General features: G+C 40.3%; 2 protein-coding genes across 2 annotated transcripts; one reads left to right on the forward strand and one right to left on the reverse strand.

Moving 5' to 3' along the window:
• Positions 1-25,562: 25,562 nt before the first annotated feature.
• On the reverse strand, positions 25,563-27,685 carry LOC147457698 (uncharacterized). Its single transcript, XM_086513356.1, has 4 exons — positions 27,584-27,685; positions 27,359-27,457; positions 27,215-27,299; positions 25,563-25,618 (listed from the first exon to the last, which is right to left on the reverse strand). Exons 1-4 carry the CDS (start codon positions 27,683-27,685, stop codon positions 25,563-25,565), a joined length of 342 nt encoding a protein of 113 aa, XP_086369482.1.
• Positions 27,686-28,391: 706 nt separating this feature from the next.
• On the forward strand, positions 28,392-30,427 carry LOC147457699 (uncharacterized). Its single transcript, XM_086512533.1, has 2 exons — positions 28,392-28,916; positions 29,004-30,427. The coding sequence occupies exons 1-2, from the start codon at positions 28,458-28,460 to the stop codon at positions 30,150-30,152; spliced, it is 1,608 nt and encodes a 535-aa protein (XP_086368659.1). The 5' UTR covers positions 28,392-28,457; the 3' UTR covers positions 30,153-30,427.
• The last annotated feature ends 41,662 nt before the right edge of the window (positions 30,428-72,089 follow it).

The raw sequence follows: 72,089 nt of genomic DNA on the forward strand, positions 1-72,089 counted from the left end.
ACATGTAAGCATCCTCACCAATTGTCCTCCACCAAGGGATCGATTGCCTCATCAACATTTAGAAATTCTTGCTCACCAAGTATATGGCTATATCCCCCCTCGTGCATCTCAATTTCCTTTTCCACACACATTTGTACCTTTCTTGCGCCTGCATGTTTATCCACACTAAGAACTCGTGCAACCCATTTTTTGGTTTTATCAGTGAGCCCTTTTGATGACCCATCCCTCATGTCATGTTGGTGAGTTCCTTGATGTACCATTAATCTGCTCATGCTCTCATCCCTTGGTATGACATAATATATGAAGAAATCACATGTACTCAAACAAATGGGCGGTTGACCGCAATAGTGGCAAGTAAGCTTTCCACCACATCCGTTGCAAAAATCTCCCATGCAAGGTAAGTTTAGCATGCTGCCATTGAAATGCATTGTGTTCGAATTCCCAAAATTAACCAATTTGGGACAAATTTCATTGAGAAATTTTAGAGCACCTGCACACTGACTTTTGCGACACACTGTAGAAATTGTGATATTTGAGGTTTGCGGTTTGGTTCAATGGTGTGGATGCTCGATAAAAGTGAGGGCCATCGATTGTGATTGATGTTGAGGATGAATCGACACATAGGCCAGATCACAATTAAAAACATGAGACTCCACAACACACGGAAGGCCAAAGAAGATCATTTTCATGGAAGATTCAGGGGTAGTAGATGGGAGTGAGAATTCCAAAGAGAAGGCGATGTTTTGTATTTTAATACAAAAGGTCAATGAAGCTATGTGGAAAATCAAAGGAACCCCTCTCGGCAATTGTGTGACATGCAGTGGCACCCCCAATGGTGGAAAAAGACGTGGACAAAATATTGTGGCATGTAGTAAAGAGACTCTTGTACCATCCTTTCAGAGGTATAGAAAACATCCAAATCAGCTATCCAAACAATGGTTTTGGTTTTGTCCCAGACATTTTATTCATTGCTATGTGGTGGATCTTAATATAGAACAAAGGCCAACTCCTCCTCCAACAACTTGGCCGGTTGATCTAGAAACAAATCTCACTGATGAAGAAGTTGAGGTACTCCTTGAAGGAGGATTTCAAGTGGAGACAGTTGGAAAGGATCGAGATAGTGCAACAACAATGCGAACTCCTCCCAGGGGTATAGGTGACTCCTCTTTCACTTCAACAAAAGCAAGTAGAAGTGGTTCAATACTAAGAAATGGCATAAGTGTCAAATTTTGGGCTTCCGTTTTAGAGGAGGCAGCTAAGAAAATTGGTCTCGCTCTTTGTTTAAAGGCTAAGGTAGTTGAAGAGAAATGCATTGTAGACAAAGCATATGAAGTTTTCAAGGTTTAGCATCATGCAGTAGATGGACATGTGGGGGTGTATGAGGTGCACATCAAGGATGAGCCCTACTACACATGCCTTGATTTCATCGATAGGGAGGCCAAGAGAAAATATTATTTGGCTTGCAAGCACTTATACTTCATTTTCTTGAGAGTTCTTCGATTGAGCCAACTTGAAAACATGTTCATACATCAACCTGTGCTAAGCAAAGTACATGTTTACAATGCACTTAACAGTGAACACACATATCCAAATTTAGAGTAAAGCCCAAGATTGTACAATTTTGTGACACATTTTTTGCCATGTATTGTAGATGGCGAAATTGATATAGATTGGGACCTTTGGCAAAGATGTTTCGGATTATCTTGGTTTATAATTATTTTAATATCTCTTTTTGTTAGCACTAATCTTGATGTAAATTGATTTAGGTGTATACTTCTCCTTGTGAGTGTGGTTGTGTGTGTAGCTATTCAAATCTTAACTAATAAGACATAATTGAATTTTTACATTCAAAAGACAGCTCGCCAAGGAATAAAGAGCAGATATGTACAAAAATAACTCAGTATTAGAATTATTTAGGTACAATGATTGTAGGAAAGAGATCCTCTTTCAGTAAGACTAGAAGTAAAAGAACTTCCCCGTTCCTCAGTGAGTATTTCATTACAGAAAGGTTGCTTGCCAAAGAAAAGAAAGCCATCCAAGATAAGATAGAGTCCTTACCTACATCCATCCAAACAAGACAACAATTATGTTAGCCTTGGATGTGTTTTACAGGTATCAATGGACTATATCAGTTGTTATCCATGTCCATCTTATAGGTTTTAATTACTTTAGACAAGCTAGTATTTTCATTTAAAACTGATATGTTAGCAGTCTTTCTTATTACTTTCCAGTCTATCTTCTAAATGGTGAAGTCCATCAAAACTCAAATTATTTCAAGAGCCCTAGCACAGTAGCTATGCTTAAGACAAAAAAGCGACCATATACTTACCTTCAAAATCAGTAAACCCATGGTATCAAAGGTATTTCTTTACACAAACAGATGTGAAATCCGACTACTTTTTCTTAACCAAAGGTATCAAATGATGATGATGAGTACCTCATTTTTTTATAACCAATAAGACACCAGTGTAACCTGTCAACAGAGTAACAAGACTCCCCCTCTTTTTATTGGAGTAGAACCTCATTTTTAAGAGAAATAGCTTGGAAGCTATATCCAAGCCAAAACAAAAACCCGACCATATACTTACCTTCATATCCATAAGTCATTAGCGGCTTTTTAGATTAGTAGTTTCCAGCTCTACATAGCCCATTTTTTGGCCGAAAAAAAGTAGTTGTTGTATACTTACCTTCAAACAAATTCCAAGCTATCACGGACTGTAGTGTCTAGCCAAAAAAACCAGTTAAAACAGCGACAGAACCAACCAGTATGCTGGTTTTTTTTTTGCTAGAGTCAGAGCCATGTGACCAATAGGTCATCACCACATGTTGCTTCCATTTATATAATCGAGACACAGAACCAGTTTTCCGTCAAGCAATGTACATATCCAGATGTAGCAGATGTTAAGAACGACCATTAAGCTAAGCCAACCACATACTCCCAACCACATACACCTATACACACATACATACTGCCATACACACACATAGTAATTTATGCAGAGGTGAAGTCCTACAGTGGCTGTTTACAGAGCCATTTCATCATACTGTGCCAAGCCCCATCTTCTATGCAAGTTTTCCTTTCAATCAAAAAAACACAGACCGTCGTTTTTTATGCACAAGTGATCCCAAGGCCATAAATAATACCTCAGCCTAGTAGATTTTTTCCATGTACAGTGTTTTCAATACAAGCATACAAGAGCTTGGTTATGAAAAACCCATTCATAAAATTATATGCAGTAACGAGCTTAACTACCCAAAGTTCCTTTTCAAATAAAGCAGCAGAACAACCACTAACCACCAAAATATGCCATAGTTACTACATGCAATCACTTACATTGTCCTGCTCAGGAGATGCCAACCCATCTTAATATGTAGAGCCAGACAGTCCCCGACAGTAAACCACAGAGGTGACCTAACTTGTCCACGTTCAGGAGGAGCAGCAAAAAATTCCATTTGCAAACAATTTACAACAATACCATAGCCATAGTTTTTATTGCATAGTATGTGTGCTTGCAACAAGCATAAGGTAGGACCACTTTTCCTAAATTAGAACCTTTTTAATCATGCATAAATAGTCCAGGAAACCAGCAAACCTAGCAGGGGTAAGAATGAACACCCGAGTCACCTGGATGGAGAGCTCCATTCTCCTTGGTAGTAAAGCAGACAAGAGGTGCTTTCACAAAATAACTCAACACACCCACAATGGCTAAGTGAGGGGCAGAGATGCGCCCTCACCTGTTTTTATAGCAGGAGGAGGTAGGTCTTGTCCGTATGCTGTGCCAGGGTAACAAACGATCTAGGCTGCACTCCACCATGAGTGTGTGATAGCATAGAGCTCCACGCCTAAGGCCATCTGTAAAAGGGGGGACCTTGACCACAAGTTACCTAGGTAAGTTAGTAAAGAAGGATATTTATGTAATGGGCAATCAGTAAACTGTCAGGTAGTGATCAGGATGCATTCAGGGAGCTGATGGACTAATCAGAGTTCTGATTGATGTCAGAAACTTTAAAAGGCATGTTTTAAGGGATGAGACTTTTGGCTTGTAACTACTCTCATTTTTGGACACCTTGTTGGGGCGAAATATTGTTCTGTAACACAGGAATGATGATGAAGATGAAGCAGGATGTTGGTTAGTGACTTGAATGTTTCCTGTGTGTTACTTGTAATTCTGTTTACATTATGAATGAGTCTGAAAGCGTTTTGAACATTGTTATGGAGGTTATCTTCATGTTTCATGGATGTTGTGGGTGAAGAATGTAATTGCAATGCTTTTAGATAACCCCTATAACACTTGGCGATCCTGCAAAACCTTGCATTGAAGCATTGTACCCAAACAGTGTTTCTGCAAGAAGCGTCGGTTAAACCTTGTTCGTGGTGCGCAAATGGGACGCTGAGGCATGTCAGAGAGCGAACAAGGCGACTTGCTGCATCAGTTTCAAAACTGGCGGACGTCAGAGGAGGAATAGGAGGAGTACAACAATGTCTTCCTGTAGGAATATTACAGGAAACTGCCGACAGAATTGCAGCAGGTTATTCGTTTGAAAGTTCAGCGTTTCTGGTACCTTTTGGAGGCTGCAGAATGCCATTATGCTGGAGTTATTTAGACCCACAGTTGGTGAAAGAATATCATGAGATTCCGGAGAAGATTGTTATCAGGCGACTAAAAAAGTGTTAAGAAGCAATTGATGGATGACAAGTAAAGAAAGCAGTCCAACGCCCCCAGAATTAATATTCGTATTGGACACGTTCGCGAAGACAAAATACTTAGGCCAGGGAAGCCGATGAAGAAGAAGACACAGGTGAAGATCAGGAGGAAGAGGAAATACCCACCCCTGACAGCCTGGCTAGTACACCTTCATGAGGCACCGAGGACCTTGATGAAATTCCAGAGGAGGTCTCTGATTTAGCACCTTTACATCTATTTGTTGGGGCATTGTCTTTCAGTCAAGCACTACGACCGAGAAGGCAATTATTCCCCGAAGGAGGAACTTTGTTACCATTTGATCCGTTGCGACGAATTAATCAACTACAAGTACCAACATAGATCCCAATGGCTCAACACCCAAGAATTGGGGCGGCTAAATTCAGCGGAAAATCCAAGCAGGATGCTGACAGCCATGTTGGACAGTTTGAGCAGAGATGGAGAGCAAGTGGGTATGAGGTACTTCACAATGATGATACCAAAAAAGAGCTTTTTGTTGCTACCCTTGAAGGGAAGGCCATGACGTGGTTTATGCGGTATGGAATCAATGCATTTGCGGATTATGCAAATCTACGGAACAGGTTCCTGACACAATTCAGAACCGAGAAGACACCTGAAGATGTCCTGATTAAGATCAGAAAGATGAAGCAGAAAAAATTATTAGTGGAAGACTATGCTCAGAAATTCAAAAATCTAAACAATCGACTTCTTCCTGCTCAGAGACCATCTTGGGAACAGATGGGTGATTATTTCTGTCGTGGACTGAATTCTGAACTAAGGAGTTCGGTGGCAGAACGAGGAGTAATTGCAGCGGCAGCTGACTTTAATGAGTTGGTAGAAGCAGCTACTCGAGCAGAGCGGAGATACGAAAGTCTAGATAAGAAAAAGAAGACATCCAGGAAGGATGATTCAGATTCAGACAATGATCAGGAAGAGGATGAGACTGATGAATCCTTTGATGATGATGAGTCAGAATCAGAACAGGATTCTAATGATGAGGACAATGATTGGTCAGAGCCAAAGAAGAAAAAGAAGAAGAGTAAGAAAAAGAAGAAGAAGGACTCCAAGAAGGAGAAAGATAAAGCAAAGAAAAGAAAAGGAAAGGACAAAGTTGATGCTGAACAGGATGAAATTGATCGACGGATTTCTGCCCAATTGAAAACTATGGGTTTGACAAAGTTGGGGATGCCAGAAAGGCCTTATTGTACAATTTGTCAAATATTTGGACATTCAGATGATAAGTGTTGGTATAACCCTAATTTTAGAGGATGGATACCCGAGCATGTGAAGAAAAAAATGCAAGCACCTGTAGTGAATGAAGTGGGCACAGGTGGCAATCAACCAAGGCCAGTTAATTTTAGGAACTGGAATAATAGAGGACAAAACCAAAGATTTAGAAACCAAGGCGGTTGGATGAATCAGGGAAATAAGATTTTTCAGGCAACTGATGCAAATTCCCCATGTACTTATTGTGGAGTTTTAGGGCACAGACAGGGTCCTGACTGCTCTTTGTGGTGCAAACATCGTACCGAAAGAGGTATTCCAATTATTCGATACCCCAATAAAGCGGAGCCTTCACAACAACCTCCTGGCCAGCTGAATGTAGTGATTTTGGAGGAAATGGATGTGGGAACATCAAAGAAATGGATGAATGAAGCAATACCTGAACGGAGTTTTGATAGCAATCTGCAAGCAAAAATTCCACGGGAAGGTCGGGTATATGATGTTCATCATTTTCATTGTGACTATACAAAGTGTGTGAATGCAAATAATATAGATGAAAAGGATAAAGCATCTAAGTCAATGGTGGTGACAAGATCGGGAGTAAAAGGAGAGACAACAAATCAGAGTGAGAAAGGAAAGGAAAAATACCCTATTAATTGGGGAGAACAGGATCAAGTAAGAAAAGGAGTGATGAAAGAAATTAACAGGGTACAACAAAAACAAGGCGGTCCTAAGGTCCAGAAGCAAGCGAACACGGTTAAGAAAACAGATATGATTGGACAACATTCAGGTTCCTATCAAGCTCCTGAATAAAGCCAATTTGTACCTGCAAAGGCGAAGATTACTTTGACAAATGAATTCTTTGAAACTTTAATGGATGCTCCAAATCAACTGAGTTTGAGGCAAATATTAAGCTTGGTTCCCAATTTTGCCCATCAATTTATGCAAAGGCTAGCTCAAGAGTATGGATTCTCTGTGGAGCAGAAGAAAGCTTGGGGAGAAGAAGTTTTGAGTCAAGAGGCTGAAGTTATCTCTAATGAACCTGCTGATGTGGATTATAAAGCGCCAGTGATTGGTGTGACTATGGAGCAATGTTTTATGTCTGGAGTACTTGTTGATGGAGGATCAGGAGTAAATGTGCTACCTGAAGCTACTTGGAATTGTGAAATGGGACCCGACTCCTTTTCAAGTCAAGATGGCAGATCAGCGGAGAGTTCAGCCATTAGGAATTGTTCGAAATAAACGAATTAAGATAGGAGGTCTTCAATTCACTGTTAATTTTGTGGTGCTCAGGTTGGAGGCATCGACTCAAAGCTATCCTATGATTCTAGGATGACCTTGGCTAAGGGCAGCCAAAGTGAAGCAACATTGGGGAGCTGATAGTATTGTGTTAAAGCAAGGAAAGAAGAAAGTTCGAATGAAGATGGTGGCTAGTGAAGTTTTACCACCTAATTGCAGACCGTTACATGCAGAGGGTATTAATATGGCAACTGAAGTGGAGGAAGATGAAGAGCAGGAGTTTTTGAGGATTAATGCATTAGTTATTCCGATCTTTGAGGTGGATGTGCAGCATATTGCAGAGCAGTATGTCAGGGATCCACAGGTTAAAATCAGAAAGAAATCAGATAGCAATCAGAAGGTGGATACTGCCCTGAAGCTGGAAGAGGAGCAAAAACATGTAGAAATGAAAGATGAATAAGGATTTTGAGCATTGTTTGTCCCAAAGTTCAAGGGTAAAGCAAGATGATTTGGAAGAAATGAATCTTGGTAGAGAAATGGATCCAAAAATAAACAGAGTGAGTGTGAATTTGGATCAGGAGTTCCGCAGTCAACTGCAAGTTTTATTGGCGGAATACAAGGATGTTTTTGCATGGCATTACAATGATCTGAAGGGAGTTGATCCAACATTTTGTGAGCATAAAATCAATCTCAAGGCTAATGCAGTACCCATTATTCAGCAGCGGTATCGTTTGAATCCGACTTATGCGAAACAAGTGAAGGAGGAGATAGATAAGCTACTTGCTGTGGGATTCATATATCCAGTTGACAAAGTGACATGGTTATCTCCTATTGTGGTTGTCCCAAAAAAGAATGGCAAGATCAGAGTTTGTGTAGATTGGAGAAAATTGAATGTTACAACAATTACAGATCCTTTTTTGTTACCTTACTGCGATACAATGTTGGATTCAGTGGCTAGACATGAGATGTATAGTTTTTTGGATGGCTTCAGTGGCTACAATCAGATCCGTATGGCGCCTGAAGATAGGGACAAGACAGCATTTGTTACTGAATGGGGAGTTTTTGCTTATAATGTGATGGGGTTTAGTTTGAAGAATGCTCCACCTACCTTTCAGAAGTGGGTCCAGGCTGTATTTGCACCCTTCCTGACAACTTTTATGAAGGTATTTCTGGATGTTTTCAATGTTTTTGGCAAAAAAGAGGATCATTTGAAGCATTTGAGGCTTTGTTTGGAGAAATGTAGAGAAGCTTGTCTTTCTCTTAACCCTGAGAAATGTGCATTTGCTGTTGGTTCTGGAATTCTTTTGGGACACATTGTTTCAAAAGAAGGGATAGCAATTGATCCCAGGAAGGTGGAAGTTATCCTGAAGGCACCAGTTCCTAAAAATTTGAAGCAGCTAATGAGATTCTTGGGGCAAGTCAAGTGGCACAACCGATTTCTCAGGTATTTGGCTTATGTGTGTGTTCCTCTTACACAATTAACAAGGAAGGATGCAGTATTCAGTTGGGGTCCTGATCAACAGAGAGCTTTTGAATTGTTGAAGAAGATGTTAGTGGTTGCTCCAATTTTGATATCTCCCGATTGGGAGAAGCCTTTTCATATTTTTGTGGATGCAAGTCATATTGCTATTGGAGCAGTATTGATGCAGGAATCCAAAAAAGGTTGGTTTAGACCTGTGTATTATGCCAGCAGGGTGCTGTCAGATGCGGAACAGAATTATGCAGTTACAAAAAGAGAAGGCTTCGGCATGGTCTACGCTCTCAAGAAATTTCGCCATTATTTTCTTGCAAACAAAGTTATGTTTCATGTGGATCATCAAGCTTTGATTTACTTGGTGAAGAAACCGCAGTTATCGGGCAGACTTGCGAGATGGATTCTTTTACTTCAAGAATTTGATTACAGTGTGGTGCATACACCGGGAAAAGAACATGCCATTGCTGATTATCTGAGCATAATTGAAAATGGAGAGTTGCCGACTGAAATTGATGAGTTTCCAGATGCAGGACTGTTTTAGGCGACTGTTGGCCTCCTGACAGTGGACTGGTATGATAATATGCTGCAGTTTTTAACTGAAGGGTTATTTTTAGAAGAGATGAGTTCTGAAAGAAGGCAGAAACTTGTGTTAAGAAGCAGACCATTCACAATTATTGCAGGAGTGTTGTATAAACAAGGGATTGATCAGATACTTCGGAGATGTGTACAGAATCATGAAACAGCTGGAGTTATTGCAGAAGCTCATTTGAGGAATGCTGGAGGACATTTTTCTTCATAATTGACTGCTAGAAAATTTTTGCAAGCTGGATTGTGGTGGCCGACTGTCTTCAGGGATTGTTATCATTATTGCAGGCAATGTTTGGTGTGCCAAAGAGATGGAAGACCTTTGGGGGCTGATCGGATGCCATTGCAGCCAGTGTTGGCTTTGGAACCATTTCAAAAATGGGGTTTAGATTTTATGGGACCCATTAATCCTCCTGCTAAGTTCACACAAAACAAATATATTTTGGTTGCTACAGATTATGCGACAAAGTGGGTGGAAGTTGTTGCTCTAAAGGATAATACAGCGGCGAGTGTGGCAAAGTTTTTGTACAAGAATATTATGACCACGTTTGGATGCCCGATTGAATTGGTTTCTGATTAGGGAAAGCATTTTATCAACAAAGTAATCAAACAGTTGACTGAATTGCACCTCATTATCCATAAGAAGTCTACTGTCTACTATCCTCAAGCAAACGGACAAGCGGAGAGTACCAACAAAACCCTGATTAAGATTTTGAAGAAGATTGTTGAGGAGAACAGGACGGATTGGGATACTAAATTGGATTCTGCATTATGGGCCTATCGTACTGCTTTTAAAGTGACAATAGGTCAGACACCTTTCAGGTCAAACACCTTTCAGGTTGGTGTACAGATTGGAGGCTATTGTCCCGATGGAGTTTGTTGTGCAAAGTTTGAGAATAGCTATTGACCATAAGTTGTCAGATGAAGAGTCTTTGCCAAACAGATTGGAGGCACGTTTGAAGTTGGATGAAGATAGACTTTTGAGTGCTTACATGGCGGAGGCTGTGCAAAGACGTCGTCAAGCGTGGATGCAGAGGAACATTAAATACAAAACTTTCACAGAAAAGGATTGGGTGATGGTGTATAACAATAAATTGGGTCTTCGACCAGGCAAACTTAAATTGAGATATGTTGGGCCCTATCAGATTGCACATGTGATTGGGCGGTCGACTTATATTTTGCAGGATGCAAACGAAGCTCTGATCCCCAAATCTTTTAATGGATTCAGACTCAAACCATTTCAAGGAAATCCACCAAGCGATGGTCAATTGATTCAAATTGGGATTTTTTCAATAGATTGCTGACCTTCTATCATGATTAATACAAATGGGGGTGATTTGATTACTTCGACGTGTGAGAAAACTTTACACGCAACATCATTAACTTGTGCTTTGCGAGGAGAGGTGAAGGAAATAAGTGCAGCATTTTCACCATAGGCGACCAAAACACAGTCTTTCATTCGAAGTCAAGCTTTCTTTAACGCTACCATAATGCAGACACGTACCAGCAACCGGTCTCGTAAGTCTACAAGTTCCACTGGTGCGGATGTTCGCACTGATGAGGATGTGGAGGTTCTTATGCAGTCACCGATTAGTAGACAACAGGGAGAACACGTTACCATCGAGCATCAGTTCATTGATTTTAAAGTGGACATTCCGCATTCGAAGGGCTTTCATGCACAATGGCTGCAATCAATCAATTTGCTGGAGTATGCAAGGTTGCCTTGGAGTAGGTGGAGGCACACGACAGAAGTTGGAATGCATGTTAGCAATCTTGTGGAGAACAATGGATTGGTTGGCTATGGAGTGTATTTATCTGCAGAGTTAGTGTCCAAAGTGTTTGGTTTGTAGAAAGGGGAATAAAATCACGTTGACAGGGCATCGGAGCAGGTTATGGATAGAGAATTTGGCAAGTGTGAGGGCACAAGAGGATACTACTTGATTAAAAATGTGGCTAACCCGGATAGAGCTTTGAAAATCAAATGGTTTCTAGAGAGATTTTTGCTGCTGGTCAAGTTGGAATATGTATCTAGGGAGAACTATGCGATTATATCTGCAGTAGAGCAGGGCAGAAATTTTGGTTGGGCAAATATGTTGTATGATAGGTTACATTCGGAGGTTTTTTGCAAAGATAAGAGGAAGACTCAGAGGTCCACGAAGATTGGTCCATTAATCACATCTATTTTTAGTTATGTCAGAAACAATGCAGTGCTAAGGAGTTTGTCAGAGGGGGATGTACAGTCAGATCATCTTCAGGGGGCTACTACCAGTGTTCAGGCTACTGTCAGACACTCAGCAGGAAGTTCTGAAACAAGAAAGAAGAAAAGGGAGGACATTAAGGAGGATGATGCACAAGACAGGGTCAAACAAATTTATGATGACTTACTGGCTACAGGTTATTCACATGAAGTTTGTAGGGATACACTAAATTTAAAGAAGCCTGACCCAACAGATTTGACACCATCAGGCTCCAAATCAGTGAAAAAGGTGCTTAGGATCAAAAAGAGAAAAGTTTTAGAAATGGCTTCAAAAGCAGATCAGGAACCAGTTGGACAACAGTCAGAGGGGGTTCAGACGGTTGTAGTAATTTTGAGGACATTCCTTATGCAAGATGCTTGGAATCTGTGAAACTGATTGGAGATTATGTTGGACAGCAAAAAATTAACTCTAATCTTTTGATTAGTGATAATCAAAAGTTGAAGCAAGAAGTTGCATATTTGAAGTTTGAGATGAAAAATAAAATAGTGTCTGATCAGGAGGTGGATGCAATCAAGGCAAAGTTGAGATCCACAGAGTCTGACTTGGAGTGTGCTCTCAAGCAAGTGAACTTCTACTGTGAACAGGTTCATAGAAGGGAGAGAAGTGAAAGGATATATAAAGAATGGATGATGGAATGGGACAGTATATTCCATCAACAACTTGAAGTGTTGTCCACTGTGAATGTGACATTGGAAGCAGAAAATAAAGTTTTACTTGACAGAGTCTCAGCATGCAAAGAGGTGGAAAAGAAGATTAAGGAGTGTGAAGAGGATGAGCTGGAAATTGAAGGTTGTTTTATGACAGGGACAAATGTTGACACCATGAAGATGGAGCTGCAGAAGCATTTGGAACCTATATGGGCTGAAATGAAGGAAAAACTGTTGGAGGTGTCTTCTAAGCCCTATAAAGAGTTTGCTGAAGAGGAAAACAAAGAGGAGTATATGCTACTGCAGACTCAGTATACTGATTTGCAAGAAAAATATAATCTGTTGTTGAAGAAACAGTTGGAAGCTGATCAGAGCACTGAAGATTTCAAAGTGCAAGAGGATAAGGAGGAGCCCTGTGAGGAGATGGAGACAACCCCTGACAATAAAAATTTAAATGTTTTGTTTGCAGGGATTGAGCAGACCTGTGCAGAGGAGCTGAAGAGTGTTGAAGATGTTGCTGAGGAAAGTGTTCAGAGCCCTGAAGAGGAGACTGATCCTGACAGTCCAGTCAAGCAGGATTTTCAACCATCAAAACTTAACTTTGAGGATCAGGTATCTGAGGAGGGAGTAAATGAAAGTGCTGCTGCAGAGTGTGCTGACAATAAGTTGCAGATTATAGTGAAAGAATCTAAGATGACTACCCAGGAGTTCTTAGCAGACATTTCTAAGAAAAGTGGATGAAGATGCAGTGCAAAGAGTCAAGGGAACTGTGGGTTCAGGTCCTCAAAAAGTAACTTTTTGATGCCACCGGGTGTGCTAGGTGTAAAAGGGGGGACCTTGACCAAAAGTTACCTAGTTAAGTTAGTAAAGAAGGATATTTATGTAATGGGCAATCAGTAAACTGTCAGGTAGTGATCAGGATGCATTCAGGGAGCTGATGGACTAATCAGAGTTCTGATTGATGTCTGAAACTTTAAAAGGCATGTTTTAAGGGATGCGACTTTTGGCTTGTAACTACTCTCATTTTTGGACGCCTTGTTGGGGCGAAATATTATTCTGTAACACAGGAATGATGATGAAGATGAAGCAGGATGTTGGTTAATGCCCTGAATGTTTCCTGTGTGTTACTTGTAATTCTGTTTACATTATGAATGAGTCTGAAAGCATTTTGAACATTGTTATGGAGGTTATCTTCATGTTTCATGGATGTTGTGGGTGAAGAATGTAATTGCAATGCTTTTAGATAACCCCTATAACACCATCAATGGAGATCGATACTCAGGGGGGAAGAAAGCCACCTTCACTACTCCATGAGAGCAGTCGACATAGATCACGCTCGACTCTCCAGAAGTACAGAGCATCCTAATATATTCAAGGGCTAGGCCCCCTGGTAGTAGTGGTCCATTTTTATAAAACAATTTCTTACGTTTGACCTTAAACAATTTCTTAAGTTTGACCTCGTATGGTCCAGGCAAAAGAGCAACAAAGGGGGGGGGGGGGGGGGGGGGGGGGGGGGTTTCTTTTTGGAAAATACAACTTATGAATAGTATACCAGTGTGTGTGTGTGTGTGTGTGTGTACCGTCCTAACCCAGGCACCACACACATTGGGTCGGTAGTAGGCCCATTGTGTATGGGCCTACTACCTTATGAGAGAGATGAGACTCTCTTTTTGAAACAATAGTCTAGTCGAGTTATGCTGAATGAGGGCTTGTATGATGGTGTTCCGGATCTGATTATGGTTAAAACCGTTCTAGCAGTATTTTTTAATTAGTATAGATATCTCTTCCCAGGCCAAAGAGGAGGTAGATGACGAGTAGCAAATCAAGTAAAGAAGGCCAATACAAGAGCAAATAGAGGCTTTGTATGGCCTATTGCTATTTCTTTTAATGAATTCTATATTAGGAAGCTTAAGAAGATCCTTTCTCGAGATAAATCTAAGGTCATATCCACCTGTAGATGGGGAGTGAAGGGATATTGAAAGGTTAAGAAATTGGGTTGAATTGCAAAAGTTCTCAACAACAGTCGAATTATCTGGAGGGAGGTAGGCTCAATTTTTAGGCAGTGGGGGTAGATTAGATCAATCTCTTTAGAGAAAATTCTGTTATTAACACTAAGCAAGTCATCCATATATCTAAAGGTATGATTGAATAATGGAAGTATTTTATGGTTAGTTTCCATGTTCTTAAGACACCATTTGTATTCGAAAAAAGCTAGGTAAATGTTACACATAAGTGGTGAGCAAGAGAAGCCCATAGGGATGCCAAGGCACTGGTTAAAGCAGCAACCGCCTGCAATAACAGTGCAGTTATTCAATAGCCAGAAGATATAGGAGCACAGCTTTGTTTCATTGAAGTGTGGAGGGTGTATGGAGTGAGACGCTTGAATCCATCTTGGTTTCTTGGATAGGGAGATAAAATGATACTTTCTCTTTTTAGCATTGGAAAAGGCTAAATTAATAACCTTAGCTAAAACAGTCTTAAGGCCGAGATCTCCACTAAGTGGAATGTTTTCATAGAATTGTGTAATATCAGCTGTGAAGATGTGGAAGATATGTTGAGGAAGGTTAAGTGTGACTTCTGTAGCGTTTTTTCTGAAGTCCTTGCAGATTTTTTTCTTCTCTGCACAAATGAGTTTAAATTCTGTGAGAATAATATCAAGGCAAAGAGTAATATCTTTGGTGATATCTGTGAAGATACAGTTAGAGGCATTAGATATCCATCTGAATTTATGTTTGTGGAATTTATATGTAGTAAATAGTACAGGTAACCTGGTGTTACTAAGAGAATAACCAAGCTGTCCTAGATGTTTAGAGATCTTGTTAGAGATATCTTGTGGCATATTGTTAGTATGATAGAATTCTTTACCTGATACTCAATCCCAAGCTGCTTTCCAAGCAAGGTATTTGCACATAATAGTAGGACAATTGGCACTTTTGTCAAGCCCGACCACAAGCCATTTATCTGAGATTAATTGAAAATCAAGAGCTAGTTGAGGTGTAAGCCAAGAGCTATCAGAAGAGAGCCACTTCCTAGGAAGTAGAGAAATTTTATGAAGGAAGCCTTCCTTCACTAATTCCTTTAAGTTCGGTAGGACTGTCATCTTCAATCGGAGAGCATTGACAAGGTCAGTGAGGTAGCTAAGTAAAGTTGATAGGGCAAGGTAAGGGTTTTTTGGATAGTTGGGTATGTGATTGAGCCCTTTGGCCAGTAACTTACGTATTGTGACATTATCGATAATGCTAAGGTCTTGAGTACAAACATGGTTATCAAATCCTTCAAAATGCTAAGGTCCTGAGTACAAACATGGTTATGAATGCATGTACACTAAGGAATTGTTTCTTGTCTAAGAAAGTTATTGTTTAAAACTAATCCTTTTATAGGATGATGGTATTTCCATCCTATGAGAATATTGTCAAGCGGTTTATGATTACCAAAAAATAAGTCAAAGCACTCACAAAAAAGAGTTTTTGGTAATATCCAATCGAGAAGGATATTATGAAACAGACAGTGTATGTAGAGAGCACCACAATTCGAATCATCTTTGCTGAGAATTCTTCTTCCACATGGGTTTGTAGAGACCTGCAATATATTCATGGGTTGGATTTCAGGGAAGTTTCTGATTGCAGGGAATCTGCCTCTCCCTCTTGTAAAGCTATGAGATTTTTCTCGATTAGACAAGGAGCTAGGTGTAAAAAATGAGGTGAAGGAGTTGGGAGTAGCTAAAGAGTTAGCTCTTTTTAGAGCAAGAGAATCATCATCTTCAATACAAGGTTTAAGTAGATTAGTGATGAACTTGACCCCTTTAAAGTTAGCATAGGTGGTGAGGTATAGACCGGGCTCATCCGCTTTAAGCTCTTTCAAAATATCATGCATAAGACCAGGGAAGATATTAAAGGCAATTTGTGCGATCACAATCTGCTTATCCTGTCCACCAAGCCATGAGCAGATGAGGGATAGATGAAATTCGACTGGTTTCTCTCGGAATAACAGATCCAAATGGTTGAGGATAAACCATATTGCATGATCAAACCACATGATGCTTGATTCACAGGTAGCTTTGGGGTCAAGAAACATACAAGCACATTTCACATAGGGACGGAAGATATTCCAGATGAACTCTGTGTAGAAATATGGGTTACTTTTTGCAAATTCGATACTACCTTTAGTACGTATCTACAATCCAGCATTTGAGGGGCATTTGGAGTGGTCGATGAGGTGAAGGTTAAAGGGTGCTTTAATCAGTTCTCCCTTGTCCAAGAATTGCCCACCTTTAAGAATCTTGAGTTTACAGTCTTCTACTATTGAGGCAGGGAGATTGGCCAAGTACACCCAGGTTTCACTAAGAATAGGGGCTAGGAAAGCTTTGTTAGGCAGAGCCCATAGTTGATGGTCAACTCTAAGAGATTCAATTTCTATTTGTCTTATTGGTAAGACAGGGAACACTTTAAAGATTTTTGGTACCATCTCAAGGAGGTTAACATCATTGAGGGAGCAAAGATTATTTTGGAATTCTTTTACTACTTCTAGTGCTGCACTATCTCTACAGAAAACTCCACGGGTTGGAGGGATGGAGGGGGTATTTGGGGTGCAGACAAACGAGGGGTTAAGCCCACAAAGTTTCCTAAGGAAGTTTGACGGCTCAGCTCCAGATGAGGAGAACTTGGCAAGCTCTTGCTGATATTGTGAAGCAAGGACAGGAAGTTGGGAGATATATTGAGTCAACAAATTGACACCTTCTAGGGAGTCTTTGTCCAATGTAGCCAGAATTTTTACCCAGTCTCATTAAGTGACAACATATGCAAGATAGAAAGTTTTTTATCTGAGACAAGAGCTGAATCATAAATAAGCTATGAAGCATCCAAACTGCTAATACATCTGAGGACAAGAGAGGAGGCCACAGAGAGGGGCTCCGAGGTAAGTTCCAGTCCTTGAGATAAGGCAAGAGTCTGCAAAAACAGTGAGGTCAGGTTTACTTTTTCTTGCCAAAGTATGTTATACATAATTTGGCTTTCCTAGCCTAGCAAGGAAAGGTCTAGTTCTAGTAGCCAAGGCATTCTTTGGTGTTTGGTGTTTAATGTAAAGCTTAATCTGATCAAGAATCTTTGCATGATTCTCAGGGTTGTGATTAGTGCTCATGCGAGCTGTCATTCTATAGCGTGAGAAGTCCTGAAATAGAAGTGACATAAAGATTAGCAAAGTGTCTAAATTGTAACGTATACTTGGTCTTGCAAACCTTCAACCGGCAAAGTCAGAGACCGTGGTAGCAGTGAGCAGGGAACCAAAAAAAGAGTCTAAAAGGGGCCACCTAACACCAGTCTACCAATGAAGGATTTACCGACTGTGGGTCCAATTAGAGCTCTATTCCTATGATAATTACCTAGGCCAACATCCCTGTTTCCCCCGAAAACAAGAAACCTTATGTATAGGATGTGTGTGTAGCTGTTTAAATCTTAACTAATAAGACATAATTGAATTTTTACATTCAAAAGATAACTCGCCAAGGAATAATGAACTGATATGTACAAAAATAACTCAGTATTAGAATTATTTAGGTACAATGATTGTAGGAAAGAGATCCTCTTTCAGTAAGACTAGAAGTAAAAGAACTTCCCCGTTCCTCAGTGAGTATTTCATTATAGAAAGGTTGCTTGCCAAAGAAAAGAAATCCATCCAAGATAAGATAGAGTCCTTACCTGCATCCATCCAAACAAGAAAACAATTCTGTTAGCCTTGGATGTGTTTTACAGGTATCAATGGACTATGTCAGTTGTTATCCATGTCCATCTTATAAGTTTTAATTACTTTAGACAAGCTAGTATTTTCATTTAGAATTGGTATGTTAGAAGTCTTTCTTATTACTTTTATGTCTATCTTCTAAATGGTGAAGTCCATCAAAAGTCAAATTATTCCATAGCACAGTAGCTATGCTTAAGAAAAAAAAGCGACCATATACTTACCTTCAAAATCAGTAAACCCATGGTATCAAAGGTATTTCTTTACTCAAAGAGATGTGAAGTCCGACTACTTTTTGTTAACCAAAGGTATCAAATGATGATGACTACCTCATTTTTTTATAACCAATAAGACACCAGTGTAACCTGTCAACAGAGTAACAAGACTACCCCTCTTTTTTTTGGAGTAGAACCTCATTTTTAAGAGCATATCTTGGAAGCTATACCCAAGCCGAAACAAAAACCCGACCATATACTTACCTTCATATCCATAACTCATTAGCGACTTTTTATATCAATACTGTCCGGCTCTACATAGCCCATTTTTTGGCCAAAAAAAATTAATTGTTGTATTCTTACCTTCAAAAAAATGCCAAGCTATCACGGACTGTAGTGTCCAGCCAAAAAAACCAGTTAAAACAGCTACAGAACCAATCAATATGCTGGATTTTTTTCGGCTAGAGTCAGAACCAAGTGACCAATAGGTCATCACCACATGTTGCTTCCATTTATATAATCGAGACACAGAACCAGTTTTCTGTCAAGCAATGTACATATCCAGATGTAGCAGATGTTAAGAACGGCCATTAAGCCAAGCCAACTATCATACTCCCAACCACATACACCTATACACACATACATACTGCCATACAAACACATAGTAATTTATGTAGACGTGAAGTCCTACAGCGGCTGTTTACAGAGCCATTTCATCATACTGTGCCAAGCCCCAGCTTCTATGCAAGTTTTCCTTTCAATAAAAAAAACACCGACCGTCGTTTTTTATGCACAAGTGATCCTAAGGCCATAAATAATATCTCGGCCTATCAGATTTTTTCCATGTACAGTGTTTTCAATACAAGCAGACAAGAGCTTGGTTATGAGGAATCCATTCATAAAATTATATGCAGTAACAAGCTTAACTACCCAAAGTTCCTTTTCAAATAAAGTAGCAGAACAACCACTAACCACCAAAATATACCATAGTTACTACATGTAGTCACTTCCATTGTCCTGCTCAAGAGATGCCAACCCACCTTAATATGTAGAGCCTGACTGTCCCCGACAGTAAATTACAGAGGTGACCTAACCAGTCCACGGTCAGGAGGAGTAGCAGAAAATTCCGTTTGCAAACAGTTTACAAGAATACCATAGCCATAGTTTTTATTGCACAGTATGTGTACTTGCAACAAGAATAAGGTAGGACCACTTTCCCTAAATTAGAACCTTTTTAATCATGCATAAATAGTCCAATAAACCAGCAAACCCAGCAGGGGTAAGAATGAACACCTGAGTCACCTGCGTGGAGAGCTCCATTCTCCTTGGTGGTAAAGCAGACAAGAGATGCTTTCACAAAATAACTCAACACACCCACAATGGCTAAGTGAGGGACAGAGATGCGCCCTCACCTGTTTTTATAGCAGGAGGAGGCATGTCTTGTCCGTATGTTGTGCTAGGGTAACGAGAGAGCTAGGCCGCACTCCACCATGAGTGTGTGATAGCATAGAGTTGCACGCCTAAGGCCATCAATGGAGATCGATACTCAAAGGCGAAGAAAGCCACCTTCACTACACCATGAGATAAATCGACATTGATCACGCTCGACTCTCCAGAAGTACAGAGCATCATAATATATTCAAGGGCTAGGCCTCCCGGTAGTAGTGGTCCATTTTCATAAAACAATTTCTTAAGTTTGACCTAGTATGGTCCAGGCAAAAGAGCAACAAGGGGGGGGGGGGGGTGGGGGGTGGTTTGTTTTCTTTTTGGAAAATACAACTTGTGAAAAATATATCAGTGTGTGTGTGTGTGTGTGTGTGTGTGTGTGTGTGTGTGTGAGAGAGAGAGAGAGAGAGAGAGAGAGAGAGAGAGAGAGAGAGAGAGAGAGAGAGAGAGAGAGAGAGACCGAGGCCGAGGTTGATAAAGGATCAAGAGGATCAAGAGAGAAGAGAGAGAGACCAAGGCTATTAGAGGGTCAAGGGAGAAAAAAAAAGAGCAAAAGTGATGGTTACAACGATGTGGGATCAAGGTGTGTTTGCCAAGGAAAAAAATGAGAGAGAGAGAGAGAGAGAGAGAGAGAGAGAGAGAGAGAGAGAGAGAGAGAGAGAGAGAGAGAGAGAGAGAGAGCGATGGAGGATCAAGAGAGATGATAAAGTTGAGAAGAGAAAAAACATCTTTTTGGAATCTTCTCGTAGAATTTCAAAAAAATGCTCTCGCCAAAAAAGATCCCCCATCCAAGATTACGTACAGAGCCAAGAGGATCACTGCTTGTACAAAGGAGGTTGAACGATGGTTCCCTCATCATATGGATTTTGTACGTGGATGATATGCTCATAGCCGGGAAATCAAAAGATGAGATTGCACTTCTCAAGGATGTCTTAAGCAAGCGGTTTGCTATGAAATATTGGGCGATGCACATCACTTTCTTGGTATGCGTACCAAGAGGTATTATAAATATTGCATACTTGAACTTTCACAGGAAGAGTATGTTCACAAGGTCTTGCAACATTTTAATATGCAAGGGGGGAAAGCATGGAGTACCTCAATGGCTGTATACGAAAAACTTAGCAAGCATGATTGTCCCAAATCGCATGTTGAAAAGGCAGAGATGGCAAAGGTGTCGTATTCTTTGGTAGGGGGCATTCTTATGTTCTCCATGGTTAGCACACGGCCAGACATTGCATATGTAGTGGGAGTGGTCAATAGGTTTATGGAAAACCCAGGCAGAAAGCATTGGGAAGCAGTGAAGCACATCTTGAGATACATCAAGGGCTCAACTAGCAAGTGCTTACGTTTTGGGAATAGTGATGCATCCATAGTTGGATACACTGATTCAGATTATGCGGGTTGTCTAGACACTAGGCGATCCACATCTGGCTACGTTTTCTTGTTTTTTGGAGCGACAATTTCTTCGGATCATGTATCTAGAACTGCACTTCGTCTTCCACCACTGAGCCAGAGTATGTTGTAGTTTCTAGTTCCAGTAAGGAACCTATGTGGTTATCTTGTAAAGTGGGAGACCTTGGTATACACCAGACTCCAGTGCTACATTGTGACAGTCAGAGTGCGATTGCGTTAGAAAGAACCCCTTTTTTCACTCCAAGTCGAAGCACCTAGAGGTCAGGTATGATGTGGTATGGGATATTTTGGTTAGCAAACACATTGAGCTAGTCAAAGTTCACACGGATGAAAACCTAGTGGATGCTCTAACAAAGAGACTAGCCTTAGAGCGGTTCGCACATTGCATAGAGATGATGGGCGTAGGGTGAAGCTGTGATCATGCTTCACATTTGTACATTTGTACATAATAACCTCTACATTCTTTAGCCACTTGGGCCATGTGTTGGCCTTCAAGTGGGAAATTGTAAGGGTTTTAGGCCAAGTGCCCGCCTAAAGGCAATGGCCGGCCACCCATACTCTTATTCATTATTATTATGTCAATAAGGAGATAGAGAGACACACTCTCTAGAGCTCCACCAAAACAACATGTGTATTGTGTTCATCTCCTTCCCCTTCTCTCCTTCCCTCTCTTGCACACCCCATTCTGCAACCTACAGGTCATGGGGTCCTTGAGCATCAAATTGTTGGATGCCGGGGGGGAAGGGGGGGTTGTGTGTGTGGAAGTTTATGAGGATTTTTTGGTGATTTTTTTGAGGTCTTAGGAGGACATCAAGTTGGGCTTTCCACGTGGTAGCAAGGATGAAGCCACATGAGGAAGCAGGGCCGTATAGTGTGGGGTATAAGAGCAAAGACGTGTGTAGTCCATGAACATCCACTTGTGTGTGTGTGTGTGTGTGTGTGTGTGTGTGAGAGAGAGAGAGAGAGAGAGAGAGAGAGAGAGAGAGAGAGAGAGAGAGAGAGAGAGAGAGAGCTCATCCCTTGAGCTTGTGAGCTATGGCGTGCCCACAAGGTGGCGCTCTGGGCGCTGTCCGCGGGCAGCAGGCTACGACACCGGGCAATTTTGGCAACATGGTTGTGTGGCCGAAGGCCGAGGTCGTTGAGCGGTGCTTTGAGCAGGTGATGACATGGCAAATGGTCCGTTAGTGGTCTGTTCACACAGTCGGTCATGCTGGGTGATGGCATGGTAGTAGCACCTGGAGAATGTTTTTGAAGGCAAACTTGACAAGGCACTAGCACTAGCGCTAGTGCCCCTCGTCCTCAACATCTTGAGGGGTGGAATGTGAGAGGGAGTTGATTGGAGACTTCTCGAGCATTGCAAAAGGTGGTCAAATGGAACCTTGAGGAGGTCCAATCAAATGATAAATACTAAAAGGGAGGGGCTCCCCTATAAACCCTTTTTTTGTAATTATTGAGGGCTTTTTTCCTTGTTCTTGAGTAGTTAAGTGAGAGAAGCCTACAATGAGTTTTTGTATGAGCTCGTCGTCTGTGGCATATGAAGGCAGATGTGCACTCTTGCTAAGCAATATGAATCCATTGCCCCCCGTTCTTGGTGTTGTTTCCTCCTTCCTCTGTTTTTTCTCTTGCTCTTTGCGTGTGTCGGTGATGACGATGGAAGTGTGTGCCCGCAGCCCGTTTTGTGGTGCAAAGGAAGTGAAAATCTGAGCGGTGGTATGTGTAGGGTGCATTGAAGCGAGCATTGGCAGTGTGAGTGAGTTAAATGGCAATCTTGCTAGTGTTCGTGTGTTAAGAGGTGTGCAGGCGGTGGTCTGTGAGTGTGAAAACTATCTTTTGATGGTGTTTCTGAGAGGATAGGAGTACAGTGAATGCCCTGAGCAATAGCGAGGCAATCCGTTTGTGTTTCAGGTGTGTTCCCCATTCCCCCTCTCCAATGACTTGGGCAAAAGAGATGCACAAAACCTGTGTGGGAAATCTTGCTAGCGTGTCTGTGTTAAGAGGTATGCAGGCGTTGTTCTGTGAGTGTGAAGTCTATCTTTTCAATGTGTTTCTAAGAGGATAGGGGTGTTGCGAATGCCCTGAGCAATAGCGAGGCAATCCGTTTGTGTTTCGGGTGTGTTCCCCATTCCCCCACTCCAACGACTTGGGCAGAAGAGATGCACAAAACCTGCGTGAGAGAGAGAGAGAGAGAGAGAGAGAGAGAGAGAGAGAGAGAGAGAGAGAGAGAGAGAGAGAGAGAGAGAGAGAGAGAGAGAGAGAGAGAGAGAGAGAGAGAGAGAGAGAGGCAATCTGTTTGTGTTTCGGGTGTGTTCCCCATTCCTCCTCTCCAACTACTTGGGCAGAAGAGATGCACAAAACCTCTGTGTGTGTGTGTGTGTGTGTGTGTGTGTGTGTGAGAGAGAGAGAGAGAGAGAGAGAGAGAGAGAGAGAGAGAGAGAGAGAGAGAGAGAGAGAGAGAGAGAGAGAGACGCCTCAACAAAGCCATTGGTGAGTATAATGGCAGGTGTGAGATGCGGTGCCATTGTAAGAGTATTTAGCAGCAAACGACAAGCTGATAAGGTTTTGTAGGAGCGAGAGGAGTTAAAGATATGGTTTAGGAGGAGCAAGAGGAGATGAAGATATGGTTGAGAAGGAAATACCGTAGACACCAGGAGAGAGAAATAGAAGAGCTTGCTTTGAAGCCACATCTAATAAAGAGTAAAAATTCCTCCCTCTCTCTCTCTCTCTCTCTCTCTCTCTCTCTCTCTCTCTCGCCTCTCCCAAACCCAAGTCTGGATATGCTGACACGGGGCTGAAGTTTTATTTTTCCATTATAGTGTAGTATAGATAGGGCCCCACCTCTAAGAGCTTCTCTCTCTCTCTCTCTCTCTCTCTCTCTCTCTCTCTCTCTCTCTCTCTCTCTCTCTCTCTACCACTAGGAGTATACATTCTAAAGAGTAATCTTGAAATCTCAAGAAGCATGTACACCATGACTAATGAATGGAAAAGGAGCTTGCAACCACTAGCGGGAAACAAATGAGAAGAGTCCTTGCGAAGTGGAGTAGGGAGACTTATGCAGAAAGAGTGCTCCACCTAGGGTTCCAAGTGCAAGCTCTCTGTCGGCGAGCTTTGGTTTTGAGACCTACAAGGCTGCACTCACACACAATGCTTGTGGTCCACACATACAAAGCCTCAAAGGTGGGGAGAGAGGCATCCCAGCAGACCATCATGATAATAGTTCTAAGAAAACATCTATAATATTCAATCTCTCTGGGGAATAGTACTTGAGCATAAGAGGCATCAATCTTTGCCAACTAAAGGTCTTTGGAATCATATACAAAGGATTGGGGTAAGCATCCTTGACAGTCTTAATAATATTTGCCATTTTTTGCCAATTGGCAATGAATGGATTTCTAATGTTATTATGCAGGCCTCTGAAGTAAAAATCCTCTTCCACAACCAAACCCTAGTTCGATTACGCCACCTGGAACGATATGTTGTATCCAAGAAAACAAGCATGCCGATGATATGGTGGAACATGTAGAAGCCTTTTTGAAACCACTTCATGATTGGGAAAGAGAGCTTCTGGATGCCACTGAAAATCTCTTTTGTCAAACTAGATATTATCAAGAGCACTTGGCTAAAGTAGCTGATATGTATGCACAATTATTCGAAAGAGTGCGCTCGGACTATAGTATATTTTTCTTGTCATATGGTACCCTTTATACTTATTTTTTGACATTTTGTAACTCCTTGTTTCCATATGATCGCGCTCCATCTTGTGAAAATGTAACTCTTCTGCCTTTCCTAATGTAATTCCTCCCATTTTTTCTTTTAAAAAATTGTGAACATCTCCTGGTCCTATAACGGTGGAGAGCCATTTTCAGGCTCTAGTGCATGTGGCTCAAAGAAGGAGAGTGTCAAGAGACAGGAGTGGGGTCAGTTTGGGAATGTAAGCACCACAGGAGCAACAACCATCGCATGGCATGGGAGGAAGGTCAATCTGGAGTGGCGAGTCGAAGCATGGCAACTGGAAAAGTCGAGAGCGAGAGCTGAAGAGGCCGAAGGAGGGAGCTAAACCATCTCTTTTTCTAATCGTTTCAAGAAATGATTGCAAGCTTGGCACAAGATACCCATAGAAAGAGCTATTGTGCTCTCTCTCTCTCTCTCCCCCCCCGGATCATGTGTACTGGCAACCTCTCTCTCTCTCTCTCACACACACACACACATGGTTAATCACAATCCATCTCTCTAATGAAGGATGCTAATTTTAACCCTAATAATTCATTGCAAACTCATTGCAGACAAATACAATGTGGCACTTGTAGGTTGTACATATAAACACCCAAGTCCCCCTTTTGTATAGGCGAAGACGAAGTCACCTCCGTACCACAACCCCATAGACCAAGCACGTAGCTAGCGAGAGCGAGAAACCGAGAACTTGCAAGTAGCCCGTCTTGCAAGCTGAGGTCGTGCACAGTTTTGTCAAAGCGCTATACCTCTTCGTGCTCTCAACCTCCTGCAAGCCTATGTCAACGACCACCTATTGCTTCTCTCAACTATTAATTGGATACCACTGGCTAGGCCCGCATTTGAGTGCCCCATCATAGAAGCCTCCCGCACTTGCTTGCCTCCAGGATAGTTGTATATCATTGCTGCAAAACCCTTAAGATTGCAGTCATTGAGCTTCGAAAAGTCACACCTCCTGCATCAAAATGATGAGGAATCGTTAGCATGGTGGGAAACAACTTCAACGGTCTGTGATCTTGTTGGAGAAAAAGAAAACGATTTGAATGTAGTGCACAACGTTTTTCCGTGTCCGTACAGTTGCATAATTTTTTTTCATTAATACATCACCCACACATATCCTCGTTGTGCATTTAGCTTGACATATATGGTGCAGTATTCACAAAATTAGCAATAACAAAACAACACCAACACGTTAATTTGTACATTTTGCAGTATGCTCATTAACATCGCCGATCGATGTGATCTACCCGATTGATGGAGGATGACATCTAGATGTTGAGCTTATAACCTAGCTATGGATTCAGAGGCGCTCCTCTAAAAAGACACACCGTCCCTCCTCTCCACATTTGCATGCGATGGAAAGCTGGGAGAGTCTCTCTCTCTCTCTCTCTCTCTCTCTCTCCAGCTCTTTCCCTTGAGGGCCGCTTGCTTGCGTCTTGGAGGCAGTTGGCCTGTAGCTAATCGGCATGAAATTCGATGATGTATCTATTGATATCATCCTATGCCATGTGGTTTTGGGCTGGCCGTTATTGAGGCAAAACCATCTGATCTGGATGAGAGAGAGAGAGAGAGAGAGAGAGAGAGAGAGAGAGGGACCTTGAAGAGAGATGTAAAGACTCAAAGATGCTACACAACACAGCTGCCAAGCTGCCAAACCAACTGGGATGAGGGTAGCTCTATGCAAGAGAGTATGCCACATGTGGTCAATATAATGGGTGAGGATGCATGTCGCACTGTGTATCCTCTCTCTCTCTCTCTCTCTCTCTCTGCACTTGCACGTCGATCGACAAAATATCCCTTGCAATGGCAACTCAACATGCGAAGGTCTTTGATTAAATACACCCCCACCTTCTCTTCCGTGATATCAGTTCTCGTAGTACTGAACGTACTTTGGGTTGCGGGATCCAGCGCAAGGATGTATCAGGAGCCTCGGGCTGCGGGGTAGTGGGTTGTTGGACCTCATGCAGAGGGTTGTGCTTGTGAGCAAATCCAGCCAAGCTGTCGACAACCAACAACAGCAAATCCATCGTGGCCTAAAGCACATGCATGCAGTGTGGCACTGTGGCATGTAGGAGAGCAACATTGCTGAGTCGAGAGGCTCGTTGCACACAGAGATTGTCATCGGCACGTTATTAGAGAAAATCGTGAGTATGCCAATACCCCAGCATCACCCTCACTCCATCCACTCGTGGCTGCAAGCATTTTCAAGCAGCTCTGGCATGATGCAGCCCGTTAAGCTGGCGCCCAACATGGCCGACCTGGCAGGGATGACCTCCAGCTCCAGGTTCTTGGCGAAGGGAGTTGGCAGACAACCCGGCGGTGTCCCAGCCGTAGTCACCTGGAGGGCATGCATGCAATGGAAGGAGGTGTTGCTATATAACAGCGTGTACATGGCAGCTTCAACAACTATCCTAAATAACTATGGGGCAGGTGGCTTCGAGGAGGCAGAGAAAAGCATGGCATGGTGTCCTGTGAAGCTATTGAGAAGAAGAAGCGACCTGGGACTGCATCGACGTCTAAACAGGGTGATGAACAGGGCGGCAAAGGCTACCATTGCCTGAGTCCGTAATGCCAGCAGCACGCCCAAGTTGGAGATAGGTAGGGTCCAGACTACACGGAGAGGCAGTCACCAGAGGCTGGCATTACGCCCAAGCTGGAGATAGGTAGGGTCCAGACTACACGGAGAGGCAGTCACCAGAGGAACTGGACAAAGCCGCGAGCAATGGATGGGGGAGAGGGAGCCCAAGCAGAGATGCGAAGAGGCAGGTGCAATTTGATTCAAGGCAGGCAAGCTCTGGCTGAGAAGCTTAAGTCTAGTTTAAATGAGACCTAGCCCGCAACTCGAGGCCTCTGTGGGTGCATCGTTTCAATGTTTTGGCAAGGGAGAAAGGAGGACAGCTCGAGGGCTGCAACTCGAGACCTGATGGGGGATGCCACGAGGGCTGCTGGTTGTGCCACGAAGGCCAAAAGTTTGGGAGTAATGGGAGCGCCAAAGCGAGGGGAAGGCCTTGGCTGCAGGCATTTGCAGCCACGTGGAAGGCCACCCCTCTCTCTTTAAAGATAGATATAGATATAGATAGATAGGGCCTTGCGAGCTGATTACAAAGGTAATGAAGAAGTGAGGAAAATGCTAGTGAGAGAAGGGAGAGAAAGGGATGAAGGAGAGTTCGCAATGGCTAGGGCCACAGGCTGCGTTTTTGCATTCCATGACGTGGTCTTCATAATGTCCATCGAGATACAGAGAGTATTAACACACCCCCCCCCCCCCCCCCCCCCCCCCCCCCCAAGGTGGGTTGTTGGCGTTGAGTGGGCTGCCTTGTTTTGCATGAATTGGCCGCCTATAGTGAAGACACCCCACCCCAGTTGGGGATGGTAAATTTTCCTTGTTGCTAACTTTGTGTCCAAAGGCAATGCCAATAACCTAAAAGGTAAATTTTTGTTCATGGATTAATCAGAGGTTTCTAGACTCAAAAAACATATCTTTTGTGTGTATCAGCTCCAAAGCACTATCCCCGCCTTTCGAGACCCCTGTTGCTGCCTTGTGCAACCCCGGACTGGACTTCCCTCGCCTGTGGGACCCCTGCTGCCCTTTCCCCCTTTTTGTGTGACACCTTCTCCCGTAATTTCAATTGATTCCCTTTCTTTTTCAATTAAACTTCAGCTGGTACCCCTACTACTAGAGAAACTTGGAATCTTCCAGAGCCTTCTGGGCGCATCCGTTGCTTGTGTATATATAGTTCTTCCGGCGATATGGCAGGATTCGAGACACCATTTCGACAAGCACAGAGCCAGCAATGAGACGATCCCCCTTCTACGCCTATCCCTTCTCTACCCCGGTTTCCAATCCTTACGCTCGCGATCCATATCGCCCTCAACAGCAGGTATATCGACCATCGCCCCCATCCTCTGCCCCCTCTCCTACCCCCCGCTCTGTCATCAGCATTCCCGTGTTTGATTCCTCGTCACCTTCTCCTCCTCCATCGCCTCCCCAGAGAAAGGCTTCTGGAGTGCCCCTCCTCGACCCCAGTGCTGCTGCTACTCGCATCCAATCTTGCTTCCGTGGTTATGCCATTCGTCAGCGCCGCCCCCTCATTCACCTCCGAACAATTTCTGCGCTGAAAAAACGTCTCGAAGACCTCAAGGACGAGATTGAAAGACCTGGATTCTCGAACAAGGTGAAGTCAGAAGAGAGAGAGCGCCTTAGATTCAGTGAGAGTGTCATGGCCGTCATTCTTCAACTGGACGCCATTGAGGTATGTAGTCGACTTCGATCCTCTTGAATCTGGAGGTTTCTTTGTTGGCCAGTGAGCTTATGCTGTTTTTTTTTACTGTGTGTGTAGGGCTCCATCCCTGATGTTCGGAACCAGAGGAAAGAAGCAACAAAGATGGCCATCAAATTGCAGGATGCCATAGATGCCATCATGTCTTCACAGGAAGAAGTCACTGACTGCAGCAGTTTGCTTGCTGTAAATTTGGAAAGCAATGTCTGCTCCAATGCTACCGATGCACTGCAGAAAACACCTCCCTCCCTTATACATAGGGAGGACCTTGATGCGCGAAGCCTCATTAGCATGATGCAAAATGGCACAGTTTCTATTCAAGAAGAAATTCCTGATGAGGCAGAGGTAGTAAGTCAAGACTTACAAGGAGTTTCGGTGCAAGATGGGCCTGCAGAGATGATGACCAATGTTTTGCAAGAAGAGGCTGTGAAAGCCGTGACCAATTTAGACATTCTTGTGTCTAGGAATGAAGAAGTATGTGCAGCGCAAAATGATTCTGGGGAGTTGATAGATTGTGTAAAATGCGATCCGTCGAGCAGGGCAGCTGTAACCCTCTGCGATGGTAGGGAGGTTATTGGTGTGCCAGCTGTGGGTATTGATGGGGCCTATCCTGCCATGGTGGGCAGAGTTATTGCTCCATGTAAACAAGAAGCAGATCAGGTTATGCAGGAGGAGATGAGGGCTGTGACTGTAGTGGATGATGATGGAGAGATTGCTGTAGATGGCCTTGCTGCCAACAAGGCTCTTAAAGGTATTGATGTCTATGAAGAAAACATCCGGGGCTTGAGGGATTGTGTGTCACTTTCAAGCCCTGGTACTCCATGTGCGAAAGAGGGGTCTGATGCAGTTGATTCTAGTGAAGATCGAACTCCTGTAGTAGAGGAGCTGATGAACACTCAGGAACAGAGCTTAACTGAACAAAGGCAAGATAAACCTCCAGGCGTGCCGCAAGACGGTCTTCAAGACCTTGATGCTTCTGATAATGTACTTCTAAAGAAGCTTTCTGAGGAATGTGGACAGCTGAAATATTTACTGGGAAAGTTGCTTGCCCAAAGCAAAGCGCAAAGTAAGGTAATTAGCGCACTTGGTGATAGGCTTGAGATGCTTGAACAGCAAAAACAGCGCGGTTGCCAGAACAAGGCACAGAGGGAGAAAAGGAAGTTGAGTAAGGGATCTAATCAGCGTGAAAAGTGTTGCAAATATCCATGACATTGTCAGAATGGTCTGAATCTTTTCTACTCATGTATATTAATGACATTGTCAGAACGGTATACTCATGTATACTGAAGAGGCAGAATTTGCAAATTTGGTAGAATGCATACCCTTTCGATAAACGGGGTGACAGTAGGAATTTACTTGTGTAAACTTTTTGTTGGCTATAGCCTTGCGATTGTAATGTGACATAGTTCTCACTATCCACTATCCGGAGCATATGCTCGGGTGAATGTAGAAATTTAGTGCTATAGTTGAAGTGGTCTTTTTTTTTTTCTTGGCAAATTGCACAACTCTGCGTGACATGATAAATTACGACCGTGAGCACTAACAAGGCAGTTGGTTTCATTTGAACCGATGATCCTGGTCACCAAGAATGAACGCTCAAACAACCAAACTAGCTCCTTTGGCCTCGTTGTTTAGTTGAGGTGATAAATTACGTTCGTGAGCGCTAACAGGTCACTTGGTTGCCTTCCAACCGATGATCTTGGTCACCAAGAATGAATGCTCAAACAACCAAACTAGCTCCTTTGGCCTAGGTTGTTTAGTTGAGGTGACATAACATCAATTATTTTCTTTTTTTAGTAACCAGCTCAAACTTGCAAGTGAGTGGCTTGTTATATGGTCTTGAGTTTGTCCATCTCTCTCTCTCTCTCTCTCTCTCTCTCTCTCTCATATACACGTGTTACAACCTGCAAAAGGGTGATGAAAAAGACGTGTCCTAGGGCCTTGAGCTTCTCTCTCTCTCTCTCTCTCTCTCTCTCTCTCTCTCTCTCTCATCCATCTACAACTTATGTTGCAACATGAAAAAGAGCATAAAATTTCAGAAGAAATAAATTACATTACATATAAAATTAATTAATCAAACAAAACATGCAAAGAAAGCGACATGATACTAGTGAAAAAACAAGTGAAAGGGACACGACGGCTTTCAGGGACACGACGGCTTTCAAAAACAATAAGTAAGTGATAAAATTGTTAGGTTGAATTAAATTGATATTAATGTTTGGGAGAGGATTGCCTCAGCTTAGTCTTGAGCTGATTGAATCAAGACTAGATAGCTGCAAACCATGGTAAATGGAAGTAACCAATGAAATATGTGAGTCGTTTAAAAATTTTGAATTTTTTTTGCAAATCTCAAAATTTTTACTGGTATTTTCGGTTTTCTTCTTTGCGAGAAGGAAACGTGATCATCATCCACTTAATAAAAGAGACTTTTTTCGAACGTTAACATTGATTGGAATCAAGCTATAGAATGCAAGAAATGTTAAGCCATGTGAAGTTGTGAAATGTAAGGTGAAATAAAAAGAACTAAAGCTTAACTTTAGCATTCTAAATCAATAGGATGCAAAAAAAACATGTGTTAAATTTACTAAAATTAAGCTTCACTTTAGCATTCTAAAACAATAAAATGCAAAAAAAGTAAAGACATGTTAGGAAGTGAAAAGAAAGGAAAGTTTTTTATTTTTCGAAATTTTTTGTAAACAAACTTAATTATGTTTCTTTCCACAAACAAAAAACACTATTCTCACTTCGATGAATTCACAATATAAATTAATCATTATGTACTTGATGAGCCAAAGGTCGTTTTTGGATTCTTTGACCAAGTGTCTCATCTACAAGTCCAAAGTAAAGCATGTTATCGAAAGCACTTAAAGAAGAATTGTTCCAACACAGACCTTGATTAGATCCATAGAGTGGAGCTTGGGAAAAGCTACGTGTGGCCAGATATAGGACATACGACGCTTGCAGTGGATGGATTGGTGTAATCTGTGGTGCCAAGCACGTCCCAAGGTCTTGCATGGAGATTGATGGAGTCCACTTGAGGCAGGCCATGATCAACGTGATTATCACTATTGCTGACGTTATTGCAAGTATTATAATTGCAATGTAAATATGCACTGTTGATATTGCAGTGCAGCCTGTAAACTAATATGAGTGAAGCCCGCCACTTGTCTATGACCAGCTGACATGCGTGCTACTGCTCCGCCTTTGCAAGAAATTGACCATGATCATTCAATAGCAACTGCCACTAGTGACCTCTCTAGCGTGGCTCATGGTTAGGGAGGTGGAAAATCGGGATATACAATCATGGGCTGGTGAAAGGCTAAGAGCATCCATGGTAGAGTGCATGGTGAAGGGTGTTTGGCAAGGTGCGACTTATGTAAACACACACAAAAATCGTTGAAAGAGCTGCTAAGGTAAGCTATATGCGGAGGACGCCAAAGAGTGCATGGCGGCGGCTTAGGAGAAGTGGAAAGAGATCGGTTGCACGCACCAGGACACAGGATGGAGCTGGGCAGCAAGCCAAGCTATGCAGGCATGCAGACCAGGGGTGGGAAAGCAAAGTCGACTTGCGGAAGCAAGGACGACGTGCAGTAAAAGAGCTGACAAAAAGCCAAAGGATAGGAGAGCACGGGTAGCAAGCGGAGGACGGCCTCAGCAACAATGATATTAGAAAAAGATTGGGGTGGCCATATTTACGGGTCATAACCCAAAGACTAAGGATTGGGCGATTTCAAGGATCGGCTGTAGAACGACCATGAGCAGCAAAGAGAGCACGGGTTGCTCTTATAGAGAGAGAACGAGCTACATAAGGTTGACAACACTGAAAAGAGAAGGAGGTGAGCAATGATTTGGGAGGGAGGCAAGCTCTTGGAAGAGGGGATGAGCCGGAGCAAAAGAAAGAGAGTCAAAGAGCCTTGGCGTTTGCAAAGCAGCGAGTAGAGCGCAAGACAACACCGAGCTTGGGAAACCAGCAAAAATGGATCAACTGCTTTTAGAGGGCGACGTACAGAGCTATTTAAGAAGGAAATGAGCATTCAACTGCAACGTTTTTTTTTGGAGAGTGGAGAGTAGAGAAAAAGAACTGGATGAGAAGACAAAGAATGTACAATTGTTCATCTCTCTTTAAGTTTAAGCTATATCCTGTCTCTTTTGTATGTGTTTTAACACGTATTATCTGTTTGATAGATAGGACATATATTCACAACAACGGACATTTCGATTGAACAATCACGACTTTAGTTGGAAAAAACTACAAGGTCCATTATCTTCATCCAATTTTCCATGCATGTGCGTCTGCTTGGCGTAAACCATAAATTGTATGGGGTAGGGCACGGCTTCTGTTTCTTGTGATTTTTGGAGAGACCAAAGTGCCAACTCTCCACCATACTTTCACATGGCACTTCTGCATGATGGGCACTGTATATTTAACAATTTCACTTTGTGCCTAGCCGCAAAACGAAATGTTTAACTATTTACATTTCTTTTATGTAGCTTGATTCAAACATTGTCCTCCGGCTTGCACAATTGGACGACACCCGTATACGATTACCAAGTCAGTAGTGCATTTCAATTTTTAGTCTATTGATTCTTTTTGTATTTTTTGAGCTTTTCAACGCTTTCTTAAGTTTAGTTTAGCCACATGTTTTCCTCACTAGTGGATGCTCAATGTCGATCATTGAAATCTATATATCAAATAGACATGCCCTTCTTTTCTCACAATCCGGCAATTCAACTTATGTATTGCTTGCTGTACTCAATGCACTATGTTCATTGAGTCTATATATCAAATAGACACACACTTCTTTTCTCAGAGTTCGGTAATTTATCTTATGTATTGCAATACTCAATGCACTCTATACATGTTTATTTTATTACTAGGTGGTTGATGTGAATCTACGTATGTCCTTGTTTGGTAATGCATCTTATATAATGTAGCCCAACATTTTTCTCTGCATAACCATTAATTCATAGCACGAGGGCAACCCTTTATCCCAACATTCTCCTCCTCAAACGTGTTTAGCACTAGGTTATGTGATCAACATCCAAGACTCCTTGCTCCCTCCGATTGTGACAACACATAGACTTTCTCTCTCTCTCTCTCTCTCTCTCTCTCTCTCTCTCTGCCTTGAGTTAAAGACAAATTACTCAACAGATGTCATTGCATACAGACAAGCGGAGATGTTTAGTTTATAGGAAGATTTATATATGATGGTTGTAGCTCTTGGTGCTTTAGTTCATTTTAGCTCTCTCTCTCTCTCTCTCTCTCTCTCTCTCTCTCTCTCTCTCAAAATAGGCATTGAGTTAATGATTAATTATTAAAAAAATGTCATTGAATATAGACCTTCAAAGGTTAAAATTTACCCCTTCCACATACTCCTTCCTCATCTCTCTCTCTAGAGTAATTGTTATGTGAGTTCTGAGTCTTATTGTATCAAGTCTTGAGTTGGATAGATCTTTCTACAACAATTGTGAATGCAAAAAAATAAGAAGAGGAAATTGGAATAACCTTTCTATCATTGTAGCGTGGTAGACTGGTTATTGCTCTTGAGTAGTAAGTCTTGAGTTCAACACTTGTCACATTAATGTCTTAGGTCTCTTGGGGTTGTTCCTATAATAGTACAACTTTGCTTCTTGTGTGTGTGTGTGTGTGTGAGTGTGAGAGTGAGAGAGAGAGAGAGAGAGAGAGAGAGAGAGAGAGAGAGAGAGGAGGAGGAGGACGAGGAGGAAAACATGGAATAACAACTCTATCACCAATTGTAGTAGGTTGGTCATCTCCATTTCTCTCGTTGGAAAGAATTTTGAGGTCCCTTGGGATTTTTTCTATGATGTTAAAAGGTAAGCTTCCCATAAGTGTAAGTGTAAGTGTGTGTGTGTGTGTGTGTGTGTGTGTGTGTGTGTGTGTGTGTGTGTGTGAGAGAGAGAGAGAGAGAGAGAGAGAGAGAGAGAGAGAGAGAGAGAGAGAGAATAAATAAAGAAAGAAAACTAGAATAACCTTTCTAACGCGTGGTGTGGTGGATTGGTCATCTTAGTTCCCCTTTGAGTAATAGGTCTTCAATTCAAGACTCATCAATAGATTGTTGAAATCTCTTGGGATTGATCGTCTAGGTCTTGAGTTGATGTTATCTTCTCTCTTTAACTCTCTCTCTCTCTCTCTCTCTCTCTCTCTCTCTCTCTCTCTCTCTCTCTCTCTCCCCCCCTCCCTTTAAGGGGCTCGATGAGGCTATGAACAAGGCTGGATGCGATTGCCTAATGGAAGCGCAGATAGGTCCAAAGAAGCTAAAATAAATGCAATCATGTTGAGCAAAGGAATGCAAAGTAATTTCACCCCCCCCCCCCCCCAAAACCCTTGCTCGACATTATCGCGACTTGCATTATGTGGAATGCCAAGAATCATATCTTCAAAATGCAAGCAAAGGTAACTGAAAAATTCATTGAGTCTTTTATTAGACAATATATCACGTGCATCTTTGGTCCCATAGGTCATATCTGACCTCCAAGGACGATAATAAAATCTCTCTCTCTCTCTCTCTCTCTCTCTCTCTCTCTCTCTCTCTCTCTCCCCAACACACACACACACACTCAAAATAGCACGAGTTCAAGACTAATCAATAAATGTTATCGAGTGTAGACATGTTAAAAAAATTTAGTATGTAGAGAGATTATAGAACGTGTTATATTGATTCAACATAGATTAGCTTTTTCCCGACTACATGTTCCCAATGTTACTTCTAATGCAATGTTTACAACAGTATGGATGATTGACAATTGATCGATAGCTTTGTTGTAGTGTGGACACTATTGCAAGAAATGGGTGACTTTTACCTTGGAATAGAGTCTCAATAGATTGCCTTTTGTGGGTTATAACCCATGAAAAGCCCACAGGTATTGTTTGGAGTTTTGGACTCTTTGAAGCTTCAACATTTAACCTTTGTGGACTTGTATCTTCTACCCGAAGAAGATGCCATTTAGAGTGACGATGGAGTCAAAAGAACAAAGATAGTTGGGTTGCATTATATTGGAGATCAATAGACATATAGAGATGTTTTCCAGTTATCTGTACCCTCTAGTAGAGTATGACAATCATAGCTCAAAGACTTATTTCAAAGAGGAGCTTTGACAACCCCCTTTTGTGACTCAAAAGGGATTACACTACATTAGAAAAATATTTTTTAAGCTCGCAAGCAGCCCAAAGCACCAATGTCTTGAACCTAGAGAGTCCATCAGACGGAGATTAGGAGCATCCCAGATAGAGGGAGATAAAGTAGGCTTTCTCAAACCCTACTACTATACCACTTAAGCTCCTCTTTCCTTTTTCACTAATACTTCTAGATTAAGAAGAGGGCTATCTCATATAAGAGGAGCGATTTAATCAAGTATTGTGTATCACATTTATAAGTCAAAGAAAATATCAATGCTTACATAATGTTTTGATTTTGGTAGCTCTGGTACTTTCTTGAAGAAAATGTTTGGAGTGTTGAATGATTCCACTTGAGTATCACCAATATTGATAACAATATCCACAAGAGTTGTACTTCTCACGGGTGACATCACAACATATAATTTTCCATTAGAGAACACTTGTGCAACATATATATACCAAGGATTCCAAGTGTCTATCCTTGTGCTTTATTGATTGTTACCCCAAAAATACACTATTGAAAATTAATGCCGCTTCATTTGGAACAAAAGCCCCTAAGAGGTCCAACAACAAAGCCTATTATTCGAATAAAGACTCTGTCTCTAATATTTAACTTTGGAATTATCCTTTCCTGAATTACAACAAAGTTATTTCAACTCTACTTGAAACTCGTCCATCATGCACGTTGCCATTGTCAATGTCAAACACCCATTATGAAAAACTATGTTGAAGCATATATGTACAACAACTAAGTGTGCATAGATTTTTGGTAAGCCTCAATACCTTTTTACTTTTTCATATGCATGTTGGAATTCAAGTTAACATATACACCATTTCCTATCATTTCGAGCGCACAACTATTGTATTTTTTCCGTGATTCAATTTCCATCAAGTCCAAACTTTCTAATTTTATATTCATTCGGTGATGGATAATTGCTAATTGGGGCCATGAGCTTCTAGATTGTAACTATCTATTGTTTAGATGTGATCTCTAGCCCCATTGCCTTGTGTTTGAGTTAAAGCCTTCATTCTTGGCTAAGGTATAAAAGCCAATTTTTTCTAAAACAAACTTAAGTTTTGGATAATGAATGTGAGCATATGATTGTTGTTGTCAATGTGTCTTCCCTCTTTCCTCTTTTTCTCTTATCTCCCATATACGGTGTAGCATTGCAATCCCGAGCATAGTTACACATTCATAGGTGAAAGCTCTTCCATTATGTAAGTTTCTTGCGATATTTTGTGATTCCAAGTTTTCCTATCTACTGTTTTGTTTTTTCTTGTATTTCATGAATTACATATCTAAACCAAGTTTTGAGCATAAAATCAAACAGTGCTTTCTTAGAGGATACTATAGAGTGATTGAGGTGTCCTTATCGACCTACTAAAAATAAACTATAGAAAACACGTATGATTTTGTCAAGGAGTTCATAATAGGACCTTTGTTATGGTATGACCTATTCATGACGTAGTAAGTTTAAATGCATTTGAATTGTTGTAGCTATCCCTAATTATCACTCGAGGCTTATTGGAAAGTAGACTAGCTTTTGGTATTTGATGCACACTTGAGATTGGCACTACAGATTAGCAAGATAGACTTGGTTTTTTAGGTAGGTACTCTTGTAGCATCCATGCACTAGGTCGAGTGAGCTACACCCACATATTGAAATATTTGTCTTTGCAGCTCTCGCTTTGCTACTATTGATAGACTGGGTTTTTTGAGAGATTAGGTACCTCTTGTAGCATCCATGCACTTGATTCGAGTCAGCTACATCCCACGGATTGAAATATCTGTGTATATGGTTCTTGCTTTGCTATTGTTGATATGGTGATGGTAGCCCACCCATAGTTGGCTTCGTTGTCGGGGAGACAACTTAAACTAGAGAAAAACCCAATGCAATCACGAGTAAAATTCATTACTTCCTCAAGGCCTCTCTAAAATATTTGTCGTTTTGATTTTGCAGGGTTAGAGGATAAGTTATTGACTGTGTAGGGTACTTGGGAGTAGAGATAGTTACCAAGGACCTTGGTAGTTGTAGGTTGGTTAGAAAAAAGGATGGTGGATGTGCCTTGAAACTTATGATGAGTCAATAAGAATAACACCAAGTTAGGAATGTAGGATTTAGAGTTTTTTTTTTCTTTGATCATATTTTTCTATCTTTTAATCACAATGGGAGTAAGGTAAGTAGAATATCGTCAGTGTTGCATCTGTGCTCAAAAAAACTGAAGGAAATGTAAATTCTGCCAAAGTTGAAAATCAGCGGACCTATTTTCATACGAGAGATGTGGTACTGATTTTTCACAGCTAAGCTCATGTTTACACTCCAAATAGAACTAGGAACATGTGCAAGTGGTAAAGTTGCAGAATTGACATGCACAGGACCACTTAGAAAGTATGTGTGCCTATTTTGTTGCTCACTCGTCTAGGTCGCAACCTCCACTTTTGTGTAGGCAAAGCTACCAAGTTAGGAATCATTTGGACCATGGTATCTTGTAAAAAAGCCGAAATTGGTATAGAATTATTAAAATATGCAAAATAGGGCTACAAATGAGATTCTAAGAACCAAAATTCAAACCCCTTCACCAATGAACCACGGATTGTGTGTACTAATTATGGGTAACCTAAAAAGGAAAAAAAGTCTATGTTTGAGGAATTTAAAATAGGTTCTTCTAAGTACATTTTGTTTTTTTGGAGTACCCTAATCTTTATACATTACATTTGGAAGCTAGAGACCAAAGTTGGAAGCATTTGGAGCTACAGGTTGGGAGAAATTGCTAAAATAGCCTCAAACCTACTGAAATTTGCCAAACTAGAGATAAAATCTAATATGGAGAACCAAACCTAATGAGACTTGATAGAGGAGCGTCAACTCCACTAGAAAAAAGTAAAGGAACAAAAAAAAGGGGTAAAAACCTCAGTAGACCCTAGATAAAATAGGTGCACCTATTTTAGGCAAGAGAAAAACAAAGGAAGTCTGAAGGCTTTAGCTCCTAGTAGGCGAGTGGTTTTAGCCTTGAAGTATAAGTGCTTGTTGAACTTTTGTGGAATCACATAATGTTTTGTGCTAATTTATAGGAGTTGGAGAAATTGGCAAGCAGCTAGCTGGTGATTACTCTCCAGTAAGATTCTTCAACCAAGAGAAGCTGATCACAAGTTTTGCTGCTAATTATAAATGAATAGACATTGAGAATCTTTATGAACTTAAAATATGGTAGAGTGTTAGGAAACCTCAACAATAATGGTAAAAAATGTAGTAGAGCATCAACGGAAGACAGTGTGAAACTAGGGACAAAGATTTCCTACTATCCTCAAAGAAGTACATGAAACATACTCAAATACTAGCTCAAAGATGTCATCAATGTCTTTGGAAATAGATTTAGAGATTAAGGGTTAGAACCCATCCATTACATCTTGAATTTGTTGAGGCTAAATGATCATGGATCATGTATTCACTTAGATGCAAAAGATAAACCTTGTGTAACGATAGATGAACATGAGATAGAATTTGAACAGAAAGTCCAAACCAATATAATGAATTCGAGGGGAACAATGTATGTGATAGTTGAAAACCTAGATATTTTGAACAAATGGGGAAACAAAGCTAAAATTGAGGCCCTTAGTGAGGATATCATGGAAGGACCAAATTCCATAGGGATGTTAGATTACAAGTTAATCAACTCGGGGATTATGAGACGATTGAAAACCAACAATGTAAGATTTGGAGTAAATTGCTCTATAATAAATTTTATGGGTGAAAGACGAAATACTGACAACCCTCACTGTTATCAATATCATATATATCTTTAGGAAGGATGATAAAGCCATGCCCATATTTAGGTTTTGAGATAAGTACAAGAATGGGCTTACATCCATGATGCCAGAAGATATAGAGACCACCTTGTATCAAAGAAATTTTGTGAAGCACTAGAAGCTTACAAAAAAAAGAGTGGGATGCATTGACAATATTCACAATGACTGGGTTCTACCATAACTTGAATGCAAGTCTAAGAGCTAAATAATTTGATACACAAGATTGGGTCAATGGAGGAACCTATGTGACACCTAACGTGAATACAAATGGTGACATAAGAATCTGCAGGTTCAATGAGACACCAACCAAATACCTTGTTTGATGATCATGGAGCAATTAAACCTATAATGAGAAGAACAAGACCAATACATCAAAGGCAAGTACGACGGTATGTGGATTTTCCATTGTACTTCTTCATCCAAAATGGATGAAAAAGTACAATGGAAATGGAGATCTCCACAATCACTTGGCCAAATTTAAACAATTTGTAAGACCTTAGAAAGTCTATGAATTCCATATATGTATGAGGGATTTGGATTAACACTTGAAGGGAAAGCTTTGATGTGGTGTTAAAACATAGAAAATGGGACAATCACCAACCTACCCATGCTAACTAGTAGATTTGTGGTAGCCTTCTCAAAAATAGAAATCATCGTGGCTCACATTTACATCTTCAAGCAAAAAATAGGAGAAATCATATCTAAGGACTTTATGAGCAAGTTTGAACAATATGTTGCATGATCTCGTAGGAGTGAATTACTTGGACAACAAATACTAGTATCGATATTTTTGGAGGGGCTGATCAACAAACACTTCATGCTAGCCTATGCAACATTAGATGCTTTCTTAAGACATCCAATAGATTTAGGGGACAATTGCGATATATATTGCAAGAAACAAGAATGATCAAATGATTGAGCAGACTACAGCCATGCTACCTACACAATTTGGACCAATTATTACAATCTCTACCATTGATAGTTTGAAGAAATTCATGACACTATTACGTAAACTATAGCACAGGTTAAAAATAATCAATGCCTATGAAAGCACAAGGCCAAGGAGAACTTCTTGTTCCATCGTTAGGTCAACCTACGGTCCCCAAACAAAACAACAAATGGTGTTCGATAGAGTCACATCATGAGATACATGCGTGCTATTACAAGCCCAACTATGATGGGAATGTGCAATACATTCCCATGAGACAACAAGAATAGCCTATCTACATGTATCAAACAAACGAGACACAAGGGTATAGACCCACAAGGGCAAACGAAAATTTACAAGAATGAGAAACAAAAAATTTGGGTGAGAGTGTCAAATCTTCTTTGAAAATTTGAAAAGCCAAGAGGTAGAGGTACAAAGAGAGAAAATGAAAACTTAATGCTCAAGTAGAGGATAAATCCCAAGAGATTGTGAAAAAAAAACCCAATCTATGAGTTCATAAAAATAGTAGAGTCTTCAACCAAATTGGGAGGATCTGTCTTCGTAGACAAGATGTATGACATCACTAGAAGCATATCAAGGGGCTTACACACAGGGAAAAACATGAAAAACCAATGGAAAAACTATTCACATTCTAATCTAGCAACAAAACATGAAGCTTTTGTGAGATTGGTTGGTAAAAAAGAATTTGTTCGAATAGTGCTAGGTTTTAAAGAGAGGATGGAAGTAATTCCACCTATAGAAGAAGATTAACCAACACAATTGTGGAGAAAAGTTAGGGGAGTCAATGGGGATTTTTTTTTTTGGCGAGCATTTCATGGTTGCGAGAATTCCAAGAAGATCCTAGAAAGAGAATGTGTGTGTGTGTGTGTGTGTGTGTGTGAGAGAGAGAGAGAGAGAGAGAGAGAGAGAGAGAGAGAGAGAGAGAGAGAGAGAGAGAGAGAGAGAGAGAGAGGGTTGGGAGGAGAGGAAATGCATTTCACAAAGGCCATTGTAATTTGTGGACGGAGAGGCATGTGGATAGATCTTGGATAAAATAAAAATAGATCATATCACACGTAGGATTTTTTTAAAAACAAAACTCATAATGCTCCATTCCATATCCATTGAATAATTAGATCAAAACATAAAAAACATAAACATTCATTATTCATAGAACTCATTACATTTCATATCGATTGCAGTACAATGGCATGTGGATAGATCTTGGATAAAATAAAAATAAATCCTATGAGATGTATGCATTCTTCTCAACTGAACTCATAGTGCTCCATTTTGTACCCATTGTACAATTACTCATTATTCATAGAAACCGTTACATTTCATATCGAGTTCTAGTACAAACAACATCACTTTATATGTTGTATTTGCAATCAACTGCTGGAAGGCCTTGGTTTTGTAGTGTTACTTTCTTATGCGGGTAAGAGATTATTCCCCATGTGCCCTAGCTGCTCCTTTAGTTTCTCTTTATCCTCCTTTATGATGATCCCACTTCTTGTCCAACAATTAATGGCAAATTTACCCTTTTTGGTCAAGATTTGAAACAAGCACATTCTGACCTCCATGCGCATTCGATAAAGGCCATAAATTTCAACTGTTGTATCAACAACGTGCTTGAACCAATTTTGTCCATATGTTGCTTTGCTCTTGGGGATGGCCTCAAGAGCATCTGTTGGCTAGCGGGTCAACAACACAACATAAATCAATTTTGTCCATATATTGCTTTGCTCTTGGGGATGGCCTCAAGAGAGAGCATCTGTTGACTAGTAGGTCAACAACACAACATAACTCAATTTCCGTACCAAAGTCTTATCTTCGCCATTTGACCCCTCAAACCCTATTTTAGGTTTAACCTAAGGTGACCTTAGTATATAAGGTACCTAGGTCATTTTGTAAAGAGAACCTCTATCATAATCATAAGTTTTAAGCTGCCATCGATTGTGTGTGAGAGAGGAAGAGAGAGAGAGCGTGAGCTTCATCCTGGTGCTACTCCCCGCTTGCTCATCACATTGAAGATCCGACTGCACCATTGCGTTAGCCTCAGCAAGAGCTACGTGACAACGCCAAGCATTCCTCGTGGAATGGAGCCAATGCGCTCATGCATCTATAAGCTATTTGTGGTTGTAAGTGTGTCAAATGATGTCTATTTTTTGCGTGCAAGTAGTCATAAGAATCGTAGCGACATAAGCTACACATAGGTACTCATAGATTTCAGTTTTGGGCACTTTCATAATTCTTCTCTATCTTTATACGCGTTTTCCACAGATGGGTTTATAGCAAGGGTTTTGAGTGTAGAGGCTTTGGGACAGGTGTATCCTAGTGAGGGGATGGTGTTCCTATTAAGTATGGAGCCTGATTTACCCTTGTAATTTTCTGTGGTAAAAGCGCACATTTGTAAGGCCCCCATTATGAGGAGAAGCCATCGTGCGTGAAGGAAAATCACTCACCGAAAACCAAAATTTTCACGAACAAGAATCAGGGGCAACTTTAAAGGCCTCAGGGGCGGAGGCCCCCGAGACTTTTTTTTCGCCGGAATATTATGGCCGGACGGCGGCCGGAAAGTGGACGGAAAACAACCGGTCGGTTGGCCGGTGGCCGATAGTCAATGGCCGATGGCCGATGGTCGGAAGTCGATGGCCGGTGGCCGAATTCAATGGCCGGTGGCCGAATTCAAAAGCGGACTTGTCTTCTCAAGGACGGCCACACATGGGCGGATTGGAGGGTCTGATTTGGACTTATTCGCACAAGGGCGGCTACACATGGCTGTCTCTCATAAGAGAGGGCAGCCCTTTTTCCCTATAAAAGGAGGCCATTTTTACACACATTTCATAGTGTGAAGTTGATGCAACAAGGTGAGTGTGAGGTGGTGAGAGTGAAGCAAGGCGGGAGCTCCATTAAGGGTATAATCCCTTTGTAAACTACTTCTTGTTTTGAAGTACTAAAGCCATTGAGTGGCTGCTTTCCTGTGGACGTAGCCCACATTGGGTGAACCACGTATATCGTGTGTACTCTCTCTCTCTCTCTCTCTCTCTACTCTATAATCTCATGTATATAAATCTGTCTCTCTCCATTAAGTAATCTACTCAATTATCTATTTAGCTACGTCTTATTTCCTAACAACTGGTATCAGAGCAAGGTTTGCTCGTAGCTAAATTATCTCAAGGAAAGGATTCCTTGAATTGAGTGGGAGTTATGGCAGAGGAAGGGAAGCTCAAGATTGAGAAGTTCAACAGCAAAAACTACCAACATTGGAAGATGCAGATTGAAGGCTATCTCTACCAGAAGGACCTCTATTTGCCACTAGGCAGTCTTGCGAAGAAGCCCGCAACAATGGCAGATGAAGCATGGATTGTCCTTGATCGAAAGGCACTGGGAACAATCCGATTAAGCTTGGCGTCGACGGTGGCCTTCAATGTTTCGGAGATGAAGACCACGGAGGACTTGATGAAGTCACTTGACGACTTCTACGAGAAACCATCGGCATCCAATAAGGTATTTCTTATGAAGCGCTTCTTCAATCTAAAGATGGCAGAGAACGGTTCAGCTGCAGAACACCTAAATGACTTTAACACAAACATAAGTCAACTTCGATAAGTGAAAATCAGTTTCGATGACAAAGTGCGAGCTCTCCTTATACTATCATCTCTACCAGATAGTTGGGACAGCCTTGTGATGGCTGTAAGTAATTCTATCTCTGGCACAAATACTCTTAAGTTTGATGATGTTGTGGGTGTTCTCCTAAGCGAGGAAATGCGAAGGAGAAGCACAGGAGAATCATCAAGTGCTGCACTATCAGTGGAAACAAGAGGAAGGCTTAAGGAGAGGTTCAAAAACCAAAAGGGTCGTGATTGCTCAAGGCGGAGCAAGTCACGCACAAAGTCAGTTCTTGAATGTTGGAACTACGGCAAGAAGGGCCACGTCAAGAAGGATTGCTGGTCCAAGAAGAAGAAGGAGACAGAGTCTCAAGACAACAAGCCAACATCGGAGGCCAATGTGGTAGGTAAAGTAGAGCAAGATGCTCTAATTCTCTCATTAGACAATGTGTCTAATTCCTGGATAGTAGATTCCGGGGCTTCATTCCATGCGACACCACACAAGCAACATTTACAAGACTACACCAAAGGTAATTTTGGGTATGTATACTTGGGAGATGATGAAGCTTGTGAGATTGTCGGCAAAGGTACAGTTTCTGTCAAAACTGCTAACGGAAATGAATGGAAGCTTAAAGATGTTAGGCATGTTCCTTCTCTTTGCAAAAATTTGATCTCTACAGGACAATTGGACGATGAAGGTCTCAACATTGCATTCGAAAACAAATGGTGGAAGATATCAAAGGGATCTTTGGTGGTTGCCAAGGGTGAAAAAGTCGGTACACTTTACTTGTGTACTGTTAGCACGCAACCTTCAACTTGTGCAGGAACTACAGAAGTTGACAGTGCGGTGTGGCATTACCGACTTGGGCATATGAGTGCCAAAGGAATGCAAATCCTTCAAACAAAGAAGCTTCTACCAGGTTTGAAAGAAGTGGACTTAGAGTTCTGTGAAGATTGTGTTTATGGTAAACAAAAGAGGGTAAAATTTCAAAAATCAAGAAATGAAAGAAAAAATAAAAAACCTGAGGGAGCTACTAATCCAGTTGCACATATGATGAATGGTATGAGCAAGGTCCTACGTGACTTTATACCGCAAAGTACAATGCCTTTCCTTGATGATGTGCCAATCACAGGATGTAAGCGATATAGATGTGGCTCTAGACTCGAGGGGGTGCGGAAAGTATGTGGCAAACCATATCAATGATTGTGATAATATGTTGTCGAGGTTGGAAGAGGTGAACCTTACCTTGTCTAGCCAAAAGTCAGTGTTTGTTGTGAATGAAGTTCTTATTGTAGGACATATGTGTGGGCCATATGGTAGAAGGCCTTGTCCTGCAAAGATTGATGTAATTTAGAGAATGAAAGAGAAATGTATAAATGTCACTGAGGTTCTAAGGCTCTTGGGTGCATGCTTGTTTTATGTTATCTAGATTCCGGATTATTGACATGTAGAAGAGCCTTTGTATCAACTTTTGAGAAAGAACCAAAAGGTTCAATGGGAAGAAATGCATACAAATGCCATGAGAAAATTAAAGAAGTTGCTGCTTATGTCTCCAACTTTCAGGGAATCAAACTATGAATGTGGAAGATATGTAATTGTGACAGTGGATACTAGCCCCACAGGGATTGAATGGGCGATTGGGCAAGATGATGATGATGGAAAGAGATATGTGGTGAGATTTGGAGCAAATGATCTAAGTGCTTGTCAACGCAACTATCCACAGGTAAAAAGAGAGTTATTGGGAGTAGTCACAACTTTGAAATGTGACAAAGAGTATTTGATAGGAGCAAACACAATAGTGGAGACTGATTGTCTACCCCCTCTTGGAATGACACAAGCTGCTCAACTCCCGACATTGCTATGTTGAGATGGATTGTCTACATAAAGTCCTTGACTCCAGAATTTAAGCACACTGCAGGGAAAGATAATCCAGTTGCATATATGCTTTCAAGAGCAAGGTATGAAAATGAAGAAGACATGGTTGTCGAGGGCGATGATGTAGGCACACAATTCTATAGTATCTCTCATGCCAAGGAAGATCATGTTTGTCTGCCAAATGCACTTGAGTCATTTAAAGAGGACCTATATCAAGGTGACTGGTTGCTCATTGGACGTTATTTCAACACTTTGAAAAGGCAAGAAGGGTGGACTGACCAAGAGTTCAAAATAATACAAAGAAAGGCCTATGGATAATTTTTGAAAGATGGGTAATTATGGAAGCGTCCAAAACAAAGAAATGGAATGTAGATGAGAGTCATGAATGATAAGGATGCTCAAAATGAGCTTATGAAAAAGTTTCATGAGAGTCTTTATGCTGGACATAGAGGTAAAATGAAAGAGAGGTATTGGTGGAAAGGTATGTATAAAGATGTATTACACTTTGTGGAGTTTTGTGGAACCTGTCAAATGTATTCAAATGTACGTCATCGTGATGGGTTTCACCCTACTTACCCATTGGCCATGCACTATAAGTGGGTAGTAGATCTTGTTACAATGCCATTGGGCTTATGGCAAATGAGATACATAATGCTTGCACGGGAAGATTTAACCAACCAAGTTGAAGGTAGTGCTCTAAGAACAAAAAAGCACAGAAGGGGTATGTAAGTTCCCCCTTGGATGATGTAATTAGCCGTTATGGCTGTGTTGGGAAAATAGCAGCGGATAGGGGTGAGTTGGATGCTGACAAAGCAAGGGAGTTTTTCTCTAGGTTGGGCATTAAACTTGCTCTCACTACTGCATATAATCCTGAGGGAAATGGTAAATCAGAGTGTGGACATCCACCTACTATTGAAGCTTTGGCTAAGGCCCACAAAGGTAAAATGGGAGAGTGGCCTAGGTTATTGCCTTGTGCTTTATGGGCTGATCGTACAACTTGTAGCTCAGTTACTGGCTATATGCCTTTTGAGTTGATGTATGGTCAAAAACCTATAATGCCAATTGAGGATGTCATTCCCACATGGAATGTATTACCTTGGGAAGATGGAATGAGTGGTGAAGACCTTCTTGCTTTAGGCATACAACAATTAGAAAGAAGGCCCCAAGATATTGATATTGCAGTAGCATGATTGAAAGATGCAAGGTTAAAGAATAAGGACAACTTTGATAAGAGACATAGGCTTAGACCTAAAGCTATTGAGGAAGTTGATTGGGTGTTGGTGTATGACAACAGCCTTGACAACCAACATTCAACAATAAGAAAGCTTTCAAAAAGATGGTTTGGTCCTTATGTGGTTCAACATGTACATGGAAATGCAACTTATACCTTGCATGAATTAGATGGGACAAAAATGAAGATTCCCATCGCAGGCAGGGATTTCAAAATGACGTGATCACACTATAATTTCAGGTTAATAACAATAGAAATGCAAAACAACAAATATTATGTTAATTGACATTCATCTTTTTTTGACCTGCAAGGAGACTTGGAGACCGGCTCGAGGCCCGTCGGGCATAATAAATGAACCGCTGGGCCTGCCGGGTAAAGCAACTTTGCCGCCGGGCCCGCCGTGGCTATATAAACACGACGCCGGTGCTTGTCTTTTTCACAAGAGAGGTACATTGAAAAGTCTTCTTCACCAAACTTTCTGGCAGCTTTCCACATTCTCAAAGCAGTGTAGCAGTAATTTTTTAATCCCTTCCTTATTTTATTGATGTTTTTTTGAGTTTTTTGCGTTAAAACTTAAAGGTATAAAATTTCTTTTATCAAATCATCGTACGTGGATGCACTGGCATATGGTTGCAATTGTGGCTAGGTGTGTCATTGCAAAAGCGTACGATGATTATGTTTTATATTGCTCCAGGTCATTCATGCTTCGGCACATGGTTGCAATTGCGACTAGGTGTGTTGCTGCTAGAATGACAGGAGCATCTGTTTGAAAGAAGTCACCGTGCGTGGATGCACTGGCACGTGGTTGCAATTGCGGCTAGGTGTGTCATTGCAAAAGCGTAGGGTGACTATGTTTTATGTTGCTCCCAGTCATTCATGCTTCGGCACATGGTTGCAAATGCGACTAGGTGTGTTGCTTCTAGAATGACAGGAGCATCTGTTTGAAAGAAGTCACCGTGCGTGGATGCACTGGCACATGGTTGCAATTGCGGCTAGGTGTGTCATTGCAAAAATGCAAGATGAATATGTTTTATGTTGCTTCCCGTCATTCATGCTTCGGCACATGGTTGCAATTGCGACTAGGTGTGTTGCTGCTAGATTGACGGTAGCATCTAATGCATGAATGTGTGCTCAAATAATTTCATAATGTTTCATATGCTTGAATCTTGAAAGAAGACATTGTGTGTGGATGCACTAGCACATGGTTGCAATTGCGACTAGGTGTGTCATTGCAAAAGCGTAGGATGACTATGTTTTATGTTGCTCCCAGTCATTCATGCTTCGACACATGGTTGCAATTACGACTAGGTGTGTTGCTGCTAGATTGACGGTAGCATCTGTTTGAAAGAAGTCACCGTGCGTGGATGCACTGGCACATGGTTGCAATTGCGGCTAGGTGTGTCATTGCAAAAGCGTAGGGTGACTATGTTTTATGTTGCTCCTAATCATTCATGCTTTGGCACATGGTTGCAATTGCGACTAGGTGTGTTGCTGCTAGAATGACAGGAGCATCTGTTTGAAAGAAGTCACCGTGCATGGATGTACTTGCACATGGTTGCAATTGCGGCTAGGTGTGTCATTGCAAAAGCGTAGGGTGACTATGTTTTATGTTGCTCCCAGTCATTCATGCTTCGACAAATGGTTGCAAATGCAACTAGGTGTGTTGCTACTAGAATGACATGAGCATCTGTTTGTAAGTTGTTGTACGGTGAGGCATTGGCACATGGTTGCAATTGCGATTAGGTGTGTCACTGCCCAAGCGTACGAGATCTATGGTCTATACTGCACTTTTTCTTTCACGTAGAAAAGATCCAAATGGAGTGGCACATAGTTATATTTCAAAATGTGTTGTTTGCAATAATACCATTGTAGGCAAAATGGATCCTTCTGCTACTTCAATGATAGAGTTCAAAAATAAAATTAGACAATTGTTGATTACAATCGTCAGTGCACTAGATCCCAACGATATAGCGCAGATTGTTGCAGATGAGTCTAGATTGCAATCATTATACAGTGAGATTGCCCACAAAATTTTGTTGTTATATCCAGACAAAACAACCGAATCAATAATCTCATTACTGAGCAGTTGGGTAGGCAATTTGCCCAAGGTGGCCTCTGATTTGAAAGAGGAATGCCCTCAAGAAGTAGACAAGGGTAAGCTAGAGCATTGGAATGCGAGATAGAGAGCTGAAAAGGAGAGGTCAAGGCGAGCATCCCACATAGACACACAGTTTGGCCTAAGCAAGAAAATGCGAATGGCTATCATCAGAGTTATGGGGAGCAGCCAAGTTAGAGAACCGTTTATTGAGGAGGCTGCCATTGAGGGAACATCGGGTTATACTGCTTCTGCCAGTCACCTGGAGAGCAGTATATACAATTCTGAATGTAGTATGACTTTGGGCATTCCAAATAAGTCCATTAAGAAGATCAAGAAACTTGGGTCAGTGTTAAGTATGGAGCCTGATTTACCCTTGTAATTTTCTGTGGTAAAAGCGCACATTTGTAAGGCCCCCACTATGAGGAGAAGCCATCGTGCGTGAAGGAAAATCACTCACCGGAAACCAAATTTTTCACGGACAAGAATCAGGGGCAACTTTAAAGGCCTCGGGGGCAGAGGCCCCCGAGACTTTTTTTTTCGCCGGAATATTCTTTTTCGCCGGAATATTATGGCCGGACGGCGGCCGGAAAGTGGTCGGAAAACAACTGGTTTGTTGGCCGGTGGCAGGTAGTCAATGGCCGATGGCCGGTGGTCAGAAGTCAATGGCCGGTGGCCGGTGGCCGAATTCAATGGCCGGTGGCCGAATTCAAAAGCGGACTTGTCTTCTCAAGGGCGGCCACACATGGGCGGATTTGAGGGTCCGATTTGGACTTATTCGCACAAGGGCGGCTACACATGCCTGTCTCTCATAAGAGAGGGCAGCCCTTTTGGCCTATAAAAGGAGGCCATTTCTACACACATTTCATAGTGTGAAGTTGATGCAACAAGGTGAGTGTGAGGTGGTGAGAGTGAAGCAAGGTGGGACCTCCATTAAGGGTATAATCCCTTTGTAAACTACTTCTTGTTTTGAAGTACTAAAGCCATTGAGTGGCTGCTTTCCCGTGGACGTAGCCCGCATTGGGTGAACCACGTATATCGTGTGTACTCTCTCTCTCTCTCTACTCTATAATCTCGTGTATATAAATCTGTCTCTCTCCATTAAGTAATCTACTCAATTATCTATTTAGCTATGTCTTATTTCCTAAGCTTTCCTTGAGTTTCGTAGGATTCGGGTATGATTTGGTGAGTTTTCTTTCGTTTGTGTGTATTTGGCCTAGGTGGCGTAGTTAAGAGTAGTGAGATTCTAGGTACTGATTTAGTTGGCCTTCCAGAGTGTTGTATGTGTAGGATGGTCTCAGCCTGACAAGCTAAAGAGATTCCTCCATGTGCCTATCATGTCATATGTGTCCTCAATTGACATTATGTTGATCTAGGTTGTGTTACATGCAGTTTATAGGTGGTGTGATTCACTCCCGCAACATTGGCTCCGTTGCCGGGGATACAAGGACTCAGGTAGGTATTCCTACTAACACTAGTGTGATGGTTTCTTGATTTAGTTTCATATAAAGAAAGCCATTTTCTTAAGTGGATCTAGAAGAGGTTATTTCAAGATCAAGTGGATAGCCACGAAGCGTGTGTCTTGCCAAGGGTCTGCGACCAAGTAGATTTAGTTAGAAAATTTGTAGACTAGAGTAGTTGTGGTGGTTAAGTGGTTTGTGAGGTGATAAAAGCGTTTGCTAGTCTGTGTGTGGCATTGAAGCATTTTCCTACTCATAGATGAGAAACCCCATATAATTTGTAGGAGTAGCTTTAGGTAAGTGATCTGATTTTGATCTGAGACTGTTCATCATTGATTTATTTGTTAAAGTTCTTGTTTGCATTCATGATCTCTGAAAAGTTTGCTGTTGACGAAAAAATGCAATAAAATTAGTTCTGTTGACATTTTTGCATGGCTGATTAGTGCTGAGCATATAAGAGAGCATGTGCAAGGGTTCTAATAAGAAAACATGTAATTTTGTAAACTTGGACATCATAAGCGTATGATGTCTCAAGGGCTCAAAAGAGACCAAAACTATGAAAATTGACTGTACCAGTGTGTTCAAAAGGGTCATTATACCTAATAACACCTTGAAACTTGAAGTTTGGTCATCTTAAAACACTCAAAACACAAGAGCCGAGAAGTCAAAAGCGGCAAAAATTGAAAACAGCCTTGATTGAGCTTAAAAAAAGATAAAAACATTGCACAATTCATCAAAACAGATGTAGAGACCACAAACAGCAGTTTGGAAAAGCAAAAAGCTTAAAATTTCCCAGTAGACATCATACGCAATGTCGTGCCGTGGCACGTTCATTAGGTGAAATTACAATATCTACCTCGCTCTCAATGCTTGTGTTATGTTGGACCAAATGCTATGATGTACATAGTGTGATATATGCGAAAACGGATGCCATGGTTGAAGGCTTGTACATACCTTGCCAGGCATGCGAGGCCAGGGACATGGCACCGTTGCATGTTTTACCACATTAAATAATGTCTAATTTTCTTAGGAATGTGCAAATGTCAAGTGTTTCAAAGTGGCATGCTCGTTTTGCCTAGAAAGTGCAATGCTCGTTTTTTGCTGGAATATTCTTTTTTCGCCCGAATATTATGGCCGGACGGCGGTCAGAAAGTGGTCGGAAAACAACCGGTCGGTTGGCCGGTGGCCGGTAGTCAATGGCCGATGGCCGGTGGTCGGAAGTCAATGGCCAGTGGCCGGTGGTCGGAAGTCAATGGCCGGTGGCTGGTGGCCGAATTCAAAAGCAGACTTGTCTTCTCAAGGGCGGCCACACATGGGCGGATTGGAGGGTCCGATTTGCACAAGGGCAGCTACACATGGCTGTCTCTCATAAGAGAGGGCAGCCCTTTTGGCCTATAAAAGGAGGCCATTTCTACACACATTTCATAGTGTGAAGTTGATGCAACAAGGTGAGTGTGAGGTGGTGAGAGTGAAGCAAGGCGGGACCTCCATTAAGGGTATAATCCCTTTGTAAACTACTTCTTGTTTTGAAGTACTAAAGCCATTGAGTGGCTGCTTTCCCATGGACGTAGCCCATATTGGGTGAACCACGTATATCGTGTGTACTCTCTCTCTCTCTCTCTCTACTCTATAATCTCGTGTATATAAATCTGTCTCTCTCCATTAAGTAATCTACTCAATTATCTATTTAGCTACGTATTAGTTCCTAACACTCAGGGGCTTATGGCACAAGGTGGCAAGTTCAGATCAAAGGGATCATTTTCCTTCCTGCAACGAATACTTATTGTGCCAAGGAGTTCAAAGGATAGGCCAAGCATCAGTGGAAAAGCTTTGCATCAGAAAGTGGAGTAGATCTCAACCATAGAGGGATTGTGAGGAGTATTGCCCACTCTGTAACGTTGCCATGGTTTCTGATATTCCCCTACTTCAATGGGGGAACTTTAGGTGATCTTATGGAGACAGTGCCCCTTCCACATGGCTCTTTCATGACGCTTGTAGCGCATCAAGAGGGGAAAGGAAAGATCCCTGAAGACTTTAAATGGGAGCAGCCCTCTGAAGAGAAGAAAACACGTATCAAGAGCCTATGCAATCATGCTTCCTCGTTGATCCATGCCTTGGTGAAGGCATTGCGATTCGCACATGACGAGGGAGTGATCCACAATGATCTCCATCCATGGAACATCATGTTGGACTTTACCAAAGATCTCACTCCCCGTATTGGAATAATTGATTGGGGATTGGCTCTGCGTGTTGTCTTAGAGACACAAAAGACCAACAATACCGATGAAAATTGGCAAAAGCTTCATCCTTGGCGAGCTCCTGAGTTACTAGATGGCAAGAATTTATGCCCATGGACCAAGGCCACAGATGTGTACGCCATAGGATGGGTGATATGGCAATTTTGTAAGTTTTGTGGAGAGTTATCTGACTACTACATCACAGATTGGTTCAAACATAAGGTTTCAGTGGAGGTACAAGCCATATCTAGGATTGTTGTGGAAGGTTGGGTGAGGAAGAAATCCACAGACAGAAAGACCTTGGCACTTTTGGACGAAGAATTAGAAAGATTTGAAGCCCAGCCAGAACGATGCTTACGCCCTCCCTCTGAAATGAGTGTAGCCTTTTTTTGATGGATATATGATGTACTTTATGAAGCAGGGTTTTCTGAGACTTGTGACTTATAAAAGCACTTTTAAAAATTGGGTTTTATGCGCCATGGACGATGTATGAGTAATTAAAACACTTTGTTATATCTCAATAGACAACAAATTTTCTATGAGTTTTGTTTTTTCTCTTAAGTTTCAAGCAATAAGCCACGTGGAGTCACTGATTGTCATTCATTGATTTAAGAAATGGTGGTTACTCTTATATCAATTGATTGTCGTAAGATGATGGTCATTCTAATATCAATTGATTGTCATAAAATGGTGGTTAAAATTATAGTAATTGATTGTCGTAAAATGGTGGTTACTCTTATAGCAATTGATTATCATTAAGTTTGTATGCCGTAACTGAAGTATAGTGTTTAATCAGGATATGTATAATGATAATCAAAGGGCTAAGCGCGCTTTTGAGCGTCTCAGATCCATGTGTCAAGGCGGTGGAGTGAACGACACCGCTCGAATTGCTTCTCGTTGTTCCCAGTGGGCCAACCCAGTGGGTACACAATGGAAAGAGGTGAACACTAGGATTGACCGAGAAATGGTGAAATCCATATGGCCAGGCGTTGCAGATGACAACATCAAGAAAGTGCGACTCAAGCTATCACAATGCATTAATGCAGACATACGAGACAATGGAGAGAACATATATCTCGATGTTATGGGTCATCCTATGCATCATATGGATTGTCCATTGTGGTTTGCCAAGATGTTATACATGCATTATGTCTTTGGTGAGGCAGTGGACTTTAGCTCAAGGACACCTCACATGACGGTTGAGGACATTCGCAGTACTGCAATCACCATCACACGGCAAGAGATGTCATTGGCACTAGAAGGTGCATCAATGTAAGTGCACCAAGTTAAGGAGGAGCTTCAAACTCAACTCAGACAAGCATCACAAGCTACACAAGGCTCTCATGCAGAAGAAACCCTAAATAGAGACCTGCAAAGGGAGGTGAAGGTGCTATCTCGCCACGTAAAAGAGTTAGAGTCGACTATAAAAAAACAAAATGCTACCACATTGATTGAGCGCCCAACATCTATTGAGGCCCCTCGAGCTTCTGGTGAGCACGGTGGTCCTTGCCCCAAATGTAGATCATTCTTTCATGAGTGGTGTGGTCACTTCAGCTTGCCATGCGGATATATGTATCATATATCATGCTTGATGCAAAGCATGATGAATAACTTTCATTGTGCTATATGTGAGTTTGAGATATCCAAAAAGCTATATGCAATGTTCAAAATGTCTGAAGACTATAATAAGCTTAAAGGTCAGCGTGAACAGGAGAATGAAGATATTCTCACAAATATTTCACTATCACTTGGATAGTTTTTGTAACATTTGAAAACATTTACTCGTTGTCTTGCGAGAATTTATTAGTGAATTGTGAATTGTCTTCACTTCAGCTTCAATCATGATATGTGATAATGCAACGATTTGTTAGGGCTTTGTATATTATGAAGCTTTAATAGTGATTTGTGGCCTTGTAAAGGTTTTAAAGGGCTTTGTTTATTATTAAACAAATGTCTAAACCTTAAACTAAATATAAAAAAAGCTTATAAGATAAACAATTTCTAAACTTAACCAGAAGTCACTCAATGGATTCGATATTCTATTAATTAAACCATCGTTGCTTGCTGCGACGGGTCAAAGTTGGTTCAATTTCCAAATTCTCTTCAATCTCTTCTAAAGTACGTGTAGTTTCTACTTCATGAGATTTCCCTTGCAGCTCACTGTCTTCGTCCACCTCATCATTGGTTACATCATAAGTCCACCGCGGCATCTCCTCTTTGTAGTTCTCAGCTTGCACTCTTGCCAATAGCCGATGGTTGCAGTACATATACACCAATTTTTCAGCTCTTGAATTTAGAAGGCGGTTTCTGATGGTGGAATGTACATATTTATATGTACTCCAGTTTCTCTCAGAACTTGAATTGGATGCACATTGGGCTAGGATTCTAACAGCTAGGCGTTTAAGGGTGGGTGCACTACCCCCATTCATCATCCACCACTTCCACGTTGGTTGCTCCATGGCAAGTTTCTGCACAAATTCTGTACCAAACTTACCCTCTTTGAGTTTAAACTTCGTAAGATCAGTAATAGCTGATGCATGCTCATCAGGATCATTAAAAAACCTGCCTATCACATCATAAAAGTCTTCCACCACCTCCTCATCAAGTTTGTCTATTTCCATTGCTCAATACTCTGGATCCAATAAGAAAGCTACGCTGTGTAGTGGACTATGTGCTCCAACCCATCGACCATGCACATACTTTCTCAAAATTTCTCTCCTCTTTTGAGTGAATGGTGTCTTCCAAGGCTTCACAATTGGCTCCTAGGGCTCCTCTGGATTTGCAAGGCTTTCTTGAACAGTCCACCAAGCCATACACACCTTACCTATGTTAGGCAAGGTAGAATCCAGTTGGCGTAATGCGAGCATAATTGGCATCATGACATTGTGCACATCCACCACATCATCCCAGAAGTGGCGATTAGCTAGTAGATCTTTGATCACCCCTATTTTGGTTTTTATCTTCTCCCTTTGACCAACCTCCCATTCTGAAAAAGTGGCACAAACAAATGTCTCCATCACAACATTCTTATTTTTTATTAGTGATTCTACCGTATAGTAGTTGGTGCAAAATCTAGTTTCGCACGGCAGTTTTAACATAGTAGACATCCTCTGACGGTACATGTCAAGAACCCTCTGACGCTTCAAAACAAACTTGACTATTAAGCGAGCATTGTCTACTATCCATTTGAACCACTCTGTGTCCTCCCTCTTGTACCAATCTTGCAATACCAAGTTCAAGCTGTGTGTACTGCAACCAGCACTATATAGGTGAGAGAAGCGACTTTCAAGTATTCTACCTGCATCCCTGCAATTTTTGGCATTGTCCATGATTACTTGGACAACATTTTCTTTTCCAAGTTCCTCAACTGCGTCGCCAATGATGTCAGCTATAAAACTGCCAGACTTTATTTGACCAGAGCTATCCACAGCTTTGATAAAACATTCACCACTAGGACATACAAGCATGATGTTGATCAATGGCTGCCTTTGAACGTTGGACCAACCATCACTAACTATGGTGTATCTAGATTGTTCTGCTGCATTTAATATTACCCTTTGAATATCCTGTTGTGTGCTTGTGTAACATTTATCCAATAGTTGGTTTCTCATATGGTGATATGTTGGAGGGGTAAATCTAGCACCATACTCCCCAATGCGTTTCCAAGCTGACTTCCATGCATCACGGGTGACAATGGCCAATGATCCCCCAGTGAAATAGACGGCTTTAGGTAGTGCAAGTTGTGTTTCTTCTAAGGCAAGTGTTTTGAAGCTCGTCTGTAAGCTAACCTGTCTACTTTTTGACGATCCTACCTGAAAGTCAGGAGATCAATGGTTTGGAGGTGTACTTCCATCGATATGAAAAGTTGGTTCCCTACTTTGATTGCTTCCATTGGTGGGCGTTACACCCAATGATCCCTCATACTGGTTTGATCTTATCGATACGGGGGTGTGATGGTCCAAAGTAGAGAGTTTTGATCTTTTGCTCGTGGAAATTAGCTTACCAATTAAAGCTTTTAAGCACATAGCTGCTTCTTCTACACCTAAGCCCTTGCACTTTCCTCCTTGGATTCTGGTATTGCCACCTAGCAAATGATCCCTTATTCTTGGTGCTCCTTCAGATTTCTCTTCGCCACAAAAGTTACATTTCCAATCTTGATACTTATTTAAATTTGTGGCAAAATTCCACTCGGGTCCTGGACTTTTTCTACCTACCTTTCGCTTGCCCTGCAAAGTGGTGCCCTGCGAAGCAAGACCTGGCATCGAGGTAGGAGGTCTCCTCAAGGAAGCCAGGCTTGAGACACCAACATCACCGCTCACATTCCCGGTGGAAGACATAATTATTGGATGCCTGCAATACCAATAAATATAGCTCAATATGCTATCTCTTCTTTCAAGTATTATTCAAACCAAACATTAGTGTTATAATCAATATCACACACAAGCATAGTAGTGAAGCCTGAAGGGAATAAACCTCAATCTACTCAAACATGAGCAAGAAAATACAACGGTGAATCAAATATGTGATCAGTCCATCCCAAAAGTAGAGATATCGACCCAAAGATTCACTTTCCTACCCCTTTCATGAATCAGTCCAGTCCAAAAAAGAACTAATGACCCATGATTGGAGATCTAATTGGAATAGCAAGAAAATACAGCGGTGAATCAAACATGTGATCAGTCCATCCCAAAAGTAGAGATATCGACCCAAAGATTCACCTTTCTATCTCTTTTCAAGAATCAGTTCAGTCCAAAAAAGAACTAGTGACCCATGATAGAAGTTCTAATCAATATAGCAAATATAACGGTGAACCAAACATGAGATTAGTCCATCCCAAATGTAGAGATACCGACCCAAAGATTCACCTTTCTACCTCCTTTCAAGAATCAGTTCAGTCCAAAAAAGAACTAATGATCCATGATCAGAGTTTCATTAAGTTTTAATTTTTTTTAAAGACTATTCACTTTTTTACCTTTAGTTTTCCTTCTAATTTTAAAGGATGACCAAATTTAGAGGAAGCGGTGATGTGATGTGATGTCTACTATAGGGTTATATAGAGCCGCCAAATATGGAGGGGGTACATGACAGGGCCGGCGGGATTCCTGCTTTGCCCGTCGGGGTTCATAATATACCCGTCGGGCCTGCTGGGGTTTGTGGTTGCCCCGTCGGTTTTACGTTTTCTACCGGTTTTCGTAAGTCATGACATTAGATATGTTATTAACATGAAAAAAATAGTGATAATAACAAAAATAATTAACATTTAACAAAATGCGTCATCGCGTAATTAAAATCCCTGATCGCAGGGAAAGTAATCAAGTTATTCAAAAGAAGAGGTGATATAGATCCCTTTGATTCACAAGAAAGTTAGAATGAAGGTTTTGATGAAAATTGTATGGATGTGGATGAAGAACAAGAGGATGATGCGTTAGATTTTATTGACAGCAATGATGAAATCGACATGTATGTGGACTTAAATGAAGACTGAACCTACAAAAGATATTTGTGGCACATGTTGGAGGATGTGCAGGTTTAGAGGGGGTGGATGTCGTGCCGTGGCACATTCATAATTTGAAATTACAATATCTACCTCACTCTCAATGCTTTTGTTATGTGGGACCAAATTCTATGATGTACATAGTGTGATAAATGCGAAAGCGGATGCCATGGTTGCAGGTGTATACATACCTTGCTAGGCAGGCGAGGCTAGGGACATGCATTAGGGAAAATTTGGACTCAAAAAGGGGCCTTATAAGGAGTTTGACTTCCTCTCTCATGTCCAAAACGGGCATGCGCTAAAATTTTTGCAAATCAACTCTAAACTTGGCGGAGATTTGATAGTTAGAATCTACTCTTCAAGCTCTTTCTGTTGATATATAGCACGCCACGAGATTAACAAAATTCAATTTTTGATTCTCTAGATTCTATACGGAGTTGTCACATCACAAGAGAATAAAAAAAAGAATCTTTCAAAATATGAGGAATCTTGTGTTGTGCTATATATCAATAGAAAGAGCTTGAAGAGTAGATTCTAACTGTCAAATCTCCACCAAGTTTAGAGTTGATTTGCAAAAAATTTACTGCACACCCATTTTGGACATGAGAGAGGAAGTCAAACTCCTTATAAGGCCCCTTTGTGAGTCCAAATTTTCCCTAATGGCACCGTTGCATGTTTTACCACATGAAAGAATTTCTAATTTTCTATAGAAATGTACAAATGTCAAGTGTTTCGAAGTGGCATGCTCGTTTTGCCTAGAAAGTTCAATGCGGGCAATCTCGGCCAAAAATAGCAGGCTTTGTACGCGGACGTAAAAGACGTGTCCAAAGTTCTTACCAAGTGGGAAAATGAGGTTCAAGATGAAATTTGATCCTAATGGGATTTTTCCACAAATTTAGGGATTTTTCCCAGCTCGTTTGGGATTTTTAAAGACAAAAAGGGTCATTTTTGGGCGAAAAATGAATAAAACTGGCATTAAAATGGTCAAAAGTAGCCTAAAAATATCTCAAAACTCCACATCAACAACGGTTTAGTCATTGCCTAAGTTGTGTGGAAAATCTTAGAGCCAAGAATGAGCTCATTTGGGCACATGAGCAAGGAGATACAGCCATTCCTACAATAGGGTTTCCCCTCCTCAAAGAACTACTAGGGCTTTTCCAATGAATTACTGAATCTTCCAATAATGGTCACGAAGAAGAATCGAAGCGTAAATTTAGGGTTTTTAACAGTTTGAATGAGCACTGCATCTGTGAAATTGGGAGCGAGGCTACATCGAATCTTCACACACATAAGAGTTTTGAGTTGATCTTGGTTCATTTTCAAAGTCGAGCTTTCATGGCTGGAGTTTTGTTCTTTTTTAGTGTGTTTTTAGCTTCAAATCATCTTCACCTTGCTTGATTTTGCTATGAACCCTCACAGTTAGAGGCCCGTATGATGTCTCAAGCGGTAGCAGCAAGGTAACTTTGCAAAATCTGAGGTTACTAGTGTGTTCAAAAGGTATCATTTACCCTAGGAACACCTTGAGTGGGGAGTTTTGGCATAGATTTGGGGACCAAAAGCCAGAATATAGAGTGGTTGTGACTGAAAAAGCAAAAACTTGTGCTTGTGATTTTGCTGTAAAAATTTGAAAAATGTAACTTCGCCAGTGTGTTTAGAAGGGGGGTTTTACCCCAAGTATACATTGAAACTAGAGTTTTGACCAACTCTTGATACCCAAAAGACAAAGAACAGAGAGTCTAAAATGGAAAATAGAGAAACTAGAGATTTTTAGCAGATTTTTGCATGAAAATTGGTAGAAGTTCTTGAATACCAATGCTAGAGGCTTGGGGATGCTTGTAGATGATTTTTGACCACAAACTCATCAGCAAACATCATAGGCGTATGATGTCTAAAGGGTGATTTTGGCAGCAATTTTGAACTTTTGACATTATACCCATTTCCTGCATGTTGTGTTGAGCACACCCACCAAATCTCATGTCATTTGGACATATAGATTGAGAGTTAAGGGGATTTTTACTCTTTCATAGGATTTCCTTGTAAAATTGATGATTTTGTGCAATTTTGACCTCCAAAAATTGTTATGAGCACATATTCTTGTTCCACGCACTAAGGGGTACCTTTGGTAGAAACATAACTAAAATCTAAGCAAAAGATATCATACGTTTTTGATGTCTTAGAGGCGAGATCTGAGGTCAAAATTTACAACTGAGTGCTCCCTGGTGATCCACAGCACGGAGGAAGCATATAGGCCAAATTTCATCAAATTTGAAGCATTTTTGGGCTTGCAAAGACCATAAGACGCATCTAGACAAGTGAATGCTTGTATTGGCCATAACTTGCTCAAAAAGTGTAAAAATTCAATTCTGAAACTTGTAGTGAGTTACCAATGTGGTGAGGAGCCTTTGTAGTGAAACTCACTTCATTCTGACCAGTTAGACATTATACGCGTATGATGTCTAAAGGGCACTTTTAGAGACCAAAATTTAAATATGAACATACCAGGGTGTTAAGCACCACAAGACAAGCTCACAAACCAAATTTTGTCAAATTTTGAGCACATAGACATCATACGCGTATGATGTCTCAAGGAGAGATCTGGGTCAAAACAGACATTTGAGTACACCCTAGTGTCCTAGAGCAAAAAAGAAGTCCCTAGTGAAAATTTCATAGAATTTGGAGCTCATTTGGGCTTGCAAAGAGCAAAAGGCAGAAAACTGTAGAATTAGGCTTGCATTGGTCTTAGATTGCTCAAAAAAGTCCAAATTGAATTCTGAAACTTGTTGAGAGTTGCTTGAGTGATAAGGAATCAGTGGAACAAAAGTCACCTCATTCGGCCACAAAAGACTGTATATGTGTATAATGTCTCAAGTGTCAAAATAAAGGTCAAACTCACAAATGAAAACTTGCAGTGGGTAGAGGACATCAAGGAGAGCTCACATGCCAAATTTTGTCAAATTTGAGCACATAGACTTTATACGCATATGATGTCTTAAGTTCCAAAGCAGAGGTCAAAAATTACATCTAAGCTCATAGAAGTGTTTGCCAGCATAAAAGAAGACGAGTACCAAGTTTCAAAAAATTTGGGTCACATTTGGTCAAGATACAAGAAAAACTCCTTGATCCTGAAATCATTTTGAGTGCTGTTTCAAGTGCAATTCACCAAGACTGCTCTAACTTTTGATAGACAACTTCAAATTGAGTCAGGTATAGCTAGGAGAAAAGCTTGCGGGCAACATGACACACCTAGGTTTTAGAGGTGAATTTTTTCAGCTTTCCTAAATCCAAACTTTTAGGGTACCTAGAACTAGTTTCTAGAGACCAAAAGAGATAAATTCTTGACTTGTTAGAGACCTGATCAAGGGCAAAAAGAGACAAGTTTCACTATCAAAGGTGCTTTTTAAGGACTATCTTGAGAGTACTAAGTGGGCCTCTCATTAAGAAAGATAAGATCATCCGGATGGAAGGCCAAAATACCAATCCTTTTGTAGATATGACCAGAGGTATGGCAAGCCAAGCTAGAAGTGCTGAAATGCCAATCTATCCACGTTTTGACACAACCCACACAATGCACTAGAAAGAGGTGTATATTTGACCAATGAAGGACCCCATATATCTCCACCAAGCACGAGAATTCCTACGAGAATTCCAAAAAGGGAGCCACCTCGATTCCCTTCTAAAGCGATAACGACAGATGAAATGATCAGAGACATGGCAGAGATGAATCTGCCTAATGGACCATGGCTATACCTAGATGCAACTGTAATGGAAATGGCCTATGAGATTTGAGAGTAGCGGAATTAGGAAATTAGGTGAAGCACTTTTGAGAGATTACTTTGTGAGAAAAGCAGGTGAACTAAATCGATGGTAGCAACATAAACATGGTATTTAGTTAACTTGGCATGAACAATACTTTTGCAAGAGAGAGAGAGAGAGAGAGTTTAGAGAACATGACAATAGTTGAGGACCGGATTCATATGGAGCCGGTGCCCCCTCCAATAGGCATTTGTATTATAGTTTCTCCCATCAAGAGAGACTTGGTACAATACAATCTTTGTGTTGCTTGTGACCTAGGTAATGTAATGAAGATGGAAAGCTTCATGCATCACAAGCATAACATAAAATTTGTAGAAAGCATTAACTATCCCAAGCCTCAGTCCCAAGGCCTCAAACACCTTCGAAGGTGGAGAGAGCTAGCGGGGAATGAGGATAGGGAAGAGGAAGAAGAAACATTCCATAGGAGAAAGAAATAGTTCCTCACTTGTCATTACTCTTCTTGCTAGCATACATAATATCATAGTAATGAAGATGGAGAAGATGACAGGCTTAAGCATTGAAGCATGACTCTTGGTTGGATTTGCATTCCATAGCCAAGAGTATTGGTGTAGGCTTTCACTCTCACAAGCTTGGAGAAGGAGGTGGTGTTCCTCCACTTTCACCAAGTGAGAATGCCTTTGCAAATGAGTGTGTGTGTGGAGTATATCCCCATAGCACCCCCCTTCCTTGATTTGGGCCAAATTTCTACATGCTGCAAGCTCATTGGACCGCTCTCCCCCTAGCCAATCACATGCAGTATGCAGTCAAGCACATGGGTAGTCTTTTGACAAGTGTCCTCCTTACCCCTTAGAGAGAGAGAGCTTGAAAATATCTAGATATTCGTTAGATGGAAGCAGAATCTCATTGGACCCCTCTTTAGCCCAACCAATAGCATTCAAGCACATCATGTGGTTAAGCTTAGTGAGAGTCTGACATGTGTCCCATGTGCTCTTTTAGAATTCTCCTAACTTTGAGATTTTTATGCATAGGAAGTTTCTCAAGCAACTTCCTTATTAAGTGTGTATGTTCTGTTTTTGACTCAAGCATCTTACCCCCCATGCATAGGAAGCTTCTCAAGAAAATTCCTCATTAAATGTGACAAGTACCTCAAGTACCTTAGTCATCAAGCATGAAAAGCACCTTAGGTGGATTTCCCCCCTCAAGCACAGCCCTAGCTAGGTTAAGTTTAGGTCGGGTTCCCACCTCAAGCATAGCCCTAGCTTGCTTAAGCTTAGGTCGGGTTCCCACCTCAAGCACAACCCTAGCTTGCTTAAGTTTAGGTCGGGTTTCCACCTCAAGCTCAGCCCTAGTTTGCTTAAGGTCAAAGGACTTTTAACACTAACCATTGGAGGTCTTTAATGAAGCTAACCCTAAGGTCTTTTAAGCTTCTTTAGTTAACCTTGCTCTTTAACAAACCACTCTCATTTGGGCCCCTTTACCATTGGCCCCGTGTTGAGATAGATCCGTAAGCACATGTCTATATTCTAACCCTTGTTCCCATTTATTATCCCATATTAAATGATCATTTTTATATGAGAAGATCATTTGGGTTGGTTAGATATTAGATATTTAATGACATTACCTTTATCTTGAAATCATAGTCCTCCTCTACTATGAGGTAAAAGAGATAAAGTCATAGTCACTAGTCAATTTGTCCTAGCGGGTAGAGGATACTTTTTTCCCCTACGACATCATTGCAAGATGGATGACTAATCCATTTGGTGCTTGGGAGACATAGTTGCTGCAAGCATGTCTGCTCTTTAGTCCATTTCATCCTCCCAAGTAGAGTGAAAATTTCTACACAGTGTTTGAGAGACGTCGTCACCCCAAACATGATTCTTAGTATGCATACTACTTAAATTTGTGCACAATAAAGAAAGATTTAGTCTTATAAGACAAAACATTTTTCATTTAAAATGCATTTTCATATGCTTACTCTAGTGCAGCATTGCAAGCATTGACAAGGTTCATAATATCATGAAAAAAATAGTTTCTAAGCCTAAATAATTATATATAGTTTTGAGAGCTTGTTTATGATGTCTAGAAGTTAGGGAAAGTAGATGTGAATTTGTTGAGTAGTCTACCTAATTAATTAAGAAGAAATTAACCATTTTTAATCATAAAATGAAGAAAAAATTACTTAACACACTTCGATATTTACACAATAACTATCAGACTTAATAAATCTTGTTAGGAAGCCAAGGTAGTTAGTTCATGCAAAAAAATTAGTTTAGCTAATTATTTAGGGAAAAAATATCAAATTTTAAGCATAAATTAAACGAGGAAATTAGCTAAATTAATTAGATAATGACATTGTAATTATTAGAGCTAGGAAACTTTGTTAAGAAGCCAAGAAAATTAGTTCATACATAAAAAATTAGTTTAGCTAAATAATTAGGCTAAAATTGTGTGTTTTTAATCATAAATTGATGGGGGAAGATTAGCTAAATCACTTAGATAATTTCACAATAATTATGAGAGCTAGAAAACACTGTTAGAAAGTGAGGATAAGTATTTCATGCAGAGAAACTTAGTTTAGCTACTTAATTAAGCTAAAGTTGTGTATTTGTAAGCATAAAGTGAAGTGCAAAATTAGCTAAATCACTTAGATAATTATACATTAATTATCAAAGCTAGAAAATACTGATGAAAAGCCAAGATAATTAGGCCATGCATAGAAAACTAGTTTAGCTAAATATTTAGGCAAAAATTGTATATTTTTAAGCGTAAATTATAAAGGGAGATTAGCTAAAGAACTTAGATAATTATACAATAGTTATTATAGCTAGAAATCATTGTCAAAAAGCGGAGATAATTAGGCCATGAATAGAAAATTAGTTTAGCTAATTATATTAAGCTAAAATTGTCTGGTTTGAAGCATAAATCAAATGTGAAAATTAGTAAATCATGTTAGATAATTAGGTACTAATTATCAAAGATAGATTACATGATAAAAAAACCATGATAATTATTTTAAGGTTATAAAATTAACATTGATATTTATCCAAGTCAAATTATACTAATTCTAGCTAAAAATTAAAAGGAAAAATTTATAAATCATGTTAAATAAATATATGCTATTTATGAGAGCTAGATTACATGATAAAAAATTTGTGATAATTATCTTAAGGTTAGAAACTTAATATAGATATTTATCTTAGACAAATTATATTGATACTAGCAAAAACTTAAATGGAAAAACTAGTAAATCATGTTAGATAATTAGGTGTTAGAGTTAGATTACATGATAAAAACATTGTGATAACTATCTTAAGCTTAGAAAATTAATAAATATATTTATCTAAGTGAAATTATACAAATTCTGGCTAAAAAATTAAAGGGGGAAATTTCATGTTAGATAATTACATGCTATTTATTAGAGTTTTTTTATATGATAAAGAAGCCGTGATAATTATTTCAAGGTTGGAAAATTAATATAGCTGTCTATCTAAGTCAAATTATACTAATTCTAACTAAAAATTAAAGATGAAAATTAGATAATTAAATTGAAAAATTAAAAGGTAATCACCAAAGAGCACAAATATCATTATTATCTACTTGTGATAATTATATCATCATTAAATAGTTAGTTTAGAAAGTTATAATTGACCAAAAGTTCTATTTTTAGCAAAATATAAATTAAAATAATTAGACTTTGCTGTCAAAAGTTTCTAGGAAAACTACATTAAGTGTAAACCAATGATATAAAGTTGAGGAAATGAAATCTTTAAAAGAAACTAGATATAATAAATATTAAGCTCAAAGTAAGTAGATTTCAAGCTTAAAATTCGATGAGGAAATTAGGAGAACTTATAAAACCCTTACAGAAGCTTTGGAAGAAGTTATCGTATCTATATAGGAAAATAAGAAATTACTAGGTCAAGAATTTACCAATTAAGACTACAAATTTAACCTTGATTGGGTTAAGATTGAATACAAAGATTAAGTTTAGATTTTGGATAATTCACCTAATGATTAGATGTCCTTTTAAAATGATAAGAAGTTATGGCACCTAAAAGGATCCGAGCAAATCCTACACCTGATGATGAGGACGAAGATCCAAAACAAACTAGAGTGTCGCACCACGATGAAGTCCGGCCTAGTAGTAGCCCCACTGACGAGAGCGTTTAGGCCCCCATGCTACAAAAAATCCCTGATCAGTCCCAGGTGGGTCTTCATTATAATTAAGTTTAAATAATTCAAGTTTCTCTTGAGTATCAACACTGCATACGAAAAAGAGGAGTAAGGAATTAGGAAAGGTGAAACTGGCTTAAAAATGGAAGGCATCTTCCAAGAAACCAACGTGCATTTGTTTATAAAGTAGGAAAGGATTGTTTGGATTAAGGCTAGTTGAATTAGGAAAGATATGGTTGATCATCCTTAAGATAGATTGTCTCAAGACACATCTGAATCCTTGGTATATCTTGATAAATAATGATGGCTTTCCAGCCACGGATAAGTTGGTTACCCCCATGAACGATGAGTTTCTACTTCGTGTCATGTCTTGATGTATCTACATAAGTTAGGATACCGTTTTTATCCTAGGGAAGCCGCCCGGTTGTATGGGCAACTGGTTTGGTGTATAGGCACCCCAAACCTTGGGTGGGGGTTTATCCACCCTGGATTGTGAATAAGGAGTGGGTGCCGTTTTTTCACCCTTAGGTGGTCTTGAGACAAGAAGAGTACTGGCCATAGTTATTATGGACAATGTGTTGATTGGTAGTACCCTGTCTTAAGTTTAAAGATGTCTGTTTGCTAAAAGAATGCTTTTTAGTGTTGTCTTTAATATTTGATTGAAGGAATCACTGTGACAGAAAGTTAGAAGAAACCATTAATTTAAATATTAAAACATTGTGATAGTAATTAGAAAACAAGAGAATCATGTGTGAGTGCGGGGTGGTAAGTGGGCATTGACTAAGGTTGTCAATCATGGACGGGTGGTCTTGATTTGTCATGTAACTATCTATCACCGCGCACTATAAACGTTTAGAAAACTTATTCACTTGGAAGAGGAGTCCACTAGCGGTTGTGCCCTCACATATGTTAGGGGGAAAAAAGCATTGGTTGAGGATAACTTAGTCCAACTTGTGGAAGGTATAGGGCCGAAATAGTTTTGGACTTTTAAGAGGTTGTCCCATTTGCATTGCGAGACATGTCTAGGTCTTCTTCTAGGGTTATAGACCCAAGCCATTGTCAATGGTAAAGGTCTATTCCTTGGATTTTTCTTGTTTACAGACTCTGGTTTTAGGCCTAGATCCATGTCAAGGACCCCATCCCAATTTTGATATTGGTGGATTGGGGACCTCACAAGGTACTCGGAACTCTATAACCTTGGGATTGTAGTAGGGTACTTTTTAAATGTGTCACCCTATGGTCCTAAGGCCATAAGACATATATGGAGTACCATAGAACCTCAGGAGTGTAGGGTAACTTTTGAAGGCATAAAAAAGAGAGAACTCTATAACTTCAACATTGTACGATACTTTTTACATGTAGCACCCTATGTGCCTAAGGTCATAGGGTGGTTTTTGTATGTACCACTATATGGCACTAAGGCCATATAGAATTCATGGAGTACTTAATAGATGAAAAGAACTAATCTATAGAATTTGGACCATAAAATATAGCTTAGTGAAACAACTCCTTGCCTATGTACTTAGCATTATGTAGACAATAATGACAAAGGGTGCCTTCTATGTTTGTTGGAGCCTTATTGCCCTGATACCATAGGGTGGCCAAGGTTCCTATGAAGAGAATAACATAATACATATGAAAAGTATCCAATGGCTCCAAGGATAATGGTGCACTAAGTGTCCTTCTAGCATATCCATGTTGACACCCTTTGGTTGTGGAACCATAGAGGGTACCCTCTATATGATTTTTATGACCATAACACACATTATTTTGAGCCTAAGATATTGTACCTTTATTTTTATGTATTTGTATATTATAACCCTAACAATCAAGGGCCATAAGGGTTCATAAAAACATAGATCATAGTTAGACAACCCCATGGACTTATGGTCATAGTGTGACAAAGGTGCCCTTTAACATCCTAACCTACTACAAGTGAAGAATACTCAATGTCCCCAAGGCCATTGGTGATCAAAATATATTTGTAGACGATCTATATTGGGAGTCTATGGCCAAGGGAAATAGGGTGCCCATTGGGCAATAGGCTGCCCATTGTATGGTCTTATGACCATAACATGGTAGTCTTTGAACATAGTAGCCCGTAGTGTTACATAGATCCTATTTCTCTTTGCTTCTTGAGTGTCACTTGGACCATCACACAAGAAACCCAAAGAAGCTTAAAACATGTGATGCTTTTAATGTATATCTTTAAGATTACAAAAAGAGCTAAACTATGCTATCCTTATGGCCTCAAAACCATAGGGTCCTTTGCAAGTGTATATTAAAGAAAAAAATTGAAATTGAACAATACCCTATGTAATTATGAAAAGGGAAGGGTACAAAAAGTACTAACAATAGTTTTTAAAGTGTAAAGTGGAGCATTGAAAAGATAATCAACAATAGCTTTGTAGGTGCTCGTTTTAAACAATAGATAGATTTCCAAGTCTTCATCTTCGTGTTTTTCTTGAATTTAAAGTCACACGATCACAAGAAATTCTTCTTTATATTATTAAATTTCATAACACATTTACTTTTCTCAATGTTCTCAATAAACACTTATGTAAATTTGGTTGTTTGATAAAATCCTAAGAAATATTGGATGCTAGAAGTTTTAAAAGAATTGAAAGGGTGGCACATCTTTAATATGCTAGAAAATCATCCTCAAGAAACTAATCAAGGTCACCAAATTAAAAAGGAACCTCTTTAAAAGTGTAAACACATCCACAAAGTTCATTGATAGGTCTTTGCACTTCAATGTATTTGCTTGTCTTGGATTTAGCCACTAATTATACAATCCCGTTTACAAACTTAAACAATTTTCATACATTATGCAACCATTGCTTTGCAATACACCTTGATACAGTGTTTTAATTTCTGTAAGACAAGGTAAAAAACTATACTAGTTCTAGGTTCCCTTTTTTTAAATGAATTGTAGATATCCATACCAATTCTATACATTGTTCAAAAGAAAAACAAAACCATAGTTCTGACTAAGATACTCACACTTTCTATCTTTGAATAAAACCTTGTTGCAATTCAAGAATTAAACCTTCACATAAACCAACAAAAAAATGTTTTATAAACCATGTGCACTTTGATACTTGATGTTCATTATCTAGGCAAGTATTTAACATATCTACCAAATATTGAATATACATTTAATGTAGCTATTTGCTATACAAAGATAATTATCTAAAATGCATACACCAAAAATTCACAATGAAAGAATTTACACTCAACATAAGATATGATTTGAGATGATTATAAATTAGCTATTTACAATCTCATTCTATAATTTTGTAGCCAAAAAACCTTTATGGCTTTTTTAGATTATTTTATTCTCATAAGAATATTAAAACGTTAATCATAAGCTAGGGAGTCTATGTACAAATTGTATATGACCCCTATGATTCCAAGGCAATAAGTTGACATATCTTCTTCCATAAGTTTGATCTAGAATTAACACACTATGACCCTAAGATCTTTAACAAGATAGTTAAGCCAAAGGAAAATCTTTTTGAGACTCTAAAATAGTCTTTAGGTGAGCTAGAATAACCACCCTATGGCATGAAGGACATAGGGTGTCATGTGATAAAATGTGTCTCCATAGAGAGCCAAGTGATTTTCACCCTATGGCCCTAAGGTTGTAGGGTATCCCAAATGCTCATGTGCCCTTCTAGAGATTCTATGTCATCACCCTATGTCTTTAAGATTGTAGAGTAGTCCAAATGCTTTTGAGGGATCCTATGGCCCTTGGTCCATAAGGGGACATGTCTACAAAGAACTCTATGATCCTCAAATCATAGGGTGCTCTAACCAAACCCATAGATTTATTTGACACACTATAAATGGATTATAATAAACATCCTATGTTCATTTAGCTTTAAAATATTGCATAATATATCTTATGACCATATATATGCAGGGTGCTTTGACTCAATACATTTATTGTGGATAAACTCAAACTCACAAGAAGACATTTTTCAAATAAATTGAGAAAAAGAACAAACTAAATATCAATGTTTTGAACAACATGGGTGGATCTGAAATGGAAAAAATAAAGTAAAATGATAAATATAATAATCTAAGAATCAATGATGTAATATCATGGGTGGTTAGCTTAACCTGTTTCCTGTAGACTTTCTAGAATGGCATCAGCACTTGCATCCAGTGGTTCTTCAATTTCTTCTTCCTTTGACTCCTTGGAATTGACAATCTCTATGGTATCTACAGTTGCTCACCTTTGAAGATCAGGGTCTTCATCCACTGTGGAATGACAAAGGGCTTCCAATTGCGTCATTTGATCATAGGTACAGGCAACTGATATTACTTTTCTTTGCTGTTGTAGTACCTCTTTAGTCCCATAGCCTAACAAGAATATGTCTATTACTTGATCATCTTTTTTGACATATATGCATTTGATTGCACGATGACACACAAAAAAGGCTTTGGCCGTTGTGACATCATCATACTTGTCATCGTTGATGCAAAGAGAATGCGTTGGCTCCAACAATGACTGCTTAACACTGGAAGTAGTTGGTGTATTTCTCTCCTTGACTAAAGAATGACCAAATCCCAAAAATTACTTCACAAAGAGCACATGTTTGGATAGTCTCTCATGCTATTAAGGATCTGAAAGGTAGAACACACATTTCATACCATCTAGCTTTTTCTTGTGAGACTCGTAGATCCAGAATATTCGATATGGCTAGGAGTTGTAGAGTTAGATGTTGATGTAGACAGCTCATCTACTAACTACAAGAAAGTTTTTATTCAATATTGGGCACCAAAAATCAAATAAAAATTTCCACAATCCAAGAAAAATATGAGTATTGCTGGAAAAAGAATTGGTGCTGCAATCTTGTTGACCCAAAGCACTGAGAGTGTATTGATGCAGTTATGTGTTCATGAACTCCAAGGGGTGGAAGCCTTGCAAAATCAATTAAAATCACATCCAATGTTGTGGAGAAAGCACAAGCTAGATTAATAAGAGAAATTGAATAGCATTTCATTTTTGTAAATTGTTTTTCTTGTTATCCATGTCTATGTATGATTCTATAAAGTATAAATTAACACCAACATGAAAATATTTATTTTGAATGGGAAAACACCACCATTTTCTTGAGAGTTTATCTCTTTGTGCAATGTAACACAAGTCCTCAACAAAAAAACTTATCAATAACATTCTTAAAATAATTGAAATTTTTCCATATCAAATGGGAAATAGGAATCCATATGCATTGAAATCAGATCCAAAGTTGTGGGATTTTCCCATTTCATCTTAAAGAGTGTTGGTTATTGATTGTTCAAGAAGATGCTGA

Source organism: Adiantum capillus-veneris, chromosome 5, assembly GCF_014529385.1.
Source record: "Adiantum capillus-veneris isolate H3 chromosome 5, ASM1452938v2, whole genome shotgun sequence".
Classification (NCBI taxonomy): Eukaryota; Viridiplantae; Streptophyta; class Polypodiopsida; order Polypodiales; family Pteridaceae; genus Adiantum; species Adiantum capillus-veneris.

Bases quoted from the DNA above. Each gene is read 5' to 3' on its own strand.
- LOC147457698 (XM_086513356.1), bottom strand. From the start codon at position 27,685: ATGCCTGCAGCCAAGGCCTTCCCCTCGCTTTGGCGCTCCCATTACTCC. The intron at 27,458-27,583 runs GTCTCGAGTTGC...CTTCTCAGCCAG, and splicing joins CTCGTGGCATCCCCCATCAG to AGCTTGCCTGCCTTGAATCA. The intron at 27,300-27,358 runs GTGACTGCCTCT...GCGTAATGCCAG, and splicing joins GGCTTTGTCCAGTTCCTCTG to CCTCTGGTGACTGCCTCTCC.
- LOC147457699 (XM_086512533.1), top strand. From the start codon at position 28,458: ATGAGACGATCCCCCTTCTACGCCTATCCCTTCTCTACCCCGGTTTCC. The intron at 28,917-29,003 runs GTATGTAGTCGA...CTGTGTGTGTAG, and splicing joins TTCAACTGGACGCCATTGAG to GGCTCCATCCCTGATGTTCG.